The sequence below is a fragment of the Schistocerca cancellata genome, chromosome 9 (assembly GCF_023864275.1).
Source record: "Schistocerca cancellata isolate TAMUIC-IGC-003103 chromosome 9, iqSchCanc2.1, whole genome shotgun sequence".
Taxonomy (NCBI): domain Eukaryota; kingdom Metazoa; phylum Arthropoda; class Insecta; order Orthoptera; family Acrididae; genus Schistocerca; species Schistocerca cancellata.
Genome location: NC_064634.1, coordinates 475321941 through 475394029, shown reverse-complemented (window position 1 = coordinate 475394029; position 72089 = coordinate 475321941). Strand labels below are relative to the sequence as shown.

At 43.5% G+C, this 72089-nt stretch overlaps 1 protein-coding gene across 1 annotated transcript; it reads left to right on the top strand.

Moving 5' to 3' along the window:
* The first annotated feature begins 43340 nt into the window (after positions 1-43340).
* Positions 43341-71546, top strand: LOC126100855 (uncharacterized). Its single transcript, XM_049911523.1, has 2 exons — positions 43341-43766; positions 71402-71546. The coding sequence occupies exons 1-2, from the start codon at positions 43341-43343 to the stop codon at positions 71414-71416; spliced, it is 441 nt and encodes a 146-aa protein (XP_049767480.1). The 3' UTR covers positions 71417-71546.
* Positions 71547-72089: the final 543 nt, after the last annotated feature.

The window sequence follows — 72089 nt, the reverse complement described above, 5'->3', positions numbered from 1 at the left end:
CTATGAAGTAGGGAAGATATATTGATTCTTAGCATGAGTTGCAGTTACGAAAAATCGTTCCTTAAATTGTAGGCCAGATCCGGAACAATCAGACTTCCATATATACATTTTATTCCGCTAAAAGGTAATGATGATAAAGAAAAGAAAAGCACAGCATTGCTAAAAGTATTTCACGTAACTCTCTTCGTAAATGTGTTGTTACAAAGAGAATAAATAAACCAAAGAGCAACAATTTAACAATCCGCGAGAGAGTTGTACGCGAAACTACTCATCGGCATTAGCTTAATATTTTCTCATATTTAGGGCTAACTGCGCTTCATCACAGCAACCAGATATTGTGTCAAAGTCGTCTTGTGTTCTCTTACTATCACTCAGCTTGGACACCTTACTGTACGCCACGCCATCATCACCAGAGAACCGCAGACTGCTGACCAACGTGTCCGCTCAACCATTTACGTACACAGAGACCAACAGCGGTCCCGCCACGCGTTCCTGGGGCACTCCTGGCGATACCCTCGTCTCTGATGAACGCTCGCCGTCCATATGCTCGTACCTTCGTCAACAGCCTTCAGTGGGGCACCGTGTCAAACGCTTTCCGGAATTCCACAAATGTGGAGTTTGCTCGTTGCCCTCGATCCACAGTCCGCACGGAGTATACCGTGCGAGAAAGCAGCGCCGCTGCCCCGCCGCGCAGCAGACCTTCCGCGCCTCACAGCAAACCGGAGCGAGGCCGGCGAGCAGGTTGGCACAGCTGGCCGCCCACCGCCAAACACGCGGCCCGCCGCAGCTGCCCGCCTGCGAGGCGGCGCCGTCTGAGCCAGGCCCCCACAACCGCACGAGTGGTCGACTGTCAAGAGCGGGCAAATTGAAAAGCTGGCCGGCGGCCATTAGAGTGGTAAACTGACGCGCGGAGTTCGAATGTTTACACATCGCTTTTGGTTATAAAATGCCTTCCCTTGAGTTAGGTCGCAAACATAATGCCTCATTTAAATACGTTACTACAATATACTTTTTAATTTATCAACAAACAGCAACTAGTCACTGTTTATGAATTTATCTTACGTACTACATGGAATCTGCCGTAGCTAAAAGTTATGTACTGGACCCCATTCATTTTTCGTAGTTCATTTACGACAGATGTAAGCAAAATGCGTCAAAATACTCGAAGATTTGCCCACTATATTAATAGATATTTTCTGACTCTACCTTGCTTTAGATTTTATGACGAGAAGTGCGTTATATATGGCATAGTGCTTTGGCAACTCACGACCAAATTATCAAGTTTCAACCTAATCTAGACCATCAAAACACTATCGATCAGCGAACTCTCTTCAAAATGATCAGAACATATAAAATGGTATTCTGTCGGTCGGAAATCTTGCCTCCTGACAGCATGTAACCATTTTTGTAACAGCTGTGGTTTTGAGAAAGGAAACCTGCAAATAGATGCACAGCCATTATGCTAATACCGTGTTACAAAAACATTTATTAAGCAAGTGCACTGACATACAAAACAACTTAAAATATTCACATACCTGTGAAATGTAATATTCGTTCCTTTCTCGAATTTAATTGTACAATTAATCGCTGCACAACTCTTCACCATTGTACTTCTTTTGATTGGAACGTACAGACAGTAGAACTACGAGTAACAAATACTGTATGTACGCCCCAACAAACATAAAACGTTGAATCAGGGTCTTCATAAACAACAATACTACAGAACACATCAGACTACAACCACTATAATGACGTCCAGCCGAAGGTTCAAATTATCCCGCGACTGCAGCGCCATCAGTGAGTCTAGTTATTTTTTACAAGGTCTTTGGTCTGAGCCCAGCCTCCAGTTGCCCGCTGACGAGTTCTGCCGCCTCGTCCGGTCCTGTTCCCGTCTGTCATACTCCAGTGGGGGACGCCCGGTGTCTCGCCTTCACCGAGAGCCATAGCACAGTGGCTGAGATGCGGGACTCGTATTCGGGAAGAGAGGGGACGTGTGGATATGATGATGATTTCCTCCAAACTACCTTACGGATATACCGGGGTAATTCGTTAGAAGCAAGGCCGCGGCTCATTTTTTTTTTCCCCTCCATCTCAAGCTGCGTCGTCAGTGACCTGCACCCTATTTGGAGCAAAGACTCACAGATGACGTCTCTCCTAGATAGCTGTCGTTCCAGCATCAGATAAGTGACCGAGAGATTCACAAATGACGATATTCACGCCGTGTACTGTAACTACTTGTAACACCATAGCTCTTATGCTGTACGGATTTATTTTAATTTTGTTCCATTTAATATTACATCGTTAAGCTCCTGTAAATTTCTTTGATTGAATAGATAACACAAAATTGTATACTCCTTTCTTTGTAAAAACTTTGGTGTCTTGATTTGATTCTATGCAAAGTAGTGTATCTGTAATTTAAAATCTTTGTCCCATTTGGAGGGAACAAAACTTACTGTATATAATTGTAATTTTGTGTGAATAATTTTTTGTAGAAGTGTCAATATGTGAAAATGTTCTGTTTTATTTAATGTGTGTGTTTGCTGTTATGTAAACTGCTGACCTTCACTTAGGGCTCTTAGTTATTCTGTATGTAAAAGGTGTAGTGGTTCCCCTCGGGAACAGAACTGTGTAGCGCGCGCAAATTGTGGTTGGCCTACGTAGAAAAGGTGGAACTGATAGTCAGTCGGCGACGAGCCAGCAGTCTGGGACAAGCTACGAGTCGGAGACGAGCTACGAGTCGGGGACGAGCTACCAAACTGTGCACTGTCATGTAAATGTTGCATATCGTGCTGGTTCCGAGAGAGGCTTTTCCTCCCGCTTTCCAATGCCTCGGATGGATGGATAAATAGCTGGAACTATTCTGAAATTGGTATCTGTCGTCGCCACCAAGAAATGACAGAGTCCAGCAATTCTGTCTGCGAATCCACCTACCAACATGCAGTTGCCACCACGTTGCGCAATCAATGTAACGTAATACTATAATGATGTACAGTGAAGGATCAGCTTAATGGGTGTGTTATTGTGCTCAAATATAAGGTAATTTATATCTGAATTTATGTACCTACCTTGATTTTTCTCCTTATCATAACACCTCTCAGGTTCCTTTCCGTTTGAACTAAAGTAATTGCCGAGTGTCACTACTGAAAGAACATTTATCACCAATGTTATGCTAATCAATGCCTCTTGAACTGAGTAAAAAGAAAGTTAGAGTTAATGTGGCAATAGAGAGAGTTAAAGTAAATGTTATTTGCTCAAAATAATTTTCCTATTAAAACTGCTATTTAAAGTGCTGTTGCTAACTTCAATATTAGAAGTTCTTAAGACTGAGGCTTATAAGGCAAATGATCACATTATTGTCTGTAGTAAATTCTAAAAAGTGAGGCAGTTTCTTGCAATTTTGTCAGTATTGTGTTTCGCTGTAGTAAAAGTGAGAAAGCTGCAGTTGTGAAACATTATATATTCATGTTTGCTAAGTGTTTGTGTATCTTGTGTATTAGAAGTGCATGTTAATAGTAATGTTATAAAGACCATTCACTTTATGTAAGCCTGAAAGTAATAGGGTGTTTCGGTATCTCTTATAATTTAGCAAATAGTTTGTGCTGCTCCAGTTGTTAGCTTCAATCCTAAAACATATGTGTGTGTCAGAATTCATTGCACTCGCGTGTGGCTAAGTCTAGGTTGTGTTTGTCCGTTATAGTTACTTATACCTACTTTCTTAAACGAGAACGGTAATCTTTCTCTTGCCTAATTAGGCTGGCGACCGTTTCCCTTATTCTATAAACAGTATAGCTAGGCAAAATTTTGTTTGTTACTATTCAAATATTTACGTAATTCTGACTTTCATTTCCGATAAGCCACCTCCGTTAGGAACAACACGGTCAACATAACAAAATTCCTCTCAGAGGGTAACACTGCTCTGTTGCTTTGTGCCATAGTTGCTTTTACAAAATAGTTTTATGTCACAACCTGTTTCTAGCATTGAGGTTATGGTACAGTAGTAGCAGACAGGAGTGTTATATACTGTTCTGTTGTTCTTCTGGTCTTCAGTCGTGAGACTGGTTTGATGCAGCGCTCTACACTACTCTATCCTTTCCGTGCTTCTTTATCTCCGAGTTATTACTGCAACCTACATCCTTCTGAATCTGCTTACTGTATTCATCTCTAGGTCTCCCTCTACGATTTTTACCCCAGAGGCTTGCCTCCACTACTAAGTTAGTGACAACTTGATGCCTCAGAATGTGTCCTACCAACCAATCCCTTCTTTTCGGAAGGTAGTGCCACAAATTTCTCTTCTTTCCAATTCTATTCACTACTTCCTCATTAGTTACGTGATCTACCTATCTAATCTTCAGCATTCTTTTGTAGCACCACATTTCAAAAGTTTCTATCCTTTTCTAGTGTAAACTGTTTATCCTCCATGTTTCACTTCCACACATTTTTGACATCTTCAGAAATGCCATTTTCGACTTTGTTACGGTGATTCGAAAATGGGTCTCTTCCCGAAACTAGTCACTCTGGTAGTGAAGGGAAGGCAGTATTCGGTTACGATGGTGGCGGGGCCGTAATCAGTTACTGTTGGTCGCCTTTTACAGTTACAGACAATTTATTTTAAACCAGTAATTCCAGACTCAACAATAAATAAAAAACACACGTTATTAATGAAGGAATAAACAACTGTGTAAATAACAGTGTTTTCAATGAGTTACAATGTAGCAAATCACCATTAAATACAGATACAACTGATAATGTTTTAAAAGCCTTGTGATCTGGGCAGAAGGCCTTACACGCCAGGAATGGCAATAAATTAAGAATTGTTTAAAACTCGCTGCAACTTACAAATTACTGGTATTGAAATATTAAAGGCAAGTCTTCACAAACACAGCAGACGGCATCAGACGCCTGGAATAGCAGTAAATAAGGTTTTACAGGCTTATTGCGTAAATACAAATTTTAAGGCAAGCGACCAGAATCGCGCCAAGAATGGCAATAAATTAAGAATTGTTTAAGAACTCGCTGCAGTTTACAACTTACAGGTATTGAAATATTAAGGTAAGTCGCCACAAACACAGCAGAAGGCATCAGACACTAGGAATGGCAGTAAACAAGGTTTTAAGGCTTACTGCTAAAATACAAATACCAAATTCGAATTTTAAGGCAAATGACGACAATCATGGCTGAAGGCCTTACATGCCAAGAATGGCAATAAATTCAAAAAAATTTTGAAACCTACTGTAAAGCAGCAAATACAACAGCAAAAGTTAATTAAAAAAACAAGCAACTGATCCAGACGGTGCTCCAGGAATCGACCTCTGAGAAGGTCCGACAACAAACACTTTCGCCAGCGATGAGACAGGCAGCCAAGAGTTGCATTCACTTTACAAGATGGTAACTCAGACTAGTGGCAGTCCAACGAATGACTAACGATAATCTTGCTGAAGCTACCTGACGTCCGATAAACCATGGAACGATGGAACAATACGCCAAAGCCGGAACCGGCGGTCTGCACTACGTCCCCAGAATACTGTGTTTAGAGCGCCCGGGACGAGAAACGAACCACTACCACCAGAGTAGAAGAATCACCCCTGTTCTTCGCCTCGGCGACTCTATGAGTAGCGACACGAACTCAAGTCACTGGATAATCGCGAGATATCACAATGGTGGAGGCTTCTCTACTGGGATTGAAATGCACTCATCTTAAGGGGCTCCGGAACGCCCTATACTTGCAATGTTAAAATAACGCTTATAAATTACATCTTTCCTCACAAAGTATTTGAGGTAGGAAGTTGAACTTTTTACAGATTATTTATTGGAATATGGGCTACACCTTAACACAGGGATTTTAGAAAATTTTAGTTCAGTTATTAAAGATGATTTTTTTCAATTGTAATGAAAATTCACAACATTTTTTTGCAATTTTTTATTTATATATTCAAAAAAATACAGTTTTTTGGAAAAAGGCTGTGTTAAATTATGCAGAAGGTACTGTGTAACATTTACTGAAAGTTTGAAACAAATATGTTTGGAAGATCCTTAGAAAACATGTAATTAGTATGAGAAAATAAAAGTTTTGGGAATCGAGCGACAAAGATTGGATTAACTTTTTAGTGCATTCCAGGTCCATAGGATGGATTATCTTCATCCTCTGCAAACTCCTCCTCCAGCTTCCTCTTGTTCCTCCTCCTGTTTACTCTTGCTTGTATTTCTAGACTCTTTACAGCCCTGTCTGCAGCCCGAAGGCGTTCCTTGTCTAAAGCAAGCATCGCTCGTACCATGTTAGAACCTATCTTCATTCCCATATTTCTAAATACCTTGCACCTTACAATGTTGCCATCACAGAAAGTTGCAACAGCAACTTTACTTTTACTCATTATTATACTTCAACAAAAGAGAGACTCAAGAAACAGAATTAATTACGAATATTTTCGAGATAACGACAGAGTAAATAAACATGAAACAATCGACAATCACACCAGCGATATATATTGAACCATCACGGGTTAGCCACAACTCATACTTTATCTCACATCACTAAAATGTACCTGATGAACACGGACGTTATTAATAACACCATTTGACAGCAGTTTAACAGCGCCACAGTGGGTCACGCCCATGTAGAACACATTTCAAAAAAAATTTAAAAATAGTTGTAGTCTTCGGAATTGAATAAATTATATATCTATTAAAAGGTAATAGTCTGCAGATTCAGAAAACGCAAAAAAGTAAAAATTGACTTTTCATGATTTTGAGCCTTTCCGGAGCCCCTTAAAGCTTGCTGGATTCGTTTCACGACGAGGTCGTGCACCCTCGTGACCACAGCCCTTCGACCCGGCAGTCCACGCACGCTGCCAGCGCTCCCGGCGTGTTCTCGCACAGCGGGGCCTGGCTCCTCGTGAGTTCCCAAACGAACTAAACACTGACGCGACCCGGAAGAACATCGACGTCGCCCCGAAGAAAGGGCCACAGTTACTACATATCTATAACCGCCGCTGTTGTCGCAAGCGGACAGGCAACGCTTGCGAAACCGAGTGTCGCCAGTCAACACGAGAAGAAGACAAACAACCGCAACCGTGCCAACGAAACGATACCTTCTGGCCTCCAGCAGAGGGCGGAAACCTACAGACAGCATCAACACGAGCTGCAGCACGGCTCAGTAAATATTTGCAAGTAGGACTCGTTTCTCCTTCTACTGATTAACAGAAGTTGCTGATCCAAGCCACTCCAGCATGCTGGAACTCAGATATAATAAACCAACGCTTTGGGAAAGTCCCACCTATAATAAACGCTCTGAAGGATAGGGTCAGCATCAATCTGTGATTGTTTGCAGAAGACGCTGTAGAGTAGTGTCGCTGCTGAGGTGAGTGTAGGATGATATGGGATGGCTTAGGCAGAAGTTTTCTTTGCTGCGATGAATGGCAGCTTGCTCTGAATTTAGAAAAGTGTAATCTAATGTAGATGAATACCAAAAACAATCCTTCAATCCTCCAATGAAGTATTATTGGTACACTGCTTGATAGAATCATGTCGATTAAATATCTACGTGTAACGTCACAAGGTGACATCAAATGGATATACAGCTGTAATATTCAGCTTTAAATGGTGCGGTCTACAATACGCGGTGTAATGATAATGAGACAGCAAATCATACGGCTTCTCGTAAACTCTGAATTTACATCAGCACCGGATGTGATACGAAATGTAAATGTCATCACCAGTCGCATATTTTATAAAGTAGCACAGCTATTTGTTAACCAAAGTCGCTCTTGTACAGCGCTTTCCGTAAGTGCTCCAGGGGTTTCATACGACGACGCACAAAAAGTAAAATACGTACAGAATACAGACACATACCACCGGATAGGTTAATCTTGAAAGTTTCGGTTCGTAAGACGTGCCACAGCTTAGTTGCAGAGAGCACCACTACTGGGCAGGCCTGTCAGGTGTGCTCTTGTAGGACAACTATCCAAGGATTTCCACCCAATAATATCCAAACAGCAGACTCTGTACACAATTCATTAAACTGCCAATACTAAACTCTTTTAAATAACAACAAATTCATATAACTTACAGAACTTAACAAATGGTTAAAAGAATGAGCTTTAAAAACAATAACGGTGGCTTGCAACCATAAAATCAAAGAACCTTTTTACAATAGTGCTTTTAGAGTTTACCCAAGAGACAAAATCCAATAATAAGTTAACTTGGCAATACAACTTAAGATCATTTACAAAATCCTTGAAGAATGATAATGACACTTGGCACCATAAAATCGGAAAAAATTAAGAGCAATAATAAACTAAAAATAAAAATAATAATAATAATAATAATAATGACAACTTGCCACTATAAAATAAAAGAAATAACTTCTACAAGAACAAATTACAATGGTGCTTTAGAAGATTTTACCCACAGACCAAAGTCCAATAATAACTTGGCATTACAATTTAAAATCATTTATATAAAAAAAATACTTTGAGAAAGATAATGGCACCTGGCACCACAAAATCAAAGAAGCGCAACACACGACCACTAAATATAATAACAAAATAATAATTTGATACAACCAAAGGGCAAGGGCAACTCCCAACGCAATCACAGACGACCGAGCTTTCAACACTTCGGAGCCTTCCCACTAGATACGATCCCCGAAATAAACCGCTGAGAGCCCCCCGCCCCCCCCCCCCCCCGACATGCCTCCCACAACTGCCCATCACTTATGCACCTTGGTTATGTTCTGTAATACACGACAGATAATATCAATACAACATAAAATTCAAAAATCAAATAACAATTTAACACCCCGACAGCACATGATAACCACGGCGCCGTTAACTCGGGCCCTTTTAACAAGTGCCGGAAGCCAACACATACAGCCGGCCGGAGTGGCTGTCCGGTTCTAGGCGCTACAGTCTGGAACCGAGCGGCCGCTAGGGTCGCAGGTTCGAATCCTGCCTCGGGCATGGAGGTTAGGTTTAATTAGTTCCAAGTTCTAGGCGACTCATGACCTCAGAAGTTAAGTCGCATAGTGGTCAGAGCCATCTGAACCATTTTGAACCAACACATACAAATCTTAATAAACAATTCTCGCTTCTTAAAACAAAACAATAAAAGCCAAGCGCACTTGAATAGTCAAACCACCGTCTTAGAAGTACCTTAACGACACCAAACGCGACTATTCCACCACGTTAATAGTAACACAGTGATATAAAAATACAGAACACACCACTAAACGCTGTTACACAAACCAAATTGGCGAGATTGTGTTGTTCACGTCCCAGAACACCACATCTACCAAGCAGCAGTAATTCACTATGCATATATCGTCCAAAACCGCCTTTCTTATGCAGACTTTACCTAACACATCAAATGCCATATATACCATACATGAACGCAACTATGGGCAGGTAACAGGAACCACCTATGTGAATTTCTTCAAAAAGGAACAAACAGGCACCACCAAAGGTAACGCTCAGCAGACCGCGTGGGCAACGACCCACTCAGCGGGACAACCAAAAGATACTCCAGTTGAGCAAACAAATTCGTACCAACAAATATCGTTACGTGACACACACACACAGTAAAAACTTCTAACAACGCCGTCCCACATCAGAATGAAGTTCAGAAACCGCTGCTGGAGCTTCCAGCGGAAAATCTAACGAGCCAACCGAGCCCACACCCTAATCTGGCAGACGACTCCAAAATTCAGCAACTAGTTGTCTCCGGGCGAGAGTATCAGAGGACCCCACCGGACCTCCACATCAGGCAGACAGACAGAACAAGTACGCCGACTGCAATTAATCACCACCGCACGGGCAGCACAGCGGCGAGTCGCCTCCGCCCCAGACCACTCTGCTCATATTGCGAGGCACAACAACCTTAGCGCTAGTCACCAGCAGGTCCGGCAGAGCGAACTTCACGTTCCGTGCAATACTCGTAAACCGACTGCCCTCTCGCTTTCCGCCGGCGACCGCAAACACACGCCAGCGACGTAATAGCAAATCACCACCGGAGCGCCACCCGCACCAGAACATCGAACTATAATCGATTATAGCGCGCGCTCTAAACAAGATCACAGGGTAGAGGCGCGCGCCATATCAACGGTGTATCATGGACTGATGTGTGCGATTTGTGTAATCAAATTCGCTAAATGTGAGCCAGCTGTGACGATTCAGTGACGGTTTCGTACCAAATATCCAGTGGAAGCTCCTACAGACAAGATGTCTACGGGTGGTACGACATGTTTTCTCAGACTGCCTGTCTATGCGATGCAGAGAAAACGGGCCGGCCAGGGTGGCGAAGAGCGTGTGCAGGAATCACTCCTCAGTAGTCAGAGAAAAAGACAACACGGACTGTGTAATTTAATATGTTTCTGTGTATGAAATGTAGCTAACATATTGATTTTTTCTGTAGATTTGGCTGGAGGTCCCTCTCTGTCAATAATCTTGAGAAAATTTATCTCAAGTGGCACACTCATTTGCGATCGCGTCGCACTAGCAATAAAGCCTGAGTCAAATATTCACAACATTCCTCATATTTCATAAACAGTGTAAGGTATGGAAATGAGATTTTGGTAAACGATGGCATGTAAGAAGGAGAGTATTTTACCATATCGTTATTAAGTAAAACTTAATTATTTGTTCGATAACTACAGACTTTTTCGGTGAGCCGGCCGGAGTGGCCGAGCGGTTAAAGGCGCTACAGTCTGGAACCGCACGACCGCTACGGTCGCAGGTTCGAATCCTGCCTCGGGCATGGATGTGTGTGATGTCCTTAGGTTAGTTAGGTTTAAGTAGTTCTAAGTTCTAGGGGACTTATGACCACAGCAGTTGAGTCCCATAGTGCTCAGAGCCATTTGAACCATTTGAACTTTTTCGGTGAAAGGATGTAGTTTTTTTTTAGCTGGTGAAACGAGAAATGTTATGGGTTTTGCAACAATGTACATGAAGACAAACATGTTTGATTTGCACTCAGGATGTCCTTTTTCATAAGGTATTGAATTTAGTTTTCCTCAGTTCCTCATTTAATAAATTTAATAAACCATTGTTTCAGAAATCTCTCGCAATTGTGTCTGCACAATACGTACATTAGTGAGATGAGACAGTGTAAACTCCACTATGTTTTGACAAAAGAAGCAAATTTTGACATGGCAGACAGAGAAATTAGTAGGTTTTACTGAAAAATCGCCACTCATGACGTTTCGCTAAAAGTTACAAATGTTAACAAGCCAGGTGAAAATAAATCGCTGCTTTTTCGGCGGAGTTCTTTTTAGATACTACTGAAAGCGGAGGTGACAGTAGGTCTTCTTGAATGGTCACCATCTAAGCGTGATCCCCACGTAATATTTACAAAAAGATGTGAGTGTAGGCTTGAGTTTACAGCCCCTCTAGCGCTCTGCCACTCTCCCCACACTTCCCAAGCCGTAGCGGAGCGGCCACAGCATTTTGCGAGCATTATAATAGTACATGTGATGACTACTCGGAACAATGAGCTTAGTTCTGACTTCTGCAACGCTTTTCACAGGCTACTGCAAGAGAAGTGGGATCAGAGTTTAACATACCGTCGACAGCGAGGTCGTTACAGACGGCTGGCTATTGCAGCAAGGCGCTTTTTACACAAGTTGAGTTTCAGGGACTAAAGCCAGGTTTCATTTCTCTGGAAAGGTCACTCATCGTAATGTGTGTGCTTGGAGCACACAAAATATGTAGGACATTGTGGAACGTATTTGTCATTTGTGCCACCTCCTCAAAAGTTAATGGACTGTTCTTCTTAGTGCAGAAAACTGTGGCTGGTTTCGTGTACCTGGTCGTACTGCAGCAGGGGCCTATGCCCGAGTTACAGCGAGACAATGGAGACTTCATTTCTCAACGAGACGGTGCTCGGCAACACGTTCTTTCAGACGTTTGCAGTTACCAGAGTGCCGAACCGCCTTAGTGTTGGACTGGATGTGCTTCCTACCGAGATTCTCCTCTTCTTCAGTGGTCGTCAAAGTCACGTAACAAATGCGGGTGATTTCTTCTTATGGATTTATGTTGAAGGTCCTATGTTCATGTTTCTACTACCTCTTAATTTAGAAGAGTTACAAGGAAGGATAATTAGTGTGGTTGATCGTGATGTGTTGGGATGTGTATGGCAACAGTTTGAATGTCGTACTGACGTCTGCCGAGTCAGAAACCATGCCTATATTGAGCACCAGTAGTGTGAGTTAAAAACTTGTAGAGATTTTCTGCCCACTCAGAAGTGTCATATTTCGGTATGTCTTCCGCAGTCGTCTCCTGAAAACCCGTGGCTACTTGTGATTAACCCTGTACATTACTTTAGTATAGTAACAAGTCACACAACTACGAAACAGATCGTTCACGATGACAGCCAGAAACAGTGCAACGTGGCAGTTTCAGCAGAAGGTGTCGAGAGGTATGTGTGATACATAATAACGTAGGCTGATTCATTTGTAGGTTTGTTTTCAGGCAGCGAAATAAAGAATAACAGAGGTAACCTGAGCCGTGCACCCTCCGAGCTATGCGTTTTCGTGAACTTCGCAGTCTATCTGTGTTTAGTTTCCCGCCCTTGTCGCGGTTACATCGTGGTTCTTCTTTCTACGTGTGGCAGCAGTGATGTGTATCGATGTTTGCGCCGTGTACCATCTTTGGTTTGGTGCATATAGTTTTTGGCAAGGGGGTCTGGAGTGAGTCGGTCGGTTATTGCGGACGAGTGTGTGTGTGTGTGTTGGGGTTTATGGGCGCTCAACATCGAGGTCATCAGCGCCCTGACACACATTAAAAGGAACGAATGTGGAGAGACCTAATAAAACTGAAAAACACATTCAAAGAAAGCAGGAAAAGAGAGAAATTACTACATAAGAAAGTAAAAGCTAAGGGAAGGGAAAACATAGCAACAAGAATGACACAGGAAAGTGTCATTGGCTGGCCACTTACATAAAAGATGGGCGAGCTTGTCACACAGTGAGCAAATTAATATCCTCTCCCTAAAATCTTTGTAAAAACATTTGACAAGGCACAGAACTTTAAAACTTTAACCACATTCGTCCGAGTGTTGCCTAAAAGAGTTGGCAGGTCCGCTGGCAAATCAGCCGAGGCCCGCTGGTCAGAAAATAAAACTCAATCCAGTAAAATGTGGCTCACAGTGACCTGGACGCCGCAAGCACCACACAATGGAGGGTCTTCTCGCCGGAGCAGGAAGCCGTGCGTCAAAGGGCTGTGGCCTATTCGAAGCCGAGTGAGGAGAACCTCGTCCCGTCGACGGGGCTGAAAGGAAGTACACCACACACGCGTTGTGGGCTTGACTAGACGGAGCTTATTGTCAGTCACTTCCAGCCACTCATCCTCCCACCGACACATGACTCGGGAGCTCAACAGCGAGGTGAGTGCGTGCAACGGGATAGCACACTGAGATACGTGTGGATCAAGACACGCCTCCTTGGCTGCGAGATCTGCCCTTTCATTCCCAGCAATGCCGACATGTCCCGGAACCCAGCAGAAAGCTACAACCTTCCCCAGTCGCTGTAGTCGGAGGAGGGCATCCTGGATGGTCTGGACTACTTTATCAGCCGGATACAAATGGTGCAATGATTGAAGGGCACTGAGTGAATCGGAACAGACAAGAAATTTAAGCGAGGAAGAAAGTCTCATCGGCTCCAGTGCCCGCAAGATCGCAGACAATTCTGCATCAAAGACAGTAAAAGTCTGAGGCAGGCGGACCTTGAGGACACGATCCGGAAAAACAACTGAGCAACCCACGGAATCCCCTTGTTTCGACCCATCCGTAAAAACAGCTACATAGTCGTGGTGCTCAGATAAAATAGCAGAAAATGCTGCAGTAAAAACGGTGGCAGGAGTGCAATCCCTCTTGTACTGCAATAAATCTAAAATCACACGTGGCCTCATTAGTAACCAGGGTGGCAGGCGGTTAAAACCCAGGATTTGGGGTTGGACAGACTCCACACCGAGGGACTCAAGCACACGGTGCACTCTGATCCCAAACGGCAACGTAGCCCGGGGACGGCGGGAAAAAAGGCGATCCAGAGGTGGAAGGGCAACAAGATGGTGAGCAGGCGAGCTGGGAGCTGCAAGAAACTTACATGCTTGGCGCACCAGCAGGAGCTGCCGCCGGATGGTAAGTGGCGGTTCGCCAGCCTCAGAGGCTGGGTACGGGACTGGTCCGATAAGCACCCGTAGCCAGTCGAATCCCAGCATGGTGAACAGCGTCAAGGATCCGCAAATAAGACGGCCTCGCTGACCCATATACTGTGCAGCCATAGTCCAGCCGTGAGCGCACGAAAGCTCGATAAAACTGAAGGAGACGCGCCCTGTCCGCTCCCCAAGACCTGTGGCTGAGGCACTTGAGGATGTTCAGTGCCTTCAGCATTCTGACTTTCAAGTCACGTAGGTGTGGCAACCATGACAACCCGGAGTCAAAAATGAGGCCCAGAAACCGCACTGTGTCTCCAAACTGTAGGACAGTATCCCCCATATGCAAGGCAGGCAACGTAAAAAGACGATGAGAACGATTAAAATGAACACAAACACACTTATCGGCAGAAAACCTAAAACCCGTCTTTGCAGCCCACTCCTCTAACCGCCGCACCGTTAGTTGCAATTGACGGCTCGCGGATGCAACACTAGAGGAGGAACAGAAAACAGCAAAGTCGTCCACAAACAAGGAGCACTGTACTGGACTCCTCACTGTAGACGTTATACTGTTGATTGCTATGGCAAAGAGGGTAACGCTTAAAACACTGCCCTGGGGGACACCGTTCTCTTGCTCAAAGCGATCAGACAGTGTGTTACCAACGCGGGTCCGAAAAAACCGCTGAGACAGGAAAGACCGAATGAAAATAGGGAGGCGGCCACGAAAGCCCCATTGATGCAGTTGTGCAAGAATACAGTGTCTCCAAGTAGTATCATATGCCTTACTGATATCAAAGAAGATACGATACAGTGATGCTGACGGAGGAAAGCCTGCTGAATAGCCGCCTCGAGGAGGGTCAGGTTGTCGACTGTGGATCGAAATTTTCGGAATCCACACTGAAAGCGGCTAAGGAGCTGTCTGGTCTCTAGCAGCCAGACCAGACGACGGTTAACCATCCGTTCCAGAGTCTTTCCGACACAGCTTGTCAAGGCGATACTACGATAACTACTGGGACATGTGCGGTCCTTTCCTGGTTTGAGGAGAGGGATGAGGATTGCCTCCCTCCACGAGGTTGGGAACACTCCTGTGTGCCATATGAGATTAAAACATTCAAGGAGGATTTCCTTTGACGCCGCTGGCAGATGTCTAAGCATGGAGTACCGGATACGGTCGCAACCTGGTGCAGTGTCAGAAGTCTCAGTAAGAGCCGACTCAAGTTCCCACATGGAGAAAGGGGAGTTGTAGGCCTCAGAACCGTTCGACCGAAAATTCAAATTCGCTCTTTCGACAGTCGCACGGTAGCGACGAAACGCTGGATCCTGGGTTGCAGTGGCAGTACTTTGTGCAAAATGCTCTGCCAGCGACTGAGCTATGGCGCTGGGTGTCGTTTGGAGGCATCCCTGGTTCAGGACTGCAGCTATTGGTAAACGGCTGCGTTTACCGGAAATCCTCCGGATGGCTTCCCATACCTTTGTGGAACAAGTGGAACGGTTGATGGAGTCCAGAAACTCCTGCCATGACCTTTTCTTGCTCTCTTTAATGACACGGCGTGCCCTGGCTCTCGCGATACGAAAGGCGGTAAGATTGACCGCTGTTGGGCGGCATTTAAATCGGCGAAGAGCCGCACGCCTGTCACGGATGGCTGAACGGCACTCTTCTGTCCACCAAGGCACAAGGCGCCGCTTACGAGTGCCAGAAGACTGTGGTATGGACAGGTCAGCAGCATGGTGGATCACAAGCGTGATGTGATCCACCCATTCCTGTACGCTGTTGTGGCGGTCAAAGACAGCCAACCGAGTGAACAGTGGCCAGTTAGCCCTGCCAATCATCCACGATGGTGGCCGCTGCTCCAGCATTACACCATCCAGGAGATGAATGCGGATAGGGAAGTGATCGCTGGAATGTAGATCGTCAATGACTTCCCAGTGAACGGAGTCAGTGAGGGTTGGAGAGCAGAAAGATAGGTCAATGGCTGAGAATGACCCTGTAGCACTAGAGAAATGAGTCTACCTGTGTTGAGGATGCACAACACTTGAGACGTTAGGAGGCTCTCCAAAATTCGACCTCGAGCGCAAATAGAAGCGGAGCCCCACAGGACATGATGGGGATTGAAGTCTCCCAGGAGGAGAAACGGGCGGGGGAGTTGGTCGATAAGGTTTGTGAGAGCCTCTAAGTTCACTGCATCCAGAGGGGGTAAATAAAGGGAGCAAACGGTAAGCCTCCGACCGGAATAAATTGCAACTGCAACTGCTTGCAGGTCAGTATCCAGGGGGAGAGCAGAGGAGTGGTGGTCATTATCGACAAACACGGCGACTCCGCCTTTGACCCTGTCTCCAGTCAGGTCATCTTTGCGATACAACCTATAGCCCCTGAGTACAGGAGCATCAGATTGTTTTAGATGTGTTTCCTGTAAACACAAGCACAGGGGGCGGTGCCGTGCTAGGAGGTGCAGTTCCTCCACATGTGCCCGGAATCCATGTATGTTCCACTGAATAATGGGAGCCATCTATCGGGGCGGGAGTACCTTCAGTCGCACTTTCTGTCGGGGAGGAGAACCCACAACAGGTGGAGGCTCAGTTTTGGGGCGAGACGATTGCCCCAGTCTGGCATCTACCTCCATCGCCTCAGAAGAGGAGTCGAGAGAGACGTCAGAGAGAATGACATCCACATCAGCAGACTGTACAACTTCAGTCTCCTTTAGCGGGCGAGTCTTCACCTTTGGCTTGTGCTTCGATTTTCTGGCCTGAGGTGGCATTGGAGCCAAAACCTCAGAAGCAGTAGGGGGTGTAGAAGCGCTAGGCATGGCACAAGACTGGACCTGGGAAGGGGCAGGAAGTTCCATGACGTCAGCTACCACGGCCTGGTCAGAAGGCCGGGGAGGAGCAGCAGGCTTCACAGGAACGGCAGCAGCACACATACATTGACAAACACAGGTGCTAGTGCTGACAGTAGCAACCTCCGTTTGTGTAGCGGCATCAGTTTTCAAGACTGGCTGTTTCAGAACGGAAGAAAAGGAAGCAGCGAACGTGGGCGGCTGCAGGGACTGGTAAATTTTCTTTGCCTCACCGTACGGGATGCGTTTGGTGGTTTTAAGTTCCTGGATCTTCCGTTCCTCAAGGAAAACTCTACATTCCCTACTCCACACAGGGTGATCCCCAGAGCAGTTGACACACTTGGGAGGAGAGGAGCAATCAACTCCCTCATGAGCGGCTTTACCACATTTCCCGCAAGTGGCTTCCCCTTTACAGCCGAGAGTAGTGTGGCCAAAGTGTTGGCATTTAAAACACCGCATGGGATTGGGGTAATAAGGCCGTACACTGAGACGTAGGAAACCTGCCTTCACATGCTCTGGCAATTTGGTGCTGTTAAACGTAAGAATAAATGAGTCAGTTTTTATGAGAGCACCATCCACCCGTTTCATAACGTGTTGCACGTCGACAATTCCTTCCCGGGACCATTCAGACTTCAGTTCGTCTTGGGGGATGTCGACAAGATCTCTGCAAGTCACAACACCCTTGCTGTAGTTCAAGGTGTTGTGAAATTCAGTCTCTATCGCAAACTCCCCAAGAAATTGTGCCTTCTGAAGGTTCTGGACTTGCTGGAAGCTAGATGTTTCAACCAGCAAGGTGCCATTGCGCAAGCGCTTTACAGACTTTAACGTGCCAGCAATACCCTCTAAGCCCTTCTGTATATAAAATGGCGAAACTTTTTCAAAACTCCCATCTTTTCTTTTAATTATGAGAAACACATTCTGAGAAGCAGAAGGCGTTCTGTTACTAGTACCTGAATTAGGAGCACTGGCTACACGAGCCCTCTTGTTAGATTGGGTGTTAGAACCTACCAGTGGCCCACCCTTTCCGCTGGGAGGAAAAGAAGAAAAGTTCGAGGGTTCCATCTCGATCCCACGAGCAGCTAGGGAACTAAAGGTCCGCTCAGACAGAGCCCCGCATGCCTGAGTAAGCCCTATACAACTGGGGTGTGGCAGGTGCCCCAGAGGTTGCCCCCTTGCGACTGTTCCACCTCAACAGCCATGCATCTCATAGGCGCGGAGCACACCGGAAGATTGAGGGGTTTTTTATAGAGGTTTGTTCCATCCTCGCGATCCGGGCGGTCAAGCCAAGATCCCCATTCCCTGAGACACACAACGTTCCACCGCCGCGCCGCACGGTGGTCGCTGAAGTATGCTCAGAGCTTACGGTGACGGGGGACAGGTGGCGCTTACCAGTCCCAAGCTCAGGAACCCCGGGGTCGCCAAGCCCGTACCCAGCAAATGAATGCTGAGCCCCTGGGGGCTTGCGGACGAGGGAAGTTATCTGCGCGCGGTGCAGTCGGCTGGGTCCGCTGGCAGCCCCTGCGCAGTGTCGGAGCGTGTGTGGAGCTGTCCGACCGCCACGAGCTTCGTGGTTCACCGACCCAGGACGTCAAAGTTTAGTAGTGGTTTCAACTACCCAAGCCACGTCTATTCATGTTGTGGTGGTTCGCTCCGGTGGTTTGCTGTTGGGGAGGTTTTCCGGTCGGCAACACCGAGTGGTTCTACTGCTGAGATTTATCTGGCATGCGGTGCAGTTAACTATTTTGGGTCGACTAAGATTTGAGTGCACCAGTGGAATTTTCGGTCTTGTGGCTGTTAGTGTTCTGGTTACCTGCCCTGGCCACCTTTCGTCACCTGTTGTCGCTGTCCATCATGGTGTGTAATTTTCACAGCTAATACGTACTACATTGTGGATTATCACGTTTGTGACATCGCCGGTTTGAGTTCTCATGTACTGATTGACGGGAAGTAACTCATCGTGCCGGTCGGTCCGTGGCTGTCCCCTGGTTGGGTTCTGAGGATCAAGTACAGGTGGGCTCACCACCTGTCTCACCTAAGTGAACGAGGGCAGACCCACCTCCCTGGAGGCCTTCTGAGTGCCACCAGTGTGTTATTATCTGTTGTCAGCTATTTTAAATTTTAGGCTTATGGCTGTTTGTTTTGTTTTCTTAAAATTTTGCAAAATTAATTTTTAAATTTAGCTTTCAAGCTTAATTACTGTGGCCTTCTGCCTTTAAAAAGTATGGTAATATATTTTAAAATTTTGAAGTTTAATTGTGCCCATCAGTCATTCGTATTGCACCTTGCATATGTTGCTTCTTTAAATTATTTTATTGCTATCTTAATTGGAGTTTTATCTTGTTGATTTTCAGATTTCTTGTTGTTAAACATGCTGGCCTTCTGCCTTTAAAGCTCTATGGTAATACACTCCTGGAAATTGAAATAAGAACACCGTGAATTCATTGTCCCAGGAAGGGGAAACTTTATTGACACATTCCTGGGGTCAGATACATCACATGATCACACTGACAGAACCACAGGCACATAGACACAGGCAACAGAGCATGCACAATGTCGGCACTAGTACAGTGTATATCCACCCTTCGCAGCAATGCAGGCTGCTATTCTCCCATGGAGACGATCGTAGAGATGCTGGATGTAGTCCTGTGGAACGGCTTGCCATGCCATTTCCACCTGGCGCCTCAGTTGGACCAGCGTTCGTGCTGGACGTGCAGACCGCGTGAGACGACGCTTCATCCAGTCCCAAACATGCTCAATGGGGGACAAATCCGGAGATCTTGCTGGTCAGGGTAGTTGACTTACACCTTCTAGAGCACGTTGGGTGGCACGGGATACATGCGGACGTGCATTGTCCTGTTGGAACAGCAAGTTCCCTTGCCGGTCTAGGAATGGTAGAACGATGGGTTCGATGACGGTTTGGATGTACCGTGCACTATTCAGTGTCCCCTCGACGATCACCAGTGGTGTACGGCCAGTGTAGGAGATCGCTCCCCACACCATGATGCCGGGTGTTGGCCCTGTGTGCCTCGGTCGTATGCAGTCCTGATTGTGGCGCTCACCTGCACGGCGCCAAACACGCATACGACCATCATTGGCACCAAGGCAGAAGCGACTCTCATCGCTGAAGACGACACGTCTCCATTCGTCCCTCCATTCACGCCTGTCGCGACACCACTGGAGGCGGGCTGCACGATGTTGGGGCGTGAGCGGAAGACGGCCTAACGGTGTGCGGGACCGTAGCCCAGCTTCGTGGAGACGGTTGCGAATGGTCCTCGCCGATACCCCAGGAGCAACAGTGTCCCTAATTTGCTGGGAAGTGGCGGTGCGGTCCCCTACGGCACTGCGTAGGATCCTACGGTCTTGGCGTGCATCCGTGCGTCACTGCGGTCCGGTCCCAGGTCGACGGGCACGTGCACCTTCCGCCGAGCACTGGCGACAACATCGATGTACTGTGGAGACCTCACGCCCCACGTGTTGAGCAATTCGGCGGTACGTCCACCCGGCCTCCCGCATGCCCACTATACGCCCTCGCTCAAAGTCCGTCAACTGCACATACGGTTCACGTCCACGCTGTCGCGGCATGCTACCAGTGTTAAAGACTGCGATGGAGCTCCGTATGCCACGGCAAACTGGCTGACACTGACGGCGGCGGTGCACAAATGCTGCGCAGCTAACGCCATTCGACGGCCAACACCGCGGTTCCTGGTGTGTCCGCTGTGCCGTGCGTGTGATCATTGCTTGTACAGCCCTCTCGCAGTGTCCGGAGCAAGTATGGTGGGTCTGACACACCGGTGTCAATGTGTTCTTTTTTCCATTTCCAGGAGTGTGTATTCTAAAATTTTGGAATAATTGTGGCCCTCAGCCATTTATATTGCACCTTGCGTATGTTGGTTTTTGAATTATTTTAATGCTATCTTGATTGGGTTTTTATCTTGTTAAGATTTCTTGATGGAGACCTTCAGCTGTGAAAGAGTTGCATTCGGTAAAGATTCGGCTATGTGCTGCTTTGGTTGTAAAGGTTATTGAATTACAATAAATGACAATTAGAAGCAGAAACTGACCTCAACCCTTGGCGCTACCACAATCCTATTACCTGTCCTGCCCAGCGAGTTTAGCGGGCGTTTCACAACATGTACCAGGAACGGTATCCAGTTAAGGGGCTGAACAGATACACGCAACGCCATACAGTACAGTGTACAAGCAGACGCCGCCCTGCCCCGGGTGTTCGGCCCCGGCCTGGCTCTGCTCTGCCCCGGTACTTTCCCTGCGACCCGCGCGGCCTCCAGCGGCCGGCCGGGGATCCGCTGCTGATCCTCGGCGGCTGCCTGGAACCTCCCTGGAGCCCGCTGGAAGGCGCACCTGGCGCCTCGCCCCTCTGCCGGCTTAGCAGACTTCCTGGCGGCTGCGGCGGCCCCTCTCCGTACTCTGGTACTGTTCCGCAGGGTGCTCCTAAACGACTTTACAGCGCTGAAAATTCATACAAACTTACAGACCTGGTCTTGGCGTAATTTTGTATGAAAATACACTCCTGGAAATGGAAAAAAGAACACATTGACACCGGTGTGTCAGACCCACCATACTTGCTCCGGACACTGCGAGAGGGCTGTACAAGCAATGATCACACGCACGGCACAGCGGACACACTAGGAACCGCGGTGTTGGCCGTCGAATGGCGCTAGCTGCGCAGCATTTGTGCACCGCCGCCGTCAGTGTCAGCCAGTTTGCCGTGGCATACGGAGCTCCATCGCTGTCTTTAACACTGGTAGCATGCCGCGACAGCGTGGACGTGAACCGTATGTGCAGTTGACGGACTTTGAGCGAGGGCGTATAGTGGGCATGCGGGAGGCCGGGTGGACGTACCGCCGAATTGCTCAACACGTGGGGCGTGAGGTCTCCACAGTACATCGATGTTGTCGCCAGTGGTCGGCGGAAGGTGCACGTGCCCGTCGACCTGGGACCGGACCGCAGCGACGCACGGATGCACGCCAAGACCGTAGGATCCTACGCAGTGCCGTAGGGGACCGCACCGCCACTTCCCAGCAAATTAGGGACACTGTTGCTCCTGGGGTATCGGCGAGCACCATTCGCAACCGTCTCCATGAAGCTGGGCTACGGTCCCGCACACCGTTAGGCCGTCTTCCGCTCACGCCCCAACATCGTGCAGCCCGCCTCCAGTGGTGTAGCGACAGGCGTGAATGGAGGGACGAATGGAGACGTGTCGTCTTCAGCGATGAGAGTCGCTTCTGCCTTGGTGCCAATGATGGTCGTATGCGTGTTTGGCGCCGTGCAGGTGAGCGCCACAATCAGGACTCCATACGACCGAGGCACACAGGGCCAACACCCGGCATCATGGTGTGGGGAGCGATCTCCTACACTGGCCGTACACCACTGGTGATCGTCGAGGGGACACTGAATAGTGCACGGTACACCCAAACCGTCATCGAACCCATCGTTCTACCATTCCTAGACCGGCAAGGGAACTTGCTGTTCCAACAGAACAATGCACGTCCGCATGTATCCCGTGCCACCCAACGTGCTCTAGAAGGTGTAAGTCAACTACCCTGGCCAGCAAGATCTCCGGATCTGTCCCCCATTGAGCATGTTTGGGACTGGATGAAGCGTCGTCTCACGCGGTCTGCACGTCCAGCACGAACGCTGGTCCAACTGAGGCGCCAGGTGGAAATGGCATGGCAAGCCGTTCCACAGGACTACATCCAGCATCTCTACGACCGTCTCCATGGGAGAATAGCAGCCTGCATTGCTGCGAAAGGTGGATATACACTGTACTAGTGCCGACATTGTGCATGGTCTGTTGCCTGTGTCTATGTGCCTGTGGTTCTGTCAGTGTGATCATGTGATGTATCTGACCCCAGGAATGTGTCAATAAAGTTTCCCCTTCCTGGGACAATGAATTCACGGTGTTCTTATTTCAATTTCCAGGAGTGTAGATGAAGTTTCGACTTGCGTAGTAGCACCGCATGCGCTAAAGGCACTTGTGGCAAATTACCTCCACTGGACCCGAGAAACTGTTTTGATTTGTGGAATCATTGTTCGCATCTCACATGTGACCGTTTGGCGTGCGTTAACAAGACATTTTCATCTAGTGCTCTACAAACTGTCAAGTTGAAAGAAGTAAAACACACTGGTAACATTGCTAGAAAGGAATTTTGTGAGGAAACGTTACATCAGTTGGATAAAGACGAGCATTTCATCTGAAACGTCCTCAGTGATTAGCCAATTTAGATGATAAAGTTCATAAACACAACTGTGGAATCTAGTGCAGTGAAAATCCACGACAAATCTTGTAACAAGATCGTGATAGTAAAAAAGTTGACGCCTTTTCCACATAGAACAACATACAAGTTTATAGTTCCTTCTTTTTCCAAGAGAAAACAGTCGATGGAATAGTGACTTAAAATTGTTGGAAAACTTTTTAATCTCACTGATTGACGTGGCTACCAAGAACACAGCGTGCAGTTCATGCAAGATGGCGCACCGTCGGACTTCGACACCAACTTCTGGGATTTGCCCAGTAACTGCTTTCCTGGTAAACTGCTTGGTCGAATTGCACCGATTGTATGGACTCGACGGACACCGTGGGCTTCATTAAGGATGCAGTGTTTGTAACACAGTGACCCACTTTTCTAGAACATCTCAGAGGAAGAAAGTAAGCCTCGCATGCTCCAACGAGTTTCGCAAGACATCAGCTTTAGATGGGATGTGTGCCACATAGCCAATGGAACTTACGTTCAACCCGCTTAGCTATAAGGTAGAAAACTTCACGTATTTCATTAATAAACGGAAGCAAAACCACACCTTTATGACACACGATAAAACTGGAATTTCAAAGTTGTAAAGTCCTCTTAGAAATGTCGGTTAGAACTGCCTCCCTGAGGCCTCCACCATTACTAAAGCCAAAGTGATGATCGTTATATAGGACTTCCTAAACTTACTTTTAAATTCTTCTGTATGTTGTTGGCGGCAATTTGAATTTAGTGATGTTAAGTTATGGTAATTGTGAGGTTGTTCTTGTACTTATCTGCCGCTGCATTCTTCGGGTCCGCGTGGATGATATATTTCCAAAATCCTATGGACATTCTTCCTGAAGAGGGGCAGCAGCCTTTTCAGTAGTTGCAGGGGCAACAGTCTGGATGATTCACTGATCTGGCCTTGTAACACTAACCAAAATGGCCTTGCTGTCCTGGTACTGCGAACGGCTGAAAGCAAGGGGAAACTACGGCCGTAATTTTTCCCGAGGGCATGCAGCTTTACTGTATGATTAAAAGATGATGGCGCCCTCTTGAGTAAAATATTCCGGAGGTAAAATAGTCCCCCATTCGGATCTCCGGGCGGGGACTACTCAGGAGGACGTCGTTATCAGGAGAAAGAAAACTGGCGTTTTACGGATCGGAGCGTGGAATGTCAGATCCCTTAATCGGTCAGGTAGGTTAGAAAATTTAAAAAGGGAAATGGATAGGTTAAAGTTGGATATAGTGGGAATTAGTGAAGTTTGGTGGCAGGAGGAACAAGACATTTGGTCAGGTGAATACAAAGTTATAAATACAAAATCAAATAGGAGAAATGCAGGAGTAGGTTTAATAATGAATAAAAAAATAGGAGTACCGGTAAGCTACTACAAACAGGACAGTGAACGCATTATTGTCGCCAAGATAGACACGAAGCCCACGCCTACTACAGTAGTACAAGTTTAAATGCCAACTAGCTAAGCAGATGACGAAGAAATTGATGAAATGTATGATGAGATAAAAGAAATTATTCAGGTAATGAAGAGAGACGAAAATTTAATAGTCATGGGTGACTGGAATTCGAGAATAGGAAAAGGGAGAGAAGGAAACATAGTAGGTGAATATGGATTGGGGCTAAGAAATGAAAGAGGAAGCCGCCTTGTAGAATTTTGAACAGAGCATAACTTAATCATAGCTAACACTTGGTTCAAGAATCATGAAAGAAGGCTGTATACATGGAAGAACCCTGGAGTTACTAAAAGGTATCAGGTAGAATATATAATGGTAAGACAGAGAGATTTAGGAACCAGGTTTTAAATTGTAAGACATTTCCAGGGGCAGATGTGGACTCTGACCACAATCTATTGGTTATGAACTGTAGATTAAAACTGAAGAAATTGCAAAAAGATGGGAATTTAAGGAGATGGGACTTGGACAAACTGACTAAACCAGAGGTTGTACAAAGTTTCAGGGAGAGCATAAGGGAACAATTGACAGGAATGGGGGAAAGAAATACAGTAGAAAAAGAATGGGTAGCTTTAAGAGATGAAGTACTGAAGGCAGCAGAGAATAAAATAGGTAAAAAGACGAGGGCTAGTAGAAATCCTTGGGTAACAGAAGAAATATTGAATTTAATTGATGAAAGGAGAAAATGTAAAAATGCAGTAAATGAAGCAGGCAAAAAGGAATACAAACGTCTCAAAAAATGAGATCGACAGGAAGTGCAAAATGGCTAAGCAGGAATGGCTAGAGGATAAATGTAAGGATGTAGAGGCTTATCTCACTAAGGGTAAGATAGCTACTGCGTACGGGAAAATTAAAGAGACCTTTGGAGAAAAGAGAACCACTTGTATGAATATCAAGAGCTCAGATGGAAACCCAGTTCTAAGCAAAGAAGGGAAAGCAGAAAGGTGGAAGGAATATATAGAGGGTCTATACAAGAGCGATGTACTTGAGGACAATCTTATGGAAATGGAAGAGGATGTAGATAAAGATGAAATGGGAGATATGATACTGCGTGAAGAGTTTGACAGAGCACTGAAAGACCTGAGACAAAACAAGGCCCCCGGAGTAGACAATATTCCATTAGAACTACTGACAGCCTTGGGAGAGCCAGTCCAGACAAAACTCTACCATGTGGTGAGCAAGATGTATGAGACAGGCGAAATACCCTCGGACCAAGAAGAATACACTAATTCCAATCCAAAAGAAAGCAGGTGCTGACAGCTGCAAAATACTAAAGCGAATTCTTTACAGACGAATGGAAAAACTGACAGAAGCCGATCTCGGGGAAGATCAGTTTGGATTCCGTAGAAATGTTGGAACACGTGAGGCAGTACTGACCTTACGACTTATCTTAGAAGAAAGATTCAGGAAAGGCAAACCAACGTTTCTAGAATTTGTAGACTTAGAGAAAGCATTTGACAATGCTGATTGGAATACTCTCTTTCAAATTCTGAAGGTGGCAGGGGTAAAATACAGGGAGCGAAAGACTATTTACAATTTGTACAGAAAGCAGATGGCAGTTATAAGAGTCGAGGGACATGAAAGGGAAGCAGTGGTTGGGAAGGGAGTGAGACAGGGTTGTAGCCTATCCCCGATGTTATTCAATCTGTATATTGAGCAAGCAATAAAGGAAACAAAAGAAAAATTCGGAGTAGGTATTAAAATCCATGGAGAAGAAATAAAAACTTTGAGGTTCGCCGATGATATTGTAATTCTGTCAGAGACAGTAAAGGACTTGGAAGAGCAGTTGAACGGAATGGACAGTGTCTTGAAAGGAGGGTATAAGATGAACATCAACAAATCCAAAACGAGGATAATGGAATGTAGTCGAATTAAGTCGGGTGATGCAGAGGGAATTAGATTAGGAAATGAGACACTTAAAGTAGTAAAGGAGTTTTGCTATTTGGGGAGCAAAATAACTGATGATGGTCGAAGTAGAGAAGATATAAAATGTAGACTGGCAATGGCAAGGAAAGCGTTTCTGAAGAAGAGAAATTTGTTAACATCGAGTTTAGATTTAAATGTCAGGAAGTCATTTCTGAATGCATTTGTATGGAGTGTAGCCATGTATGGAAGTGAAACGTGAACGATAAATAGTTTAGACAAGAAGAGAATAGAATCTTTCGAAATGTGATGCTACAGAAGAATGCTGAAGATTAGGTGGGTAGATCACATAACTAATGAGGAGGTATTGAATAGAATTGGGGAGAAGAGGAGCTTGTGGCACAACTTGACTAGAAGAAGGGATCGGTTGGTAGGACATGTTCTGAGACATCGAGGGATCACCAATTTAGTATTGGAGGGCAGCGTGGAGGGTAAAAATCGTAGAGGGAGACCAAGAGATGAATACACTAAGCAGATTCAGAAGGACGTAAGCTGCAGTAGATACTGGGAGATGAAGAAGGTTGCACAGGATAGAATAGCATGGAGAGCTGCATCAAACCAGTCTCAGGACTGAAGACTACAACAACAACAACATGGACATTCATATATTCTAGCAACAAACTCTAATAGGCTTGTAATTCATTAGGATTCGTCGCATAAGCGCAAACGTAGACGCCACGTGTCGAGGAGATAGTGGGGTTCGGCTTGAGTGTGAAGTTCTTTCAGGGGATCGATCGAGAACAGTTCCCAGCCGGGAGCGATCGAAGACAGTTCCCTCCGGGGATCGAGCAAGAGGCTTCGCTGGTGAGAGCCGCAGTGGAGAGAATATGGAGATGTTGCTTTCGACTCAGGGAGCGCGTGAAATCGTTTCTCTGTAACACAGTTGTCATGTTGTCACTCCAGTGACTACTCACTAGCTTCAGTCTGGAACCGAGCGACCGTTACGGTCACATGTTCGAATCCTGCCTCGGGCATGGATGTGTGTGATGTCCTTATGTTAGTTAGGTTTAAGTAGTTCTAAGTTCTCGGGGACTGATGACCTAAGATGTTAAGTCCCATAGTGCTCAGAGCCATTTGAACCATTTGAACCCTGATGAGTGGGTAAGATTGCCATTCCACCTTCGGGATCATTAGCCACTCCGTAAAATTTTCTTTATTTTTTAGTTTTGACGGCCATTAACTTTTCTTACCGATGCCAATTACTTCAGTTCCCACGTTTGGTTCTACAAAAGACAGAAGGAGAGAAGAAAACTTTCAAATTGCTGTTAACAAAGTAAAAAATGATAGTTATTCAGTCAGAAAGGGTTGCATAGAGTATGTTATTCCAAGGATTAGCGAAAAATAAGAACTGTTTGTGAGTCAGAAACTGCAGTGGGTCCAGGTTCCAGTTTGGGTTTAGCCAATGAGGAACGACCTACAGTTTTCTCTGCAAAATCTACCTGTAACAAGCAACGGGCAAATCATCTAGAACACGATAACAGGACGCCATCCACGTTATTACTCACGTCTGCAATCCAACTCCTTCACTGTGACTCACTGGACACATATAAATGTCTCACTGTCCGTTTGTGGCACTTGCGATTTATGTCCCTGTGTTCTTTACGTGGTCGTTTGTAAGGTCGCCGGACAAAATATCACCCCTGCCCTCTGAAACATCACACTGGTCGCTGTGGACCCCTGCAGACGCTGTGGGGGTGGTACAAGGCGGTCTCCCGACATCGCAGTGATGCCTACCTGACAGTTGGCAGATGGAGTCAGTGCTCTAAGGTGAGTCGAGTGGTGTCAGAGCAGAAACAAAAAGCATTTCGCACGCTTGCACACTCGCATCGCCGTAGTTTCCACCTATAGGTTCGCAGTAGAAGTTCTAAGTGTAATATACTGACAACTTTGAGAGCATATTTCTATTTTACGCCGTGTGAATTATGTAAAAGTTGTAAGAGTGATTTGTTATTACGGTTCTTAAATAAATTTCGTAAGTCAGGTACTTCTGAAATTTTCGGATGAGTGCTTCTGAATTTCGTTGAATTACAATTTCGTATAAGATACGCTAAAGCGATGTAGTAAGCAGTGCTATAAACAAATTTTAATGTGTATGCATACAGTATATAAAAAATGTTCATCTTCGATAGTACTTTAGAACTGGAAATTGTGAGACACCACGTTATGTTTTTGGGGCAGGCGAGAAAGAAACTACGACGCTTTGAAATCTATAATAACACTGAATAACAACAATAAAATTAGAGGACACGGATAGGCGTTACTCCAATCTGTCCCCCCAACCCCTCACCCTCTTCCCGGTCTTCCCAAGACGACGCGTCATGCGAAAACATGTTTTTTGAAGTCACACTCAACCATGAGAAAACCGTGGCCGCCCTCCTTCCCCCCATATTCGAATCAGGAACCCGCGACTGAAACGAACAAGCCGTGGAATCCTGTGAGTGGTGCGAACAATGTGTCAGCTGCGTCGTAATCGGACTCGCCTGCGATGTAGACAACCCGCAATGTCAAAACTGCGCAACTTGACCAAGGCGGTCGCGCTAAGTACCAGGTATGTCCGATTTAAAGCTATACCATTCTCTGAAGCGAAACCAGTCTGCAGTACGATAGCCATGTTTTTCAATCACAATATGCCTTTACTTCGACCGGACAGATTTCGCTTTATCTGACAGACTAGTCACTGGTCATCATGATTACAATTAAAATTAGGCTAAAAATGTAAAAAATTAATTTTGCTGTCGACAGTAGGAGATGTCTCTTATGGCAAACTGTATAATATAGAGAATTAATTGTCATCAAGCTCAAATAAACATTTCGGCAAAATTGTAAACTGTTGTAGTGGTCGTCAGTACGAAGGCTGCTTTGATGCTAGTCTGTCCTGCGCAAGTGTCTGCATCCGCACATTCCTGCTGCAACATGCAAACACTGAAACCTCTCCCGTGAGGTCACACAGACAAGTCCGGCCTGGCATTGTATAATTCAGTATCCCTTGTTAGTCTCACACAATTGAGCATTATTCTGGAATGGTTGGCACAAATAATTTGTAAGCAACCTCCACTTTCGCGGTATCGCAAACAAGAATCGAAGTCCGCCACCTGCCTTAGCTACGGTTGAGCCTATGCCATTATTGTATTTCACGTTCCCTGAAAGTGTGAGACCCAGGTGTTCGTGTGAATTGTCTGACTGCTATCTTACTCACGGGATTCTACGTTTCTTTGTTTTGTGAAGCGAAAAATTTTACATTTCTGAAACATTAAAAGCAAGTTGCCAATCCTTGACCTACTTTGAACCGCCTAAAGTTATTTTAACATCTGTCGATGACTCTCGAGGTAAGCTAACATGCTACGTGCTCCCCACTAAGAATTTCAAAATCTATTCACAAATTTCGATTGATTCCATCTTCGACCGTACTTTTGTCAATAAATGTTTGTGTGTAGTACCGAGACGTATGTTTTCCCGAAGTAAGGAAATCAGTGTCCATCCAATTACGTTGACTCGTGGATTTCGGAATGTTATGTAAGAAAACCTAGATTTCGGTTTTGCATGACTAATTGAAGGTGACAGACCCTTTTGGCCCGTCCACTCTCGTTCGAAGGCCCATCATATCCTTTCTCATACATTTTTTTCCTTCTCGTAGTTAAAAATGCAAATATGTTATAATTTACATATTGTCATTTTATTTCTGTTATGGAATACGAGGCACGACTCGTTCACATAACTGAAATATGTACACAAAGTCAAAGAATTTCCACAACATATACAACATTCTCCATAAGTAATACTACAAACTGACATATAAATATCGATACAGACACAAAATAGGTCAAAAATAGGTGTTACAGTGTGGTGTAAGAAGGTATGACCCAATCATACGTGCATCCAGGAAGCCTGCCAAATGTTCAGGCTGTATCGTTCCTCAAACCCGTGGGGGCACGCAGCATGCAGGTTTTGAGCAGCCCAGACATGACTGTTGTGGAAATTGAGAACGCCTTCCGCGGTGAACTCGGCTTCATTGTTGAAAATACAGGGTGATTCAAAAAGAATACCACAACTTTAAAAATGTGTATTTAATGAAAGAAACATAATATAACCTTCTGTTATACATCATTACAAAGAGTATTTAAAAAGGTTTTTTTTCACTCAAAAACAAGTTCAGAGATGTTCAATATGGCCCCCTCCAGACACTCGAGCAATATCAACCCGATACTCCAACTCGTTCCACACTCTCTGTAGCATATCAGGCGTAACAGTTTGGATAGCTGCTGCTATTTCTCGTTTCAAATCATCAATGGTGGCTGGGAGAGGTGGCCGAAACACCATATCCTTAACATACCCCCATAAGAAAAAATCGCAGGGGGTAACATCAGGGCTTCTTGGAGGCCAGCGATGAAGTGCTCTGTCACGGGCTGCCTGGCGGCCGATCCATCGCCTCGGGTAGTTGACGTTCAGGTTTCATAACTAACCTTTTTCGTAGGACTCTCCATACAGTTGATTGTGGAATTTGCAGCTCTCTGCTAGCTCTGCGAGTCGATTTTCCTGGGCTGCGAACAAATGCTTGCTGGATGCGTGCTACATTTTCATCACTCGTTCTCGGCCGTCGAGAACTTTTCCCTTTGCACAAACACCAATTCTCTGTAAACTGTTTACACCAACGTTTAATACACCACCTATCAGGAGGTTTAACACCATACTTCGTTCGAAATGCACGCTGAACAACTGTCGTCGATTCACTTCTGCCGTACTCAATAACACAAAAACTTTCTGTTGAGCGGTCGCCATCTTAGCATCAACTGACGCTGACGCCTAGTCAACAGCGCCTCAAGCGAACAAATGTACAACTAAATGAAACTTTATAGCTCCCTTAATTCGTCGACAGATAGTGCTTAGCTCTGCCTTTTGTCGTTGCAGAGTTTTAAATTCCTAAAGTTGTGGTATTCTTTTTGAATCAGCCTGTAGTTCGCCTTGGGAAGTGCGCCTCGTCCACACAGTGGTGCAAAAACCACCTGCAGAAGTGGGCTCGCGAAGAAAAATCCAGTAGCTGCACTGCCTGCACTTTGTGGCAGTGGCACGACTGTAGCTGCTGCTCACGTATATGTTCGGTGATCCGTATTCAGTCTACCTGCCCGCGTTTCTGGTACTCGTAACCCCGTCCTCTTCCACTGGGTGGACTGCGGTCTCTTCAGACTCGGGTGCGCGGCGCCGTCGTGGAGCTCCCCACTAGGCCACGATGGCGAGGCCCGCCGGTAAATCGTAGCAAAGAGAAAGCTTCAAGGTGTGGGAGAGGATCCTCCTACAACTCACCACCAGCCCTCGAGTAGCGCCGAGCCTCGCGATCCGATCGGCGTATTCCGCAAGCGTGTAGTACGTCATCTACGAGTGCATTTCAATAAGTAATGCAACACATTTTTTTTCTGAAACAGGGGTTGTTTTATTCAGCATTGAAATACACCAGGTTATTCCCCAATCTTTTAGATACACAACACTATTTTTCTACGTAATCTCCATTCAATGCTACGGCCTTACGCCACCTTGAAATGAGGGCCTGTATGCCTGCACGGTACCATTCCACTGGTCGATGTCGGAGCCAACGTCGTACTGCATCAATAACTTCTTCATCATCCGCGTAGTGCCTCCCACGGATTGCGTCCTTCATTGGGCCAAACATACGGAAATCCGACGGTGCGAGATCGGGGCTGTAGGGTGCATGAGGAAGAACAGTCCACTGAAGTTTTGTGAGCTCCTCTCGGGTGCGAAGACTTGTGTGAGGTCTTGCGTTGTCATGAAGAAGGAGAAGTTCGTTCAGATTTTTGTGCCTACGAACACGCTGAAGTCGTTTCTTCAATTTCTGAAGAGTAGCACAATACACTTCAGAGTTGATCGTTTGACCATGGGGAAGGACATCGAACAGAATAACCCCTTCAGCGTCCCAGAAGACTGTAACCGTGACTATACCGGCTGAGGGTATGGCTTTAAACTTTTTCTTGGTAGGGAAGTGGGTGTGGCGCCACTCCATTAATTGCCGTTTTGTTTCAGGTTCGAAGCAATTCCGCACAGATGGTTCTCCTTTGCTCTTTATGGTGTTCGGTTAGACAACGAGGGACCCAGCGGGAACAAACCTTTGAATATCCCAACTGGTGAACAATTGTGACAGCACTACCAACAGAGATGTCAAGTTGAGCACTGAGTTGTTTGATGGTGATCCGTCGATCATCTCGAACGAGTGTGTTCGCACACTCCGCCATTGCAGGAGTCACAGCTGTGCACGGCCGGCCCGCACGCGGGAGATCAGACAGTCTTGCTTGACCTTGCGACGATGATGACACACGGTTTGCCCAACGACTCACCGTGCTTTTGTCCACTGCCAGATCACCGTAGACATTCTGCAAGCGCCTATGAATATCTGAGATGCCCTGGTTTTCCGCCAAAAGAAACTCGATCACTGCCCGTTTGCAACGCACATCCGTTACAGACGCCATTTTAACAGCTCCGTACAGCGCTGCCACCTGTCGGAAGTCAATGAAACTATAAGAGACGAAGCGGGAATGTTTGAAAATATTCCACAAGAAATTTCCGGTTTTTTCAACCAAAATTGGCCGAGAAAAAAAAAGTGTTGCATTACTTATTGAACTGCTCTCGTACTAATTGTGTGGCTTGGTTCAAATGGCTCTGAGCACTATGGGACTTAACTGCTAAGGTCATCAGTCCCCTATAACTTAGAACTACTCAAACCTAACTAAGGACATCACACACATCCATGCCCGAGGCAGGCTTCGAACCTGCGACCGTAGCAGTCGCGCGGTTCCAGACTGAAGCGCCTAGAACCGCTCGGCCACCACGGCCGGCAACGTGCTGTAATCGTCTTTCTAACCGCAGAGAACGTGATTCCAATTTAAATGAATAGAAGAGCGAAAGCTGTTTACGGAAATGATTGCCGATGATAGCAATGTGCGGCTTTGGGTTGTTCTCGCTCATAATGAAGGAAACGGTGGTGTTAATCTCACCGTGTGCGACAGAGCTCGGAGTGGGCGACCGCGTTCGGGAACCAACGAGAGTCATAGGAATCGAGCTGATGAGGTCATCAGAGAAAATCGTCGGATAACACAGAGACAGCTCTCAGGCTAGCGTGGCATATAACGAGGGCGTGTACAGGCCACCACTGCAGAACTGCGGTACACAAGACTGTGGGCACGGTAGGTGCCTCGAATGCTCACTCCCGTCATGGAACGGAGGAGGCTAGACATCTGCAACAATTTCTTTTGATTTTGAGTTTGAGAGTAACAGATTCCATCTCAACACTGTAACAGCTGACTAAAGTTGCATTCACCATTTTGACCCAGAAAATCAGAAAGCATCAATGGAGTTACGCCATAAAGGATGACAGACGCCAAGAAAGTTCAACACCACGCCATCAGCAGACAGATCCATGCTCACACAGTTCTGGGATGTTCAAGGAATGGTCAGTTTGAAATTCGTGCCTAAAGGCACCACCTTAAACTCTGCAAGGTACAGCGAGAGCCTCAGAAAACTGAGAGTTTCTCCACACACGGAGCACCCTGTCCTTCAGTATGACAATGCTACAACACGCGCGAGCGGTGCGACATTTGTAACAGTTTGATGCCTTTGGTTCACTGCCATCGGCCGTTCTCCATACAATCCCGGCTTGCCCAATACGACTTTCATCTGTTTCCACAACTTAAACAAAACCTTCGAGGACTTCACTTTGATAGTGATGAAGCGGGGTAGGCAGAGGTGAGGTTGTGGCTCCGTCGACAGAGTCAGACATACTACAGTGACGGTGTCAACAAAGAGGTCTCTCGTTATGAAACTTCCTGGCAGATTAAAACTGTGTGCCCGACCGAGACTCGAACTCGGGACCTTTGCCTTTCGCGGGCAAGTGCTCTACCATCTGAGCTACCGAAGCACGACTCACGCCCGGTACTCGAGTCTCGGTCGGGCACACAGTTTTAATCTGCCAGGAAGTTTCATATCAGCGCACACTCCGCTGCAGAGTGAAAATCTCATTCCAGGTCTCTCGTTAGATTCAGACTCCTTACGTGCCGTTGACCACATGCCGTAGAACAGACTTTTCCAGTGATTGCAAGTTACAGTTTCAATCACAGTATTAAAATTAATGTTCACATTACATATACAAATGAAGTATCTTATATACATCTATAGTCTTAACGATTAATACCGACATTGCCCATACCGTAGAACTCTTTTATACCGAAACAATGATTTTTTGTTAGCCAGTCATAGAATTTTAACTCGAATTTTTTAAATAGCAACGTTCGATCAGCGAGAGGAAACTTGTTAAAAATTTTGAGGACATTCACTTTATGGTATTTCCTGTTATTGCTATCCTGTGCCTTAGAATGTCAATGTTTGCCTTATTTCTAGTATCATGATCGTGAATTGTTTCCCTGGTGACACATTCTTTAATATTGTTCTTGACAAAGCGTGGAGATTCAACGTTGCTAGCATCCTAAGCCTGACAAAAAGAGGGCGGCAGTGCCCTTTAGGATCAGTCTTGTATGTTGCACTGGCCATTTTTCTTTTTTTTTTTTTTAGTTTCCAAATATTACTGTTATGAGCACAATGTCCCAATATGAGCAGACCATACGATGCATGTGACTGAAAGAGCACAAAATATATCATACGGAGGTAATTATTACTGCTACATTTCTCTGTTTCCACGTGAGGTAGGACAATCGTGAGATGTTTTTACGGACTCGGTTGATATGCTCTTCCCAACTGAGTTTTGCAACAATATATATTTCCAAGAGTTTGATACATTTAATATGTACATTCTTAGACAGTCCTAAAATAAGCTTTTGTGTTTTGTACGGATTACAAACAAGTTTATTGGTTGCAAACCAGTTTGACGCAGAATCAAGAGGTTCTTGCGTAATCTTATCAAGAGTTCGGATGTCGTGATGGGAAGTCACTAAAGTTGTGCCATCGGCATTGTTAGATAAACGACTGTGATACACAAAGGGGCGAGTCACGACAGCCACATTGAAAACTAAGGAACCAAGGACAGAAATCTGTGGAACACCTGTTCCAATTTCTGCAAAAGGGGAGTGTCTATTTTCAATTGAAACAAACGGTCTTCTGTTGTTTAGGTACAAAGCAATTACTCTTAGTGTAAATTTTTGTACGCGATTATACTTTAATTTTGTTAGCAATATGTTAAAAGGACTGCAGTCAAATGTTTTTCTTACGTAGGTCACATAATACGACTGACACTATCTTCCTATTTTCGAAAGCTGTTAATGTCTGATAGACAATTTACATAACAGCTGCAGTGATATTTTTATGTGGCCGAAATCCATACTGATTGTTGCAAAGGAGGTCACTGAATGTACCTGAGTGATTCAAATACTTCTGAGGACGTTATTGTTGTGGTTTGATGCAGCTCTCCATGGTACTCTATCCTGCAAGTCTCTTCATCTCATTTCGTGTTATCGCGCAATAGGGGTGAGAGTGTCACTGGTATGATACGCGAGCTGGGGTGGCAGTCACGGAAACAAAGGCAGTTTTCTTTGCGGTGAGATCTATTTACGAAATTTCAATCACCAACTTTCTCTTCAGAGTGCGAAAATATTTTGTTGATACCCATCTATGTAGGGAGATATGATCATCATAATAAAATAAGAGAAATCAGAGCTCGAAGAGAAAGATTTAGGTGTTCCTTTTTGCCATGCATCGTTCGAGAGTGCAATGGTAGAATAGTATGAAAGTGGTTCGATGAACCCTCTGTCAGGCATTTAAGTGTGAATTGCAGAGTAACCATGTAGATGTAGATGTAGATAACTACTGCAACCTACATCCCTCTAAATCTGCTTAGTGTATTCATCTCTTGGTCTTCCTCTACGATTTTTACCCTTCGCACTTCCCTTCAGTAGTAAATTGGTGATCCTTTGATGCCTCAGAACGTGTCCTGCCAACCGATCCCTTCTTCTAGTTAAGTTGTGCCACAAATTCCACTTCTCTCCAATTCTGTTCAGTGCCAACATAGCATTCTTCTGTAGCACCACATTTCGAAAGTTTCTATTCTCTTCTTGTTTAAACTAGTTATCGTCCATGTTTCACTTCCATAATGGTTGCATTCCACACAAATACTTACAGAAAACACTTCCTGACACTTAAATCTATACTCGATGTTAACAAATTTCTCTTTTTCAGAAACGCTTTCCTTGCCATAGCCGCTCTACATTTTATATCCTCCCTACTACGACAGTTATAAGTTATTTTGCTTCCCAATAGGGGTCATAAGTCCCCTAGAACTTAGAACTACTTAAACCTAACTAACCTAAGGACATCACACACACCCATGCCCGAGGCAGGATTCGAACCTGCGACCGTAGCAGTCCTGCGGTTCCAGACCGCAGCGCCAGAACCGCTAGACCACCGCGGCCGGCTAACAAATTATCCTGGTCTGGTTGTTCCAGACTAAAGACTTCCTATCAATACAAATGCGCCTCTGAGGGCGACGAAGAAGGCTCGCCACACAATCACTGACGGTACAGTGATTGATTTTAACAAGCGAAGTCACACAGTAACTCCGATTCAGTCAACTTCAGCCAAAACTGCTCAAGACAGACAACATAGGCCGCTTGTACGCAGAACGCTCAATTGCCATCTGTACTCGGAAAGTTACGTTGAAGTCGAAACTCCAGCAACTTAGTCAAACAGTTACAATCAAATAAAAGTATATTAGACAGCCAACGGAAGGAAGGCTGTCCAGAGCAGCGAGAGCTCAGTCTTGTAACCTACTCCCACCGAAAAGGCGAGAGCCGACTCTCTCAAGAGCACCCGTACAAACCGAACACAGAACACTCCCGCCCCCACGACAGTGGCCGTGGTTAAACGTTCCAATCAGCGACTCGAAAACCGGCGGAAAATTCCACTCTATTGCCGAAGCGCTACCATTCCACCAATGGTGATTCTTGGCGCCAATTTCTGCGCCGATTATGCTACGTCACGGAACTACGCCCTGAGCAAGCCAATCACAGTTACGATTTTGCAGAAAACGCGGGATTTGCCCGCCAAGACTGCCTGGGAACACAAGTCATTCCCACGCCTCGCTGATAGCCCGCCAGAAACGATTTTCACCAAGTTTCTGTGAAGTAACGGAATCTCTACCCCAGCCGCCCCTTCCGGCCCATCTTGGCGTGTCGCTCCCGCTCTTATGACAATGTCGGTGTCTGGAAAGCACCCACTCGACTCCCTCACACGCATCGTCTTAACCCTTTCAAGCTCAGCAGAACTCGCCTGTCACCGGACCACCCGGGTGACGGGAGACGCTGCGTGGGAAGGCCGCTGTGAAGGAATAGCAACTTTTCACCGCATGCAATTAGAGAGGAAAATCGAATTACTCAGAGTAAGATAGAAGTATGAGAGGGGGCTCATGCCACCTCTCAAGGCATATTAAATTATTTTTAAACAAAAATTGAAACTAGATTAAAAACAGCCGACCAGTTGCAAAGGATAAAGTAATCTTTACCTAGGTTTCGATAGATTTAAATCTATCTTCTTCAGGGCTATATTTTATTTGGACTAATGGAGCTATGGAGATGTTTGTAAAAATGGCAATGACATATCACTCCATGTTAATGTAATACTGCCGCCTTCTGAAGAAGATAGATTTAAATCTATCGAAACCTAGGTAAAGATTACTTTATCCTTTGCAACTGGTCGGCTGTTTTTAATCTAATTACGTGGAACCGTTGCTGTTACGCAGCTATGTTTAAAATAAAAATTGAAACCTTTATGAAACGTCCCCTTTGAACAATTATACAAGACTGTGCTTAACCTGACACACAATATTCTTAGCGCAACGCAATCTGACTTCCAATAATCCCTACAAAAGAATGGCCCTGACTAACATTAACCTATACCTTTCACAAATCACTTACCTCACAAAAACCTTCGTTACTGGAACTACTGCAATACAGCGAGCGCCACTACTGCCAGCTAAATAAAAGATTCAAACTACGGAAGGCACTAACTACTGATAGGCATAGTTACAAATGAAAGATTTTAATAGAGAACAAACAATGTATTTACCTTAATAGTCATAATATATATAGCAGTTCATGACAAATTACAAAACTCCGCCATCTCTCTCCCCACATCCACCACTGCTGGCGGCTCACCTCCAACTGCGCAACGCTACGCGCTGTTCACATCCAGCTGCCGCTGCCCAACACTACAATGGCAGACAACAATGCAAACTAGCCACAGACTGCACACAGCACAGCCAGTGATTTTCATACAGAGCGCTACGTGGCATTACCAATATAAAAATCTAAACAGCCTACTTACACCTTAAAACAAAATTACAGCTAAAATAGTGAATTTTGATCTCACACTTCATTTGTTGGAGGCGTAAAAGCGCTTCTACAATCGTCTCAGCGCCTCATAATCAAGTCAGCTTTGCGGAGAAACCTTGAGGCAGCCGTATACACTACTTGCTCAAACAGACTGGTTGCTACTGTACGCGAGCTACTATGTTACATTAAGCATGTATCATTCGGCCACTGCAGTAAAACCGCAACCTAGAATAATTTTAATTTCAGGCTCATATTTAAAAGAAATAATACACCGTGATGAATCACCCATTAAACATGCATTAACGGATAAGGCCACATTAGTCGGGTTGTAGAGCCGACATGGCAACCAAAGCCAACCATAATATGAAAATTCATCCCACTAATATACTTGGACTCAGGCTAGAATTTACGACATGAATTCATGACTCGTGACTCAGACATACATGAGAACTACAATTTGAACTTCCTCTTAACACCAAGCTGAGTTATCAAAATGGCATGAGGGAAAAAGATGGCAAGTGTGAGTAAGTACAAAATTACAGCCAGGGCACTTGACATCAGTTACAAGCCAGTAAGATAATGAAAATTCATACTCACAGCATGTCAGAGCAAAGGTTCCAGTACACGACTTGAAAGTCTCACAGAAACAAAATTTAACCACAGGAAAGCCACTGCAATCTACCACCATGGAGACGAGAATAGCCACGAATCGAACGCAACAGGAAAACACCCGTCCGCCATGGTGGATACATACGCCTCTGACAGCCCGGTACCTGCCTCGTAACCAACTCCACTCTCCTCCAAGATGCCAAACGATGAATACAAAATTTCTTCTGGCCGCGGTGTTGAGAGAGTTTTCCCCCTATTGCACCGACAGACCGGACGCCACCAGAAAAGTTGTTTTTGATTCAGTTCCACAGCACGTACTGCCGAGACCAAAGACAACCGAAACCCAGGTTCGCTACGGTCCCCCCAAACGGAGCCACACTTGTTTCAAAGCCCTGCGGTGAGAGAGGAGAAATGCATACCAAAGTCGATATGGATCGGCTGTTACCTTTCTAATACTTTTACGTCTAAGATAAGCATTGTAATCCAGATGTATTAGTCTATTCTGACCTCCCATCCTGTAATTACTGATTTAAATTAATTATTTAAATTCTGTCTCTGATGATTTGAAAGACATATACTTCGTCCTTCGCAGCACTCTGGCCAAACAAGGTTGGAAGTTCAGAAATGTTGATAGATCAAAATAATTAGTACTTAGCTGGTGAAATTCCTCTTCGTTTCTTCTCGTAGTTCATGTCTAGGGGTATTCTTTCTCGCTTTCGTGTAGAAAATTGACCAAATATTTGGATTTTCAGGGGTTCGCAGGTTTGATCTTGCTGTATCTATTCTAATCAAAACAGCAAATATGTTTCAGTTTTCAGTTTTTTTTATATATTCTTGAAATTATTCCACAAGGTTTAAATGACACTTTTCCCCTGCGGTTCGGAATTATAAAAAGATACTTTTGAACACCGTTATTTAGACACAATGGGTTACACTCGCCCAACTTTGACCACATGCCGCCGTACACAACTTCTCTCGGCAAACTACTCCCACAGCCACTAACTTACTTTACCCACCTTTTGTAGTCCATAAGTTGTTAAACACAAAGATAACAACATACTGGTCAAGGATTATTAAATTTCTTCATGCTTACATACGTCTCTGACATTTACGTTCAAATTAGCCAAGACATATTTTTATAAGAAGTGTTTACAGAATTAATGACAATTAAAAAAGGGTACTGCAAAATGCGCGATAAAACATTTTGTGTCGGAAATTACACTTTGTACAGAGAACATGACGTAGTCAGACCAGTTTCATTACACTATTGGCAATTTATCTGGGCCGGCTGGAGTGGCCAGGCGGTTGTAGGCGCTTCAGTCTGAAACCGAGCGACCGCTACGGTCGCAGGTTCAAATCCTGAAATCATACCTCGGGCATGGATGTGTGTGATGTCCTTAGGTTAGTTAGGTTTAATCAGTTCTAAGTTCTAGGGGACTGATGACCTCCGATGTTAAGTCCCTTAGTGCTCAGAGCCATTTGAGGCATCGATTTATATGGTAATAAATATTCGACCAGTCGCTTTTTACGATTTATTCAATCACGAATATATTTTCTAGCCACTGCAGGCTAATCAGCAAATTGATCTGACGATGAGACTGCAGGATCTCTAAAACATGTTCTTGGTTGAATAAATCGTAGAAAAGCGACTGGTTGCATATTTATAACCAGATAACATGCCAATTTAAATTACATTCGGACTTCGTCAAGTACAGTGGATATAGTGTCATTACACTGTGTTGAGGAATAAATAAGCTGATGTGAAGAGTAAAGGTGTAGAATGTTAATAACGTTTCTTTTGTTTAAGAATGTACAAGAGCTTTCACGTAAAAAATTAGGAGCCGTCACTCTTCAGCACGCCTCGCGCGTCCGCCCCGGATCGAATCCGCCCGGTGGATTAACGACGAGGGCCGGTGTGCCGGCCAGCCTGGATGTGCTTTTTAGGCAGTTTTCCACATCCCCCTAGGTGAATACCGGGCTGGTCCGCACGTCCCGCCTCAGTTACACGGCTCGCAGACATCTTAACAATTTCGCACTGTTCCATGGATTACACAAGCCGCAGCCGCGAGGGATTAGCCGAGCGGTCGAGGCGCTGCAGTCATGGACTGTGCGGCTGATCCCGGCGGAGGTTCGAGTCCTCCCTCGGGCATGGGTGTGTGTGATCGTCCTTAGGATAATTTAGGTTAAGTAGTGTGCAAGCTTAGGGGCTGATGACCCTAAGTCCCATAAGATTTGACACATAATAATAATACACTAGTCGCAGAGTTGCCGTATAGTAATTCCTTCCCCGGAAGGGGGGGTGGGGGTTATGGGGTGGCGGCAGGAAGGGCATCCGGCCACCCCTTCAACTAAATATCTACATCTACATCCATACTCCGCAAGCCACCTGACGGTGTGTGGCGGAGGGTACCTTGAGTACCTCTATCGGTTCTCCCTTCTATTCCAGTCTCGTATTGTTCGTGGAAAGAAGGATTGTCGGTATGCCTCTGTGTGGTCTCTAATCTCTCTGATTTTATCCTCATGGTCTCTTCGCGAGATATACGTAGGAGGGAGCAATATACTGCTTCACTCCTCGGTGAAGGTATGTTCTCGAAACTTTAACAAAAGCCCGTACCGAGCTACTGAGCGTCTCTCTTGCCGAGTCTTGCACTGGAGTTTATCCATCATTTCCGTAACGCTTTCGCGATTAGTAAATGATGCTGTAACGAAGCGCGCTGCTCTTCGTTGGATCTTCTCTATATCTTCTATCAACCCAATCTGGTACGGATCCCACACCGGTGAGCAGTATTCAAGCAGTGGGAGAACAAGTGTACTATAACCTACTTCCTTTGTTTTCGGACTGCATTTTCTTAGGATTCTTCCAATGAATCTGTCTGGCATCTGCTTTACCGACGATTAATTTTATACGGTCATTCCATTTGAAATCACTCCTAATGCGTACTCCCAGATAATTTATGGATTTAACTGCTTCCAGTTGCTGACCTGCTGTATTGTAGCTAAATGATAAGGGATCTTTCTTTCTATGTATTCGCAGCACATTACACTTGTCTACATTCAGATTCAGTTGCCAATCCCTGCACCATGCGTCAATTCGTTGCAGATCCTCCTGCACTTCAGTACAATTTTCCATTGTTACGGCCTCTCGATATACTACAGCATCATCAGCAGAAAGCCTCAGTGTACTTATGGTGTTATCCACAAGGTCATTTACATATATTGTGAATAGCAACGGTCCTACGACACTCCCCTTCTGCACACCTGAAATGACTCTTACTTCGGAAGACTTCTCTCCATTGAGAATGACATGCTGCGTTCTGTTATTTAGGAACATTGCCACATCCGATTATCCGTGCCGCCGGCCGCGGTGGCCGTGCGGTTCTGGCGCTGCAGTCCGGAACCGCGGGACTGGTACGGTCGCAGGTTCGAATCCTGCCTCGGGCATGGGTGTGTGTGCTGTCCTTAGGTTAGGTTTAAGTAGTTCTAAGTTCTAGGGGACTTATGACCTAAGATGTTGAGTCCCATAGTGCTCAGAGCCATTTTTGATTAAACCGTGCCGACCCTGCGTCTCCGCGGGACGAACGGCACAAGCAAAAGAAAGAAAGACTGTTCAGCATGCCTCGCCGCCTGCAGTAACCTCTCGGCCGACGCGACGTCAGACCGTAATCTCGGTTGTTTGCTTCCGTGCAGCAGGAAGCCCGCCCCACCAGCGCGGCAGGGCAGCATCCGCGGCGGCTGACGCAACGCCCCTGCGCCGCGGCTCCCGCCGGTCGGTCAGTACCGGCAGCAGCCATGCCGATCGCCCTCGCCTTCGCCTTCGCGCTGCTCCTCTGGTCTCCGGTCCCCGGCGAGCTGTCCCCGCAGCACCCAGGCGAGCAGACTGGCCTCTCCGAACGCGGGGAGCGCGCCACCAAGAACGGGCGAATCGTGTACGCCGGCGTGGCTGACTCGGACGGCTTTCCCGCCGTGAGGCGGCCGGACAGCTGGTACAGAGTGGACGAGGCGCTGCTCCGCAGGGCCCACGGCTGGCGCGGCTCCCGCCCGGCGGCGCCCGCCGGCGACGGCGACGGCGACGGAGGTCTGCTGATGCCTGCTGACGACACGGACACGGCGGGCGGGCCGCGGCGCTTCTCCGTGCCGGAGCAGTGGCTCGCCGTGCCCGACATGGAGGAACCTCCGTCCGGCCAAGCTGCGCCCGTCCGACGTCTCACCGCGGCGGTCAGTACCTATATCCTGGGTCACATTGTGACGTAACAAAATAAAAGTCATCTTTATCAGTAAACTCTTCCGGGCTAAGTTGCCGTGGTCGATCTGTAGAAATTCTTCTCCCTGACGTTTCGTTCTCAACTACGGAGAACATCTTCCGAGGTGAGTCGACGACTGGCTGCTAGGAGCTGGGGCCGCCGCTTATATAGAGATCGTAGGGGGCGCCACCACACGTCACGTGGCGTCGATGTGCAGCTATCTCTGGCTATTGTCTGTTCTCTCGATTGCAGGCAATCGATTGTCACGTGATTGATGCAACGTCGAACGCCATATCTTATCCAATTTTAATCCTTCTTCTTTACGATTAAAATTGTATTGATGTTTGTGGATTTCAATTGCCTCTCTATACATACGTGTATAATAGTGCGACGTCCACGCTAGCACGCTTGTTTCACCAAATTTTATTTCGTGATCTCCATCCTTAAAAACATGTTCTGCTACTGCCGATTTGTCGATATGTCCCAAGTTTTTAAAAGTGAGAAGAAACTGTCGCTTGGGACATATCGACAAATCGCCAGTAGCAGAACATGTTTTTAAGTATGGAGATCACGAAATAAAATTTGGTGAAACAAGCGTGCTAGCGAGGACGTCGCACTATTATACACGTATGTATAGAGAGGCAATTGAAATCCACAAACATCAATACAATTTTAATCGTAAAGAAGAAGGATTAAAATTGTATAAGATATCGCGGTCGACGTTGCATCAATCACGTGACAATCGATTGCCCGCAATCGAGAGAAAAGACGATAGCCAGAGATAGCTGCACATCGACGCCACGTGACGTGTGGTGGCGCCCCCTACGATCTCTATATAAGCGGCGGCCCCAGCTCCTAGCAGCCAGTCGTCGACTCACCTCGGAAGATGTTCTCCGTAGTTGAGAACGAAACGTCAGGGAGAAGAAGTTCTACAGATCGACCACGGCAACTTAGCCCGGAAGAGTTTACTGATAAAGACGCCGGCCGTGAAAGCCTACATGGAATGAAAAGTCATCTTGTTATTCCATGGAAAAGTTGGAATTTGAGATTTCGCTTACTGTTTTGTCAATCACAATTGGCATAAGAATCATGGATTGACCATTGTCATAAAATATTGCATTACGAAATGTGAACAGTTTTTACTTGCAGTTTCGCGTGGCTCGAGGCAGTCACAACTAGCGTGCTATTGATTAAGAAATTGCATTATCGTCTTTCTAATTACTTCATGATCGTAGGTACGATCATACCCGGTTGTGAAGTTATTGTTATGACAAAACAATTTCCTAAGAGGCCAGAAAGTTCTTAAGGGCGCAAAAACAACAGTAACGTCACACAAAAGGGAAATTCAATATTAAAGCTGATGCAAGAAGACGATCAAACAGTTTTCTTTTTATCAATGTAACACGCACATTCGGCTGCTGATCTTGGTGTCTGTAATCTTAGCAAAATGCATAATTAAAATGAAAATAATACTGAGCAGATGATAGGAATGAGCACTGCTAAATGATTCAGTATATCCAGAACAAATATTTATTATAATTAAAACATATATCGTACCTTAAGCTTAGTACTACATTGACGGTAGGTTTTTATGTCCGTTTCATGTCCATTGAGCGCTCTTTTATATAGCCATTCTCCGCTTGACTCGCTCGTGCGTCGTCACGATAAGTTATAACAGTTCTTCTTTCCACACTCCAGTCAAACTTACACGGAACACGTTTTTATTTATTTAGTAAAAAATTAGATCAGACAGCCACAAATCTGCGTCCGTCTTACTTAAGAAAAACAGTACAAGTGTTTTAGCGCCCAAGGCTTCATTTGTTCTCCAGCGAGCAAAATAGTGAAGGATCGTATATCTATCCGTATTTTTCTGTTTATATTGCCGCCCAAAGACGACGAATTACATTATTTAGGAAATTCCACCATCGCTATGCAACGCCTTATTATAAAAAATGGTTCAAATGGCTCTGAGCACTATGGGACTTAACATCTCAGGTCATCAGTCCCCTAGAACTTAGAACTACTTAAACCTAACTAACCTAAGGACATCACACACATCCATGCCCGAGGCAGGATTCGAACCTGCGACCGTAGCAGTCGCTCGGTTCCAGACTGTAGGGCCTAGAACCGCACGGTCACTCCGGTCGGCCGTCTGGTGTGCTCCAACATAAACCACGTGACTGTTGGCAAAACGTGGCGGGATTTCAAATCAGCTGTCTGCCATCCTATGTCTGTATCGTATTTTACCCACATTTCTGAATTGAGTGCCAAACGCTTCCAACAAAAATTACTTTTTTATTTGCGAAAAGTTATGCCAGAACTACATTTGACTTGGGTTTGTTCACAGTACCATTTATAAAATCTAACAAATACATCGAACGCCACTCTGGTGGGCAGCGGGACGAAATTACTACAAACTATCAATTAAAGTAAAATGTCGTTAAAATTCTTTTAAACAGTAAGAGTGGGCTCGTGTCAAAACTTTAAACATTAGATTCGTCGCGTTTTGAGCTCTAGTCACTTATAAAAGAAAATGGTACAGGGGAATTATGTCAACAATAGGTGCCAAAATTGTCGACTTTAGGAGCAGGTCCATTTTAGAGTATCAATTTTAGGTGCACTTCAAAGGTTCAGTTCCCACTATTTTTACAAAAGCTTTAACTATCACTTTAAAAAAAAAACGTAACGTGATACAATTCATTCTAATACAATATTTTACTAACTCGCAGTTATCACACACATTCTAACAACATTCAGACTTACAGGCATTGGAAGCACAGATTTCAGAAGACGAGGCATCATCTAACGAAGCTTAGGCCTCTTCGATTTCATATGCTCCGGATAATCAAAAAGTGTCGGGATAGCATCACTACTTAGCCAATTCCCTCCAGTCTTAGCCCTATAAGAACATCAGGATTAAAACTGACAGACACTGTAAATATAAATTATAAATATACATTGTAAATAATAACTAACCTATCAAAACACATCTCGAAGTGCTTCGAGCAAAGGCGCGTATGTGCAGGTGGCTTAAAGTTGTTCTGTTTCAGGGCCTGTATCCAAAGCTGCCTTCGGTTTTCATACTTAGGGAAACTATGAGTAGGAACGAGAAACAGTTATACTTACTTCTGTAACCGAATCATCACAGATACTTTCCAAAATGTAATATGAGTCTGACTTTACAGGCATCACTTTCAACACTTTAATTTACGTGATACTCTATTTCAAGTGTAAAAAACATATAAAAGTCACTTCAGCAGATTTCAATAAACACATCTGCACTACCATAGAAACACTTACACGTGAAATGTAACGCCATTTCCCCCGACAAAACGCTGAGCACAGCCATAAGCGCAACACGAAACAACCATGTTTCGCCAACATTCGCGTGACTTCAGCCCAGAGATGTTGGAGCCACGAAAATGACGTCAGGGCCAGTCTGTTATATTTATGGTCGAAGTTTGGCGCGCTGTTTGGATCGCTACCGCCCTCTAGCGCGAGGTGGAGCAGGTGTACGGTCGCGTGACGATCGAGGAGTACGTACTGGGCGGTGACCGAGAGAGGCGGTGGCGACAGCGGGGCCCTGCTCTTGGGGGTCGTCAACTGCTCGCCGCGTGCTTTGGCCGACCTCTTGGCTGTCAGGGGCTAAGTCTGCCTTACCCGCATGTACGTGGCTTATAAGGCTTAGAAGCCGTGGTGCAGGAGATCAGCGCGTGCGACCGCATGTCTTGTTATCGGCCGTTGAAACCACTGGCAGCGGTTGGCTCTGACGAGCATTTGGAAGTGCGACGTGTTCCCAGCGCGGGGGTTGAGTGGGAGAAGTTGAGTACTGTTTTTATGTAACAGATTTATATATATACACTCCTGGAAATTGAAATAAGAACACCGTGAATTCATTGTCCCAGGAAGGGGAAACTTTATTGACACATTCCTGGGGTCAGATACATCATACGATCACACTGACAGAACCACAGGCACATACACACAGGCAACAGAGCATGCACAATGTCGGCACTAGTACAGTTTATATCCACCTTTCGCAGCAATGCAGGCTGCTATTCTCCCATGGAGACGATCGTAGACATGCTGGATGTAGTCCTGTGGAACGGCTTGCCATGCCATTTCCACCTGGCGCCTCAGTTGGACCAGCGTTCGTGCTGGACGTGCAGACCGCGTGAGACGACGCTTCATCCAGTCCCAAACATGCTCAATGGGGGACAGATCCGGAGATCTTGCTGGCCAGGGTAGTTGACTTACACCTTCTAGAGCACGTTGGGTGGCACGGGATACATGCGGACGTGCATTGTCCTGTTGGAACAGCAAGTTCCCTTGCCGGTCTAGGAATGGTAGAACGATGGGTTCGATGACGGTTTGGATGTACCGTGCACTATTCAGTGTCCCCTCGACGATCACCAGTGGTGTACGGCCAGTGTAGGAGATCGCTCCCCACACCATGATGCCGGGTGTTGGCCCTGTGTGCCTCAGTCGTATGCAGTCCTGATTGTTGCGCTCACCTGCACGGCGCCAAACACGCATACGACCATCATTGGCACCAAGGCAGAAGCGACTGTCATCGCTGAAGACGACACGTCTCCATTCGTCCCTCCATTCACGCCTGTCGCGACACCACTGGAGGCGGGCTGCACGATGTTGGGGCGTGAGCGGAAGACGGCCTAACGGTGTGCGGGAGCGTAGCCCAGCTTCATGGAGACGGTTTCGAATGGTCCTCGCCGATACCCCAGGAGCAACAGTGTCCCTAATTTGCTGGGAAGTGGCGGTGCGTTCCCCTACGGCACTGCGTAGGATCCTACGGTCTTGGCGTGCATCCTGTAACAAATATAAGTTATGTAACTGGTGGGAGACAACTATTTTTGCTTAGTACAAGCTAGCTACTTAAAGTCATAAAATCCAAAGTCATAAAGTCCATAAAAACCAGAAGAAAGATTTATGTGTTCAGTAAGCTATATGAGGTAACAGTCATGTCATATCTCACACAGAAACTCAAAACATTTATGGATGGGCATGAGCAGCTAGAATACATATGGGACAAGTGAAAAAGAATATTTGATCAAGCACTGGATAGGTATGCACGTAGATGTTTTTATTGTTAATATTAATACCATTGGATGCAGATTCCACACTACTCGTGCACTGTACTTAAATGGCCTTGGAAAGTAACTTGTTACATTAAAGCTAATGGAAATTATTAAGAGACTGCAACACTTACCAACATCATCATAAGGGGTACCTGTATCATCACCACAGAAAGTATCTCCAGGAATGACTAATGCAGAATCAGATACAGTAACAGAAAATGCAGTAGAAGTACCTAAAGCAGCAATACTAACAGCAGTAGAATCAACAGCAGCATCAGAAGAACCACCATCAGTGACAGCAGAAGTAGCTCCTCCAGCATTAGAACCAGCTCCTACAGTATCAACACCATCTCCTTCACCAGCAGTAGCAGAACGAACTCCTTTACCAGTGATAGCAGAAACCACCCCTCCACCAGCAGCAACTAAACCAACTTCTCCACCAGCAGAAACAGAACCAGATCCTCCATCATCTTCAGGGGTAGCAGAAAAGAATAGACCAGTCACAGCAAGTAAAGTATCGTCTTTGTCTCATGATTAAGTGGTACCAAATGATTTGGGAAAACATGTTCTTATAAAACTTGTTGACAGTGAAGTGAAACAAATTCTAACCGTGTTTCAAGCAGACCCAAAAATTACCAAAGAGAAATGAAGATTTTTATGGATTATTCCAAGGAAGCCCAACTACCACCTAACATAGATTCCAGGGCTGAAAAAACAATTTCTGCACTTAAATGTCAGGACTCTGGAAAATAAAGTTGATAAGCTTGGTATACAATTAAAATGCAACAAAAGAATGATTTTATGTATAAATGAACATTGGTTAAAGGAAGAATATATAAAACTGTATGTACCATCAGGTTTCAAATTAGCTACATACTACTGCAGACCCACTGAGTCTTATTGAGGTTCATCCATATGTTAGCAATGATTTAGACTTAAAGTTTGCTGTTCTTGAAGTTAGTGACTTATGCATTAAAGGTGTGTTTGAAGCAGTTGCTTTGATTATACATAGTGTACAGCTCATAACTGTTTCTTTATATCACACTCCTGAAAGTAATGTAGAACAATTTATAGAATGTTTAGAAAAACTTTCCATCAGTATACAAAAGTATACTAAATACAAAATATTAATTTTTGGGGACCTAAACGTAGACACTAGGAAAATGACAGCCAGAAATGTTAATGTAGTAAATATGTTAAGATCCTATAATCTCTTTTGTGCTAAGGAAAGTTCTACAAGGCATTTCTCCTGTCTTGACAATCCAATAACAAATGTATGCAAATGTGATTTTGAGCTAGGCTTATTTAATGTCAATTACCTGTTGGACCAAAGAGGTATATGGGTGAAACTAATTACTGCAAAACCAAAAGAAGACCATGAACAAACTCAGTGTGTGAGACTATTTACAGATAAAAATATTAGCAAGTATAGAGAAGTCTATAGATTGGAATACTATTATACATCCCTCCAGAAATGTGTTGAAGCCTTCAGCACATTCCTCAAAATCATTTCTGAAATCTTCCATACATGCTGTCCACTGGTGGAAAAAAAGTCAGGAAACCTATCCACTCAACAGAAGTAGTTTTCACCTCAATTACAAAAACTGAGACCATTGGTAAATTATTTGTCACGATAAGGTCAAAAAGGGAGCAGTAGTAAAGAAGCTTACAAAAACCTGAAAAGAAAATACAGGTCTGAAATTAAAATAGTCAAGTGTAAGGCAAATGCAAGGCTGCATGGAAAGTAATAAAAGCAGAGCTAGGTATGGATATAAACTATAAAGACAACATAAATGCTGCTAACATCTTTGCTGATGATTTCAATCACTTTTTTGTCAACTCTGCCAAACTTAGCCTCTCAACTCAGGGCAACCAGAATGCCAATTACACACATACACCTATTTCTCACCCCACATCTGGCAGAAATTTTCAAGAAAACGTTACAAACACAGTGTCAGCTTGTAAATGGAGAGAAGTACAAGTAATTGATATAATTAAAGCAACCTCTAAATTAGGATACTCCAGATCTGAAGATGTTTATGGTCTGTCAAACTTTGTAATTAAAAAAATTGTAGATCTCATATCATATCCTCTTTGCACACTGATAAAATGGATGCTCTCTAGTGGACACTTTCCAGAATGTCTCAAAAAGAGAGTTGTCATACCATTTTACAAAAAGGGTGACAAGTCCTGTATCAATAATTATAGACCAATTTCACTTGTGCCTATTCTCTCAAAAATAACAGAATATTGCATACTGCAGTAAATATGCATACACCCATCAGATAATAATGTATTAAATGATTCTCATTACGGATTTAGATCAAATTTATCAACAGTCAAAGCAGTTGAAAACCTTATCTCTTTTGCACCAAGCTCATTTGAGTCAGAATTATTTGATGAATCCATTCTAATTGACTTGAGTAAGGCTTTTGACTCAGTTAACCACAAGTTATTATTAGATAAACTGTGTTGCTATGGAATCAAACACTTGGAACTCTCACTAATTGAATCATACCTCAGCAATAGAAAACAAATTGTAAAGCATAATGGCCAAAAGTCAAAGACTCTAAGTATAAAACGAGGTGTTCCTCAGGGCTCAGTGCTTGGCCCTCTACTATTTATATTATTTGTAAATAAATAAATAAATAATGGTGTGTGATGAGGGCCTCCCATCAGGTAGACCACTCTCCTGGTGCAAGTCTTTCGATTTGACGCCACTTTGGCAACTTGTGCATTGATGAGGATGAAATGATGATGATTAGGACAACACAACACCCAGTCCCTGAGTGGAGAAAATCTCCGACCCAACCAGGAATCAAACCCAGGCCCTTAGGATTGACAGAGTGTCATGCTGAGCACTCAGCTGCTGGGGACGGACATTATTTGTAAATGACTTTTCGGGTAACTTACCCTGTAAATCTATCCTCTATGCTGACAACACAACATTAGCTAATTCTGGAAAGGATATAAACAAATTGAAGGAGGAAAGTGACAAATGTCTCAAAATATCTAATATCTGGTTTAAAGCTAATGAGTTAACTATGAACCATGAAAAGACTGTCAAGATAATCTTCAGTCTATCAAACAGTAACACTGAGTTAAATTGAGCTGAACTCCTAGGAATACACATTGACTCTAAATTAAAGTGGAACACACATACAGATTATGTATGTCGAAAGTTATCTCGAGTTATCTACCTACTAACCAAATTACACATATGTGTTACACAAGATTTATTACTTCAGTCATACTATGCCTTCTTTCACTGCCATCTACAATATGGCATTCTTTTATGGGGTTACTCCCCAGGAGTCAAAAAAATTTTCACTAGGCAGAAAAAAGCAATTAGATATCTTTATGGAATCACTGACAAGACCTCATGTAGACTGTATTTTAAAGACAAAAATCCTCACAGTCAAATCTCTTTACATATATTGTTGTCTATTAAACATAACAGAAAACTTAAACCACTACACTATAAGGAAATCTGTTCATCAACACAATACTCGACAAACAAATATGACTGATATACCCACAACCAGACTTTAAAAAATCCAATCTAGCTATGAATACATAGGCATAAAGGTATCCAACACTTTACCTGTACAGGCTCAATTGATTTCACTGGATATTTTCAAAACTAAAACCAAAATGTGGATGAAGGAAAATACTTTCTATAGTATAGAAGAATTTCAGAATAGCTGTAAAGATGACTTAATTTATTGACAGATGTATAGATATGGGTGTAGAGGCAACTATAAGCTAATAGGGTACAACACTGCTATATTTTTTACCATGTAATATTATGTTATATGAAACATAATGTACAAATAGCTATAATTCTTCTGCTGACATCGACTGCATGTTAATGCTGAAAGATGGATAAAATAAATAAAAGAACAGTTCATCATGGGAGTGACTCCCCATAGCCTACAGTCACTGCAAAATAAATTCTAAGGAAACAGTGACTACTGCAAAGAAAATGTAAAACAATGCATAGGGCTATGGAGAGTCAGATGTTGAATGAAACACATTTAGCTGTCAATAGGCCAATATGTGAAGCCTTCAGTAACTACTGTAGCACAAGATTATCAAAAGATATCTCACAAACCCACAGAACATCTTCTTGTCAATGTCAATGCACAATTACTGCTTCACTTTACTTCTTATACCACTTCAATGATGGGTGATATGTGAGAGCTAATCAACGAAGACTGATATTGATTTTTTTCATAGATGTTTGTAACTCCATTACAATGTTAGCATGATCTTTTTCCAACTACTCCTCCCCTACTTGAATGCACTTCTCTAAAATGTCTCTGTTAGTGGTATGGTGATAATCATGGCCTCTTATTTCAGCCAGGTAGGAAAACAAGGAAGGACTGGACCAGTGGGGATTTTACATGCTTCATTCAACGGTAGAACACAAATTTATTTTATTCACTTTCAGTCACATAGTAGTGAATTAAACTTTTTTTATTAATCAAAAGGCCAAGCAATGAGACTCTAATTTAAAATTCAATGCCAATTTTTAAAAATTACAGAAAATTTAAAGTTAACTGTAACCCAAGATGATTAATATTCTTTAGGGCAAGACATGCCCCATATAAGCCATAGAATGAAATAAGGGTAAAGTCATAATAAAGGTAGACATATATCAAAATTACAGTACCAGAACAGATCAGAAGAACCTTAATTACCAAACAGAATTGCTGAGAGTAAAACATCATTTAAACTTGACTGATTAAAAAATACTAAAACCACACTTAAAGCAATTTAATGCTAATATCTACATCAGGTAATTTTAAACCCAGAAACACAGCCAACTGAAGATGTGTATGTGTATGTGTATGTTGGGATCCCAACATACACCAATATTTACTTAAGGTGAAGACCACAAATAAACCACAAGCTAACAGACACAAATTCAGAATTATTCTATGTATAAACTTAACTTGAACAGGAACATTAAGCATTGTGGCTGTAGTTGGAGGAAATAGCACAAAAGACAGACAGCAGCAAAAGCTGCTGAGCACATAGACTACAAGTGACATAAACAGCTTGGCTAAAGAAGTTGACAGGGCATGAGTCAGTAGGGACCAATCCTGGGTAACACGTACCAGCAGTGGAGTACAAAAGATTATTAATAACAGTTTCCAGCAGCACAGCTTAAGGTAAATACCACAAGGTTATGGATACAAATTCAGAATTATTCCAAGTATAAACTTAACTTGAACAGAGACATTAAACAGTGTGGCTGTGGTTGGAGGAAACAATGCAAAAGACAGACAGCAGGGAGAGCTGCTGAGTGAATGTACTTCAGATGATGTAAACAGCTGACTAAGCAAGCTGACGGGGCATGAGCCAGTGGGCCCAGATCTTGAGTAACACGTACCAACAATGTAGTACAAAAGATTATTAATGACAGTTTCCTGCAGCACAGATGATTTTAATTAGACAGAATTCCAACACACAGCCATATATCAAATAAATAGCTCTAAGGGTATAATTAATTAATCTGAACTCTTACCAAAGGCCTGACAACTTCACTGCTTTTCTTAATAAGTTAACCAAAAGATCTAAAGAACCTGCTACAAATATTTATAAAAAATAATTTCAGCAATAAAATTGTAATATCACAGTTTTTTTCTCTTTAACAAACCATGAAAGCAGCCACAAGTACACTTGCATGACATTCAAACCTCATCTGTATGCACATTAGTCCTTAGTTGTTAGGGGAGAACAAATGTGTCTTGGAACAGATTAAATTTATCTGAGCCACTTAAATAGAATAGACGCACTATGTAATTTCTTAGATAGCATAGGCCTTTAGCATTAGCTTCAAGGAAACCAGAACAACAAAACAAATTATAAACAGGCCAATAAACTAGCAAAACTGACACACATTCTGACATGAAAAATTACACATCTATGATAACTGGTAATACTAAACATTTCACTGCACTTACAATTGAAAATTACTTAACCAACCATTGACTTCAAGAATCAGAAGCATTAGTGGGAGGTGGACAAGAGTAGGTAATGCATACGCTAATGCAAACTGCCAATCTTCCAAATAAGCTTTCTTCTGAAACATGGTGTTCTACACTGGCTAAAGGTTCACAAGCACCATGAATACATAAGGTTAACACATAAAACAATTACAATAAAACAGTCTAAAATGTCTAACAGATCTTAGAACACATTGCCCTTCAAGTATGGTGGAGACATGGGCATCTGTACCCAACAAACAGAAGGAAGGCAAACCAAAATGACAGTGAACACTGCCTTGACAGCTCAGTGTCCTTCTGATAAATCACAGCTCAAACCACATCGGTACTTAGTAACTTATACAGGGTAACAAGAACCTGATATTGGTTGCCCGCAAACAGCTAACACAATGGCAAAGAGGCCCTTCGGAAAGTTTGTTGCAGTTTCGTTCCTCAGCTCATACTGCCCACCGAAACTGGCAACAATGCCCACCCAGAACCTCCACACCAGTGGCCACTGCACTCCAACTGCAACACATCAGTCAAAGATCATGAGACTACTGATACATTGCAAGAAATCCATCACAACTCAATCAGTCCTGAGACACATGGTGCATGCCATTCTTTGACAGGTCCTCACTTTTTTTACATAGAGTACAATATCTCATTTTTGATTGTGATACAAAAAGAGACAACCAGACTTGTAACTAAACTGGATATTTTTAGCCCATGACTGGTTTTAGGCTATGCCCATACTCAAATTGACCTATGTACAAGAGTCAAAATTACAATATATCCAAACAGATGTTTACATTAAATATGAGTACAAACTATAAATCAATAGCAAATCACAACCAGTACATACCAATGTTTGCCAAGTAAAATTTCCATCAAAAACAGCAGTATATAAAGTGTATATATATATCTAAAAACAAAGATGATGTGACTTACCAAACGAAAGTGCTGGCAGGTCGATAGACGAAAGACGAAAGGATGTGGGTTTTAAGGGAGAGGGTAAGGAGTCATTCCAATGCCGGGAGCGGAAAGACTTACCTTAGGGGGAAAAAGGACAGGTATACACTCGCACACACACCCATATCCAACCGCACATACACAGACACAAGCAGACATTTGTAAAGGAAAAGAGTTTCGACAGAGATGTCAGTCTAGGCCACTAATGATGGTTAACGAATGATACTGATCAAGTTGGAAGCTACTAGGAAACCTAGAAGAGGTGGTGCCCTCTTCAGACTGTGATTCTCTTATTTTGGGAATGGTTGTTTCCACAGAAATTCACAATCTTTAAAAAAAAGCAGTGTATAAGATGATTACATAACATACATGGCACATACATATGTTTTGTAAGTGTGTTTATCTACACAAATCAAATGCAATGTAATAACTAAGGTCTAACTTACACATTCAGAGAGGGTGAGACCTACATGGTGTAAAGCATAAAAATGTCAGCACATTGTCACAGAATTACAGCTCAGCACTGCTACATTGTTCCACACATAGCATTGTTACTTTGTAGCACAACTGTGGCAAAGGTGCCAAACATGGGCATAACCCACAAACAAAATTTAAAACAGTTTTGTTGACATACCATTAAAAGGTATCTACTAGTCTAATCATGTTATCATTTTTTGAAAAAAAAAAAGAGAGCTACAACAGTAGGATCACATGCGAAATTACTTAAATAAAATCCACTGTAATTATATAAACATTAGCTTCCGGACAGTCAGTACAATTACCAGGAAAGGGGAAGGGGGAAGAGAGGGGAGGAGGGAGGGAGAGTAAGGTAAAATGGAAGGGGGTAAGGCAAAGCAAGACAGAAAGAAAACTGATGAGATAAATGGGACAAAAGGGTTGAAAAGGGGAGGGAAGAACCCAGGAGTGGAGGAAGAGTTGGGAGGGGGGGGGCATAGGTGGCAAGAGGGGGGGGGGGGGGGGAATCTACGTTGAGGACTGCAGCAAAGCAAGCTGTAATGCTTAGTTACAAATTTGCAAACCAATGACAAGCATAAAATACAAGCTCTTCATTATAATAAATATTTTTCACAATTTTACATAAAATTCTGAAAAAATTGTGTACCATAAAATAAAATTATGAAACACAGTGGCTGGGATTTAACACTACCAAGCATAGCCTGCTCTCAAGGAACAAAGGACAAATGTTTCAAATCATACTTCGAACTCATACAATGTTGTGTGAGCAAGCATATATGTCTTCTAGAGAAGATATAATCTTATTAAAAGTACACTTAGCAAGAGGCACCCACACCTATGTAACTACCGATTAAAACAAATTTGGTTCCTTCAGTGTGTACAAGCTGTAATATGATTCTTGCAAGTCCTTCTACAAGTACAAACTGGTAGTAATTTTATCACTCGTTATGAACTGCATGTTAATCCAAACAGTAAGACAACATTCAGTCAGCATCTTCCAAAGGAGCAGCATTCTGTTGGTAATACAGATAGTACTTTATAAAGTCCTGCTTTGTGCAACAAAGGGACTTCAGGTGAACATCTAGGAAGAACTGGAGACTCTCAAGAACAAAATAAAAGAACTCGATAAAATTCTACATGAATGGGTACATTTCTGGTTTAACAGATTCTTTACTCTCTTCAGGAATGTGCTGTAATCAATATTTCTGCATTTATTTATAATATATGTGTCTCCCACCTCCCTCCCCCCACTATCCATGTGCCACCACTTTCCCCTTCCCCTCCATTCCAGAACATTCCCTTCTTGTTATCCCCTCCCCTCCCCTCCCCCCCCTACCATTTAACTGCAACCCCATTTTCCCCACCATTCCTATTTGTCCCTTCCCTCTGCCTTCCAGTCTGTAGGCTTGTCCCCATCCTTACTCACCAGCCTCGCTCCATACCCCTGCTACGCCCACCCCCTACCATTCCTTCCCTTTTTAATCCTCTCCTCCCACCTTCCTCCAAGCCCCTCGTTATCTTTGATGTATAAATTTGTTTAACTACCTGATAAATATCCATTGATGCTGCTTGTTTAATCCATTTTTGGTGAGAAGTCACCTTCCCTAAAATAAATTGGCTGTAACAGTGTCTGAGATAATCTAAAACCAGTTTTTCCCACTGTCATAATATTTTTAGTCTTGAGAGTGGCTCATCTGTATTATGTTGTATAGCAGGTGCTATAGTACTCAGATTAGTGTATACATTGTGCTCAGACACGCATTTATGATACTTTATATCCTGTATATTTTAAAAACCTATTGTACCCTAAGTGGTGATGATCATCATCCTAAATTTTACCTTCTCTACAAACAATTTGGCTTTAGCAATATTTGAGATGGTCTGAAACTTGTATTTTCCAAGTGTAACAATATTTTTTGCCTTGAAATTGGTTAAGTGTGTCAGGTTGTGTAGCACTTACAGTAATGTGCCATTTTATTCAATTTAATGTATTCATATTAATCATACTGTAATTTACACCAGAAAATCCAGGATGGAAAGTAACAATATTATGAAAGGGAAAGTTGCTACTCACCATATAGTGAAGATGCTGAGTCACAGATAGGCACAACAAAAAGACTGTCACAAATAAGCTTCCCGCCAATGAGGCCTTTGTCAAAAATGGACAACACACACACACAACACACTCACACAAACATGACTCACACACACATGACTGCAGTCTCAAGTGTGGCTTCACGTGCCAGAGACTGCAGCTGTGTGTGTGTGTGTGTGTGTGTGTGAGAGAGAGAGAGAGAGAGAGAGAAGAGGAGAGAGAGAGAGAGAGAGAGAGAGAGAGAGAGAGAGAGAGAGAGAGAGATCTTTTTTGGCAAAGACCTCATTGGCTGAAAGCTTATTTGAGATAGTCTTTTCATTGTGCCTATTCTGTGACTCAATATCTCCACTATATGGTAACTAGCAACTCTCCTTTTCATAATATTGTAGCTTACACTCATTTGTATCCTATATATTTTAACATTTTCAGACCTGAATTTTTCTAGTGGTTAGAACTGCTACACACTGCTACTTTCAGTTACCGATATTTTCATAGTGGTGCCTAACAGGTGGCAGCACTTGCACGGTATGAAGAGGCTGAACACTCACAAATGTATACCTTGGGTTTCCTCTGGGAGAAAATGCTTCTGTTGCAGCTAAGGCACAGTAAACATTAATGTACACAATTGTAGCTAGAGGATATGAAAGGGTTAAATGCTTATTGTGCCCTAACTGACTATGTTCTTCACTCTAGATGTCTTTTGCTCTTTAGCCTCTCCCCTCCCCTGTGTCTCTCCTTATTTACAGTTTTGTTATTTACTTTGATTACTAATTACATAGCTGTAGACACCTCTTACTAAGTCTACTTTTGATAAGATTATATCTCCTCTAAAAGATTTGTACACTTATTCACACAACATTGTGGACATTCACCATATCATTTGAAATGTTTGTCCTATGTATCTTGGCAGCAGTCTATGCTCGATGGATTTAAATCATAGCCACTACATTTTGTCATTTTATTTTATGGTACACAGTTTTTCCAAAAGAATTTTATGTATTATGGAAAATACTTCCTGCAATGTAGAGATTGTATTTGATGCCCATCATTGGTTTTGACATTTTTAAATACGCATTTCAGCTCACTTTGTTACAATCTTCACTCTGGGGTCCCGCTTGCAACCTATGCCCTGCCCCCTCTTCCACCTCACTCCTCCCCCCAACCGCTTCCTTTCCATATTGCCTTGCTTTCCCCTAACCCTTTTCCTTACCCTCCCTCCCCTCTCCCTTCAGATTATCCAAAACTCTATCTTTCAATGGTACAATTTTTCAACTTTTTAAAATTCTGCTTGTGGTTTATGCTCAAGTATGGTGTCTTTACCACAGTTTGGTTAGTGCTATGTAGGCTACAATGTAGCAATACCGTGTTGTAATTCTATGACAGTGTACTAACATTTTCATGCCTTATTGCAATTATATCTTACCCGCTCTGGATCTGTAAGTTAGACTTTAGTATTGTATTTTATTTGTGTAAATAAGCACACTTACAAAACATACGTATGTGCCACATATGTTATGTAGTCATCTTGTACACTGACTGTTATTAACATTGTGATCTGCTATGAAAACAACCTTTCCTGAAATAAAAAAATCACAAGCCAAAGAAAATGTCACCTCTGCTAGGTTTCCCAGTAGCTGCCAACTTCATTAGCATCATTTGTTAATTAACATTAGCTGTAACAACACATAAATATGTACCCACTTCATTTACAGCTATTTTTGATGGACATTTTCTTGGTGAATATTGGTATGTGCTGGTTGTGATTTGCTATCAGTTTATGCTTTGTATTCATATTTAGTGTAAACATGTGTTTGGATATATTGTAATTTTGGCTTTTGTACTAAGGTTGGTTTGAGAATGGGCACTGCCTGAAACTGGTCATTGACTAACTAAATATCCATTTTAGTTGCAACTCTGGCTGTCTGTTTTGCATCACACCTTCCTTTTCTCGAGCACTGTTTCAATGTTCTCAAATCAAATGCCCCAAAGCTTTGCCTTTAGTGATGGGGAAAAAAATCATAGGATACAAGATCAGGACTATATGGTAGAAGCAGTACACAGGTAATGTTGGATTGAATCAGAAACTGCATGACTTGATTTACTACACAAGTCAATCCACTGTCATAATAAAGTCACCATCTAGTCCAAGAAAGTTCTGATCACTTCCTTGCAGCGTGTTCCCTGAGTTTGGCCAATACTGACATATAGTATGTTGGTGTAACAGTAGTGTGAGGGGGGGGGGGGGGCTGCATGATGGTAAATCATTCCATAGCAGTCAAATAATGTGATCACCATCACTTTCCCTACAGATGGGAAAACTTCTGCCTTTTTTGATGTTGGAGAACCTGGCAGTTTCCACAATGTGCTGACTTGTTTTCCTTCAAGATCATAATGATGTAGTCATGACTCATTACTGGTGATAATTGATTCCAGAAATGTGTCGCCTCCATCAGCAAAGTGACACAGCAGCTCATGACTGTCTTCATTCGCACAGCCTTTTGTTGGGAGTCAACAGATGTGGCACCCAGTGTGCACAAACATGGGTTATATTGAATAATCAACGAAAGGATAACGTTCTACGAGTCAGGGCGTGGAATGTCAGAAGCTTGAACATGGTAGGGAAACTAGAAAATCTGAAAAGGGAAATGCAAAGGCTCAATCTAGATATAGTAGGGGTCAGTGAAGTGAAGTGGAACGAAGACATGGATTTCTGGTCAGATGAGTATCGGGTAACATCAACAGCAGCAGAAAATGGTATAACAGGTGTAGGATTCATTATGAATAGGAAGGCAGGGCAGAGGGTGTTACTGTGAACAGTTCAGTGACCGGGTTGTTCTAATCAGAATCGACAGCAGACCAACACCGACAAGGATAGTTCAGGTATACATGCCGACGTCGCAAGCTGAAGATGAACAGATAGAGAAAGTATATGAGGATATTGAAAGGGTAATGCAGTATGTAAAGGGGGACGAAAATATAATAGTCATGGGTGACTGGAATGCAGTTGTAGGGGAAGGAGTAGAAGAAAAGGTTACAGGAGAATATGGGCTTGGGACAAGGAATGAAAGAGGAGAAAGACTAATTGAGTTCTGTAACAAGTTTCAGCTAGTAATAGCGAATACCCTGTTCAAGAATCACAAGAGGAGGAGGTATACTTGGAAAAGGCCAGGAGATACGGGAAGATTTCAATTAGATTACATCATCGTCAGACAGAGATTCCGAACTCAGATACTGGAATGTAAGGCATACCCAGGAGCTGATATAGACTCAGATCACAATATAGTAGTGATGAAGAGTAGGCTGAAGTTCAAGACATTAGTCAGGAAGAATCAATACATAAAGAAGTGGGATACGGAAGTACTAAGGAATGACGAGATACGTTTGAAGTTCTCTAACGCTATAGATACAGCAATAAGGAATAGTGCAGTAGGCAGTACAGTTGAAGAGGAATGGACATCTCTAAAAAGGGCCATCACAGAAGTTGGGAAGGAAAACATAGGTACAAAGAAGGTAGCTGCGAAGAAACCATGGGTAACAGAAGAAATACTTCAGTTGATTGATGAAAGAAGGAAGTACAAACATGTTCTGGGAAAATCAGGAATACAGAAATACAAGTTGCTGAGGAATGAAATGAATAGGAAGTGCAGGGAAGCTAAGACGAAATGGCTGCAGGAAAAATGTGAAGACATCAAAAAAGATATGATTGTCGGAAGGACAGACTCAGCATACAGAAAAGTCAAAACAACCTTTGGTGACATTAAAAGCAACAGTGGTAACATTAAGAGTGCAACGGGAATTCCACTGTTAAATGCAGAGGAGAGAGCAGATGAATGGAAAGAATACATTGAAAGCCTCTATGAGGGTGAAGATTTGTCTGATGTGATAGAAGAAGAAACAGGAGCCGATTTAGAAGAGATAGGGGATCCAGTATTACAATTGGAATTTAAAAGAGCTTTGGAGCACTTACGGTCAAATAAGGCAAAAGGGATAGATAACATTCCATCAGAATTTCTAAAATCATTGAGGGAAGTGGCAACAAAACGACTATTCACGTTGGTGTGTAGAATATATGAGTCTGGCGATATACCATCTGACGTTCGGAAAAGCATCATCCACACAATTCCGAAGACAGCAAGAGCTGACAAGTGCGAGAATTATCGCATAATCAGCTTAACAGCTCATGCATTGAAGCTGCTTACAAGAATAATATATAGAAGAATGGAAAAGAAAATTGAGAATGCGCTAGGTGATGATCGGTTTGGCTTTAGGAAAAGTAAAGGGACGAGAGAGGCAATTCTGACGTTATGGCTAATAATGGAAGCAAGGCTAAAGAAAAATCAAGACACTTTCATAGGATTCGTCAACCTGGAAAAAGCATTTGACAATATAAAATGGTGCAAGCTGTTCAAGATTCTGAAAAAAGTAGGGATAAGCTATAGGGAGAGACGGGTCATATACAATATGTACAACAACCACGAGGGAATAATAAGAGTGGACGATCAAGAACAAAGCGCTTGTATTAAGAAGGGTGTAAGACAAGGCTGTAGCCTTTCACCCCTACTCTTCAATCTGTACATCGAGGAAGCAATGAAGGAAATAAAAGAAAGGTTCAGGAGTGGAATTAAAATACAAGGTGAATGGATATCAATGATACGATTCGCTGATGACATTGCTATCCTAAGTGAAAGTGAAGAAGAATTAAATGATCCGCTGAACGAAATGAACAGTCTAATGAGTACACAGTTCAGTTTGAGAGTAAATCAGAGAAAGACGAAGGTAATGAGAAGTAGTAGAAATGAGAACAGCGAGAAACTTAACATCAGGATTGATGGTCACGAAGTCAATGAAGTTGAGGAATTCTGCTACCTAGGCTGTAAAATAACCAATGACAGACGGAGCAAAGAGGATATCAAAAGCAGACTCGCTATGGCAAAAAAGTCATTTCTGGCCAAGAGAGGGCTACTAATATCAAATACCGGCCTTAATTTGAGGAAGAAATTTCTGAGGATGTATGTCTGGAGTACAGCATTGTATGGTAGTGAAACATGGACTGTGGGAAAACCGGAACAGAAGAGAATCGAAGCACTTGAGATGTGGTGCTATAGACGAATGTTGAAAATTAGGTGGACTGATAAGGTAAGGAATGAGGAGGTTCTACACAGAATCGGAGAGGAAAGGAATATGTGGAAAACACTGATAAGGGGAAGGGACATGATGATAGGACATCTGCAAAGACATGAGGGAATGACTTCCGTGGTACTAGAGAGAGCTGTGAGGGCAAAAACTGTAGAGGAAGACAGAGATTGGAATACGTCAAGCAAATAATTGAGGATGTAGGTTGCAAGTGCTACTCTGAGATGAAGAGGTTAGCACAGGAAAGGAATTCGTGGCGGGCCACATCAAACCAGTCAGTAGACTGATGACCAAAAAAAAAAAAGGGGATGGTCAGGCATATGTTTCAGTGACTGTGTGGTTTAAATAAACACAGAATTTTATTGTGTCATACTGCTCCTCTCATGTTACCTCTATTGTCTGGTATATGAAATGCAAAGAGCTTCTACAAAATAGAGCATTAGTACCAATCTACTGATACTTGAGCACTGCCGCTTATGGACATTATAAATGAAAACCCACTCTTTCAAATACTCGTGTTACAGATGAGAAAATATCATGGAAGCCACAGTCAGTCTCAGTCTTTGTTGATCAGAGCTTATAGATATTAGCGTCAGTCATGTTGTGAAACAACAAAAATCAATAAAATAAAACAAACCTCCAGGGTCTGTTTAGAATTCCTGTCAAATTGTGTCCAGAATTTGTGACTGAGTTAGACCCAATTTTAACCCTACATCCTTAGAACAAAAGACTGTTCCCAGTGATTAGAAGAAATCCAAGTCACACTTGTCTACTAAAAGGATAGGAAACTGGTTCATAAAACATAGCTCATTGATGTCCATCTGTTTTAGAATCCTACAATGGAAAATCCAGGATGGAATGTAACAATATTATGAGAAGGAAAGTTACTACTCACAATACAGTGGAGATGCTGAGATGCAGATAGGCACAACAAGAAGACTCTCACAATTATAGCTTTCAGCCATTAACGCCTTCGTGAACAAGACACACACACACACACACAAACACTCTCTCTCTCCCTCTCTCTCTCTCTCTCTCTCTCTCTCTCTCTCTCTCTCTCTCCCTCAAGTAAATGCAACTCACACACACAACTGCAGTCTCTGGCAACTAAAATCACACTGCGAGCAGCAGCACCAGTGCATGATGGAAGTGGCAACTGGGTGGGAGTAAGGAGGAGGCTGGGGCAGGCAGGGGGAGGGATAGTATGGTGGGGGTGGTGGACAGTGAAGTGCTGCAGGTTAGATAAAGGGCAGGGGTGAGGTGGGGAGGGGGAAGTAGTGAAAAAGGAGAGAAATAAGAAGACTGGCTGTGGTGGTGGAATGACGGCTGTGTAGTGTTGGAATGATAACAGGGAAGGGGCTGGATGGGTGAGGACAATGACTGACGAAGGTTGAGGCCAGGGATACAGGGATGTATTGCAGGGAAAGCTCATCCCTGTGCAGTTCAGAAAAGCTGGTGTTGGTGGGAAGGACCCATATGGCACAGGCTGTGAAGCAGTCATTGAAATGAAGGATGTTTGGCAGCTTGTTCAGCAACAGGGTGGTCCACTTGTTTCTTGGCCACAGTTTGTTGGTGGCCATTCATGTGGACAGAAAGCTTGTTGGTTGTCATGCCTACATAGAATACAGCACAATGGTTGCAGCTTAGCTTGTAGACCACATGACTGGTTTCACATGTAGCCCTGCCTTTGATGGGATAGGTGATGTTAGTGACTGGACTGGAGTAGGAGGTGGTGGGAGGATATGTGGGACAGGTCTTGCATCTAGGTCTATTATAGGGGTATGAGCCATGATGTAAGGGATTGGGAGCAGGGGTTGTGTAAGGATGGGTGAGTATATTGTGTGAGTTTGGTGGACGGTGGAATATCACTGTGGGAGGGGTGGGCAGGAGAGTAGGCAGGACATTTCTCATTTCAGGGCACTGAAGCCTTCACTGACCATAATTATCCTCCCAACCTTGTACATAACAAAATCTCCCAGGCCTTATCTTTCCAGTCTCCCACCACCCCGCAAAGTCCCACTGTCTGGCCACAGAGGAGCAGTCCCCTCATAACTCAGTACCACCCAGGACTGGGGCAACTGAATTATATTCTCCGTCAGCATTTCAGTTACTTCCCATTGTGCCCTGTGTCAAGATGTATGCAAGATTAATAGTCAAATGACAGCCTACTCACCACTCAAACTGACAAGCTGGCAACCCTGACATGATCACCTGCATAATATCACTGAATTAACCAGTGTTCACGAGGGAGATTTACAAAATGACTGGTACTTCAGCTACTACTAATCCCACCGTGTTGTGACTGGCTATAAGCTGCATGGCTACCACCTTTCTAGTCACACAGTCTGGCTTCAGGGTTTGCACAGGTGAAGGCCAGTTCTTTCTATTCTAGAATTTTGGGAGACACTACCAAGAGTGTGCTGGTAGTAAGTTAGCTAGAGCAGTGGTACACCACAGAGGATCTCAGACCACAGTGCTCTATTAGTGCCATTACCTTGTGTTAGCCCAAAGAACACAAATAGGACAATCAGAGATTTTAGACAATGAAATGTAGAAATGTTTGTCAGTAAATTCAGCCTCATCTCATGGTCATTTACTGCTCAGTCCTCAGTAAAAGAAAATTTCATTAAGTTTCTGGAGGCCTTCTTGATGGTTTTCAGTTAATGCTTTCCTTTCAATAAATGCTTTCCTGACACACTCATGAAGGGATCATGGATAACAAGGAGTACTCAGATTTCAAGCATGAGAACAAGAGAACTACATATGGAGGCAAAAGCCAGTCCAGACTCAGAACTCTTCAGCTATGTAAGGCAATATAAAAAAATCTTTGATAAAGTAGTCAGACATGCCAAAAAATTGGCACACAGATTATGGTGCCTTGGTGGCCAAGTTAGATCAACTGAAGCAGCAGATCAGCAAACTACTGTATTATCTTGTTGCGACTCAAGCAATGTCAGAGGCCAGTAGCAATACCGCCAATGCTCACACAGCAGATCATCAATGACCTCATTTGATACTATGTCTGGTCAGTAAGGTGTCTGTTGGTATCACCAAAAATTCAGTGAGCAAGCACACAGATGGACAAACCTGTGCAATTACCCAAATGCCACTGGCAGGTGGAAGTAGGTGCTTCCTCCTATTGTTGGCCAGTGTCTCCAAGCATGTTTGTTAGTGATTGGCAGTCTGGCTGGAAATATTTAATAGGCACTGGATCCTAATTGTGTATTTATCCACTGAGAATGTTGCACAGAAGATGACTGCCTATATCATTCTCTATGGCCATGGTGAATAACTCAGTGAAACCAACATACAGCACTCTGCAACTAGAATTAATTTTGGGTTTGCATCGAGTTTTCACATGGGATTTCATCGTCATGGACATCACTGAATCCATTATTGGAGCAAACTTCCTTGCCTATTATACCCTACTGCCAGACATGAAGAACATTCACCTGGTTGATAACACCACTGGCCTGACTGCATCTGGTTTTCAACAAGATGCAGCTGTACACACTGCCAAACTGGTTAAAGTTGTGGACAAAGAGTACACTGAGTAGTTGCATGGATTTCCAGCCTTGACACGACCACCTGGCATGCCTAAGAAGGTGCTGCTGAACACCGTTCACTATATCAAGGCAAATGACAGGCTCCCCACATCTTGTAGCCCATGACATTTGGCTCTGAACTGGCTGGCAATTGCAAATGCAGAGTTTGACAGTACAGTCCATGAGGGAATCATATGCCCATCAAACAATCCCTGGTGACCCCTGTTATATCTAATCCTGAAGAAATGTGGTGTGTGGAGTTCGTGTGATGACTATAGAACTCTTAACATGAGAATAATACCAGACAGATACTCTGTGCTGTTGTTGCATGATTACAATTATGTATCGAATGGTGTCAATATCTTCAGTGTAGTAGCCTGTGCTAAAGCATATGTGCAGATATCCACGGTGGAACTGGATATCCCAAAGACTGCTGTGCTTACTCCTTTTTTGCTGTTTGAGAACATGTTTATAATGTTCGGTCTCTGGAACTTACACAAACCCGGCAAAGGTTTATTGACTCAGTGCTACAAGGTCTGTCATTTTGCTTAGCCTGCCTTGATGACATCCAGAATTTTTTGGACCCATCAACATTTAGTAGAAGTATTCAGATGGTTGGAATGACTCAGTGTGATCCTCAACACAGTTAAATGTATCTTCAGCCAGACACAGGTGGATTTCCTGGGATACAGAATATCACCTGCAGGATCGCTACCACTACATGAGAAGGTGGAAGCTTTTTTGCAGATTGCACACTCAAGCACCACCAAACAATTGCCCTGGTTCCTGGACATATTGAACTTCTTCCACCGCAACTTGCCACCCTTAACTGAGCTACAAGAGCCTTTAACTGCAGTCCTCTCTGGCCCAATGAGTAAAGGCAACTCAGTCACAACAGGGGCTGATGGTATGAGCTTGGCATTTGAAGCAGCCAAGAAGAGAATCACAGATGCTGCACTGTTCATGTACACCAACCCAAATGCATCCTTGCCACTGGTAGTTGATGCTAGTCAATTGGTTACTGGCATGGTGTTACAGCAGCAGTGTGGTGATGTGTTACAGCCACTACTGTTCTTCTCACACAAGTTGTCACACTTGCAACAGAAATAGAATATTCTAGCCATGTATGAAGCTATTAAATACTTCAAATGCCGTGTGGCATTCAAGCCTCAGCTGGAAGCCAGAGACATTATCATCTAAATTGATCAGCAACTGTTGACATATGACTTTCATCAGAACTACATGAACTGTTCACTGAGGCAGCAACACGAGCTCATGTTCACTCTCTGGTCTTAACAATGTGGTGGCCAAATGTCTCTCTTGTGTCGTCAAGATCTCCAGCATGATCAGCTACACTAATCTTGCCAAAGCACAACAAACAGACCTGGAACTACTAACAGCAACATCATCAGCACTAGACCTCAATTGACAATCCCACAACCAATGATGAACTACATTGTGACATGTCCACATACAAACCTCATCCTTTCCTACAAACCATATTCAGAAGAAACACATTCATGACTTTACACAAATTGAGTCATCTTGGTGTACAATCTATGACCCGTCTAGTGACAAATTATTATGTATGATCATGGATGCAAAAGACTGCCATGAATGGGTGAGAAGTTGTATTAAATATCAACACAGCAAGATTCACTGACACATACACACACCTGTAGGGAACTTTCCAAACATGACTGTCCACTTCAACCACATTGACACCATCATCATAGGACCACTACCACTATATAAATTGCCAATGTTACATACTCACACTGATAGACCATTTCACCTGCTGGCCATAAGTTGCACTGATAGACAATATTTCAGTAGAAACATTGGTCTTTGCTTTTGTGTCGCACTGGATATCATAATTCAGCTGCTGCTACTCATCACAATGGACCATGGACAGCAATTTCAGTTTGATCTGTTCACCCAACTCACAAAATTTTGTGGCACAGTGCACCAGAATATGATGAACTACCACCCAGGCAGCAGGCAGATGACTGAGAGATGCTACATTCATTTCAAGCAGCATTGATGTGCCATGACACCAAGTGTACTAAGACCCTTCCCATGATGCTACTGGGCCTCATGAACATTTATAAATTGGACTTAGATGCTTCATTGGTTGAGCTGGTGTATGATAAGAAGTTGCATCTACCAGGTGAATTTGTGGACTCAACACTCTGCCACTACTGGACCGAGATCAGCCCAACCTTTTCTGTCAGCTCAGAGACAACATAACCTAGTTCTGCAGACAAGGAACAACCTCTACCTTTGTGAATGAGGACTTCAGTACCTGTCCCCATGTCGTGCCACACACAGAGGGCATCAAAATGTCTCAACAGCTTCCATACACAAACCCACACTACACACGTGCAATGAGGAAAAACATTTGACATTTTGATTAATGATAAACTGACCACAGTTTCCACTGACAGGATCAAACTGGCACACATGTCTCAAGAAGCACTCCCATCAGAAGATCCATGGCTCCAGCCTCATCCAACAGCTGTTCCATCACCAACATCACTGTCAACAGTGCCAACTCCAGCACAAGCGAATCTATCAGCAGTGTGCAAAACAAATTCTGGTTGACACATCCATTTTACATCCCACTTTTTGGATAGTGCTCTGCTTTCACCAGGAGGACTGATGTAGTGACCTTCTGCTGGTATGGAGTGTTGTGTCACATACACCATGTGCATGTGTTTACAAACAATGTTCTGTCAAACATTACAAGCCAGATACAGGAGGCATTGTGTTTTATATATGTTTTTCTTTCATGTATTCTTTCATTTATGCTTTCAATGGTTTTGTACCTTCCATGCCTAGTTATTAGTGCATAGATATGGGATAATTTGTGTGTACTGTTCGTTGAGGATTAATGTGGAGTGGTGACTTGTATCCTTAGAAGCTACCATATTTCTTCACAATTTCTCCTGTGGCTGCATGTGGTAAAGTTTGTTAATGATTTCATGAATAAGTTTTTCATGTAGCCCAGTTTCCAGTTTCACTGTGTTGAGATACACACAGGATTAAATCATTGAACAACAGTCTACCCAGCTCATACCGAGAGATCTATTAAATAGAATGTACAGAGTATTGGTCACAAAATATGGATTGAGAGTAAATTGAAGAATGAAGAAACTAATGAGGAGTAACGGAAATGACATAAGTGACGAACTTAAAATCAAGGCAGGAACACTAAACAAAGAGAAGGAATCTTGCTACCTTGTGACAAAATAATGAATGATGGATGAAACAAAGAAGATATATGAAGCTACTAGTACACACAAAGTGGACATTCCTCATTAAAAGAAGCCTCAGACTGAAGAAGACATTTCTGGAAATATATGTCTGAAGAACGCCACCATACGGACTATGGGAAAAACAGAAAAGTAGAGAACTGAAACAATTGAGAGGTAGTGTTACAAAAGGATGCTGGATGGATAACACAAGAAATGAGGCATTTCTCTGCAGAATCAGGAAGAAAAGGAAAACATGGATGGCACTGACAAGGAGAAAGGACAGCATGATGGGACATGTGTTATTATATTCCATGGTGCTCATACTAGAAGGAATATTATGGGAAGACAGAGATTTGAATACATTCAGAAAACAATCAATGATGTAGCCAAGAACACCTTTACCTTTATAGACAAATAATTATAAGCACCTATATATACTGTACATGCACTTTAAGTTATTACCATAACTGTAAATGCCCTAGATTTTGAATTGCAGAATTTGCACCAAGTGAGCTGGGAACTTCCCATCAAACTGTTCATTAACTTTGTTATCAACTCCATAATTTTAGCTTCCATATTTTCTGCCTTATTGAAATGCATGTAATAATTCTAGTTTTAAGAACACTGATTGTTCATCTATACATTGTGTTCTTTAGGTCTCATTGTGAAGGTAAACCTTCAGAGACATGCACTGAAACCAAGTTCTTAAATCACTGGTATTCTTGCAAAAACTGAAGCCACAATTAAAGTCATGTCCCTGTTAGGAGCCACTACATATGATTAATTTGGAAACAATAATATTTTTTGAAGATTGTTCAAATACTTTTAGTGACCTAGTATGTACTTCATTTTTTCCCACTTTGAAATTTTCATCCCAACTTGTACAGAATTCCCTTAATACAAAACTGCTGAGACATTAAACCTTAATCTCACCTTCTTTTACTACCCACTGTGGATGCTCCATGTATCTACTTCTCAAGTGTACTCATTTTTGTGAGTTTCTGTACCCGAAAGTTAATTCTTTGGTCTTCTTTGTTGCAGCACAGTGATACATAATCAACATATGTGAAGAGGTAGCATGACACAGAGCCAATGTATTCAAGGTGACAACATGACAAGTGTAAAAAGAAGAACAAAAGTGTTTAGAGATATATGAAACATAAAGAACATAAAAAACTGTACTAACATTTTCATGGTCCAATAAAAAAATTGTTAAATATTACAAAAATTTACAGTTTTTCAGACATGCAAAAATCCCTCTCCTAAACTTTTAACATTTTCTTCTTAATTAAGACTCACCAGTTAAAGATGAAATTTTCATTAAATGTACACAATAAATGTGGTACTATCAGCCAGAGATTTCATTAAAATACCCCAATGCAGTGTCACCTATCATTTAAGCTCAAATAGGCAATTTTTCAGTAACTGTCCATTTCACAGAAATATAAAAGATGTTTCATAGTTAATTCTATGCTATGTATATTTATTAAACTGTTAATATGAAAACGACTACAGCAGACAACTTCACATTTCCACCACTACTTGTGTTCACACTTCCTGTTAATTAGAGTATACAGCATTTACATCTAGATCTACACCTATGCTCTGCAAACTGCTATGAAGTTCATGTCAGATGATATATCCCATTGTACCAGTTATTAGGGTTTCTTCCTGTTCCATTCATGTATAGGAAGAATGAGTGTTTAAATGCCTCTGTGTACACAGTAAT

Coding starts and splice junctions, on each gene's coding strand:
- LOC126100855 (XM_049911523.1), top strand. CDS start 43,341: ATGCCGATCGCCCTCGCCTTCGCCTTCGCGCTGCTCCTCTGGTCTCCG.